General features: G+C 37.3%; 1 protein-coding gene and 1 long non-coding RNA gene across 2 annotated transcripts; both read left to right on the forward strand.

The window, feature by feature from the left end:
• The first annotated feature begins 26402 nt into the window (after positions 1 to 26402).
• LOC143854492 (uncharacterized) lies at positions 26403 to 48396 on the forward strand. The gene is made up of 9 exons (XM_077364493.1): positions 26403 to 27054; positions 29476 to 29554; positions 29668 to 29757; positions 29836 to 29880; positions 44383 to 44493; positions 44638 to 44715; positions 44804 to 45028; positions 45124 to 45193; positions 48031 to 48396. Exons 1-8 carry the CDS (start codon positions 26552 to 26554, stop codon positions 45145 to 45147), a joined length of 1155 nt encoding a protein of 384 aa, XP_077220608.1. The 5' UTR covers positions 26403 to 26551; the 3' UTR covers positions 45148 to 45193; positions 48031 to 48396.
• LOC143854493 (uncharacterized) lies at positions 30370 to 42471 on the forward strand. The gene is made up of 3 exons (XR_013237533.1): positions 30370 to 31423; positions 39702 to 39776; positions 39862 to 42471. It is a non-coding gene; the product is annotated as an uncharacterized LOC143854493 (long non-coding RNA).
• Positions 48397 to 72089: the final 23693 nt, after the last annotated feature.

Raw genomic sequence — 72089 nt, forward strand, 5'->3', positions numbered from 1 at the left:
TGTATCGGCTCCTTCGCACTTTCTTGGGCTTCTTCGGCTTGAGTGAACATCTTGAACTTTGTCTTGGCTCTTATGACTTCCTCCAATCTTCAAATCATGTTGAGAGGTGCATGAGGAGTCATCATGGCATGTTCATCTTCAAGCTCCTTCTTAACAGTTATTGGGAACTTATAGGATCTTCACGTTGAGCTTCTTGACTTGAACATCTTCAAATGAGATTATCACTATTGTAGATGCAAGCTCTTGGTTCCTTTGCTTTATTGATCCACAAGCTATGTGTTGAAAAGAGTTGTGTAACGGCGATTATGACATGAAAATCCTGTGTACAACACAACATCTCAAGGCAACACATTAGTCCATAAATGCTAATCAATGTGGTTTGCTAGCATCAAAATAAGAAGATAGGGCTTACAACAACTCTCCAACAAGTTAAAAGATAAGAGATCAAAATATTTAAGCACACAAGTTAAATCTAAAGTGCAATGCAAATGTAAAGAGCAAGAGATAAGAAAGAGTCCACCCGAGATTTAAAGTGGCTCGGTCCTCAAACCCACGAGGCTCCACTCCACCAACCAAACACGTTAATGGCTTCACTATGTTGATCTCCTTAACTTCGGAGAAGACCGGTGCCAATTACAATCTCCAATTGCTTTAACCTTGGGGGCAATCCTCATCACGGAGAGAGAGCTCCGCTTCTCCGAACTCTCGCCCAAATACAATGTTTGATGAAGAAAGAAAGAAAATAAAAATCCCTTCCAAAGGGTTACAATCTTAATGCAGAAGATGTACAAATAAATCCTAGCTCCAATCCTTTACAAATAGACCAAGAGAGGCTCAAGGGTGTTTTTCCAACTCTAAATATGTGTAAGTGAGGCTTAGTGTAAACACCCCCATTTTGCTACACTTTAAAAAAGCAAAAGATTCAGTAGTTTGTCAAGTTTCGAGTCCGTATTCCACCTAGGATTAGGCATCTGTGCATTTTAGGGTAGATTTCGCCTCGTTGAAGGAATTCTGAAGTTGAATCGCGATCTTAAAGGTTTATAGGATGTTCTAATGGTATCTAGAAGATGAAAATTCAAGTTTCCAAGCAAGTGAAAAAACCTGCTATTTTTAGAATTTTCGGGGTTTCCCTCATTTTCGCCCATTTTTACACTATAGAGGTATTTTGGTCATTCTCGATGTGTCTCGTCTGACCCCCCGAGTTATATTTGAGAAATCTTGAGTGATTTTACAAATTTTGAAAAAGCTGCTATTTTTATAAACTCATAGGACTTCCATATTTTCATCATCTTATGAATATTTCAATCATTTCTCATACATCCAAAACCATCTTGAGGGTACGGCTGATGAATTAGGAGTAATTTCGTAAGATTTGGAAAACCTGCTAAATTTAGATCTCTCAAGGTTTTCTCTTAGTCTTGCACTTCGGGAGTATTTTAGACATTTCTAACATGTCATATTTGGTCCTTAAGTTGTGTCTAGGAAATCTTGAGTCCGTTCATAAATTTTCAAAAATTGCTGTTTTTGGAATTTCTCATGGTTTTCGCTAGTTTCGTCAAATTCTTACACCTCGGGGTAATTTGGTCTTTTCCTGTGTAATTCTTTTGATCCCCGAAAGGTGTCTGAGAGATTATGAATGATTTTCTGAATTTTGAAAAACCTGCTAAATTTAGAATTTCTCAGGGGTTTTGCTTAATTTGGAAATTCTGACTGTTGAGGGCATTTTGGGTATTTTCAGGGGATACCAAATGATCATGTTTGATATTGCTCATAGAAAGACCCAACTTTAAAAGTTTTTATTTTTGAAGTTTGACCACAAAGACTTTCCATTTTTTTATTTTTCCCTTTAGGGGTGAACCAATTTGAAGGTATTTTGGTCGCATTTGGATGTGTAATGGTCAAATAAGAGCATTTTGGTCCGAAAAGTTGTTTTCCCAAAAAAAAAATTGTTCAATCACGTGTTAGGGTGCACTATAAATATCATATGGGTTGGGTTCATCAATAAAAAAAACTTGAATTTAAAGGATTTTATTGAATTTTCATTGAAAAAAATCCAAAATACATGTCATAACGCCTATTGGGCTAAAGCCCACAAGGGGGGGTTCATGTGGACCCACCCATGTGGGTCGGCCACATAAGTGGGCGCCCCAAATGAGGACGCCACATGCAAAAACGTCTAACATGGGATGAGGTGGTTGGTGACATCATATTTGTTTTAGAAAAATAATAAAGAAATGAAGAGTTATAATTAGAAAGGGCTTGTATGGTCAGGTTACTAAAACTGTCATAACTTTTTATCTTTTTGTCTAACAAATTTACATTTATACTTGTTTCGAACGTATCAAAAAGATCTACAACTTTTTAGTTTATGACTTTTCCTGATCAGCCTCTAAATAGAACAATGAGCTCAAACGTCGGGCAGCCCTTTTTAGACGAAAATCATTCATAAAAGCTAGTTTTCTATGTGAGAAGGCTTCTAGATTGATCTTGAAGGATTTTCATTGTGTAATTTAGCAGAAGTAAATACAATTTAGAAGGTAAGGGAAAAGCAAGCCATAGGTGAGAAGTAAATACAATGTAGACACCCCATTTTGACCTGACCCAAATTTCCCAAAAATTGAATAAATCCCGAAATTTGAGTCCCGATACCAAATTCAAAGTCCTTCAGAATCAAGTTTCAAGTTTGCGAATCAATTCTGAGACCAATTCCTGAGATCAAATGAAAGTTCTAAAAATCAAGCTCCAATTGCGAAAGAGCCTGAAAAATTCGAAATTACCCACCTGGAAATTATTTCTCAAAATATTCTGAAAGCCTGAGTGATCTCCAAATCCCATTGATATCATCCGTTCCATCGCCCCGACCTTCCCTTTTATTTTTCCGGAATTTACAAAAATTGCAAAATACCTTGAGTTCTGGTATTGGCACCCCTCTATACAAACCTTTGTATTGGCACCCCTCTACACGAACCTCCCAAGTGCAGATGATGCTGACACAATCTCGCTTTGATATTTTCACTAACTTTCCTTGTCTTTTAGTGTTTAAATCACGATTAAATGATCATTACATTCTCATGAGTTTAAATAAGAAAAGACGGGCGAGTTGGTGTCGTTATCAAAATACGAATGTGTCAATATCATTTCCCTAAGAAAAGATACAAGAAAAACAAGTAATTCACTCTTCCCCTTTTCTTGCTTAAACCACCCCCCTATAGCTAGAAAATAGGCTAAAGAGGGCTGTCCGAGGAAGAAAGGGGAGGCATATATATTTTCCCTTTTTAGAAGAGGGGAGTGAAACAACCAAGTGGGGGTGCCCATTGATAGGAGGAAAAGGCAAGTAGAGCCTAATGGTAGGAGATTGTAAAATCACCTTGTCCTAGGGGTATTTTGATAAAATGAGTGTTGCTTCCTTTGCAAGCAATAAACATGGGCTTTAGGATCTAAAAAATGAAGTGTAGGGCTTGGATTAGATTAGAGGCTTTTAGATTTTTAGGGTTTCTAAAAAGGCATTAGGGCTAGCAGAGAGAGGGGGATGGCTGAGATGAGAAGGCACCAAATGGAAGGTAGGGATTAGATTAAAAAATATATATATATATATATATAAAACCAAGAGAGGGGGCTCGAGGATTTTGGCTGCAAAGGAGAAAGAGAGAGAGAGAGAGAGAGAGAGAGAGAGAGAGAGAGAGAGAGAGAGAGGGAACCGCCGGCCAATCGCCTCTACCACCGTCTTCTCCGGCCATCCTAGCCGGAATCTGGCAAAAATCCAAGCCACCATCAACCCCCATCTCCTCCTACTATCTTCATTCCCCTTCACAATCACCATCTCCTTCAAACCCATTGAGCTAGGCCCCATTCCACCGACCTAACCGGCCATCATCTTCTCCGGCCATCCAAGCCCGAATCCGGCAAGAATCCGACCACCCTTATCCCTCTGCAATTTTCCCCCAACCGCCATTCATCTCCATCAAACCCTATCCAAACCCTCCTCCAATTCCTACCCTAAACCCATTTCATTTCTTTGCCAAAATCCATCCCTATCAGCCACACTCCAAACCCATCCTCTCCTCAAACCACCATCCACAAACCCCACTCCATTACCGCCGACCATTAAACCCAAACCCAAACCCACTTCTCCAAATCCCCATCCTCTCCACCAAGACCACCACCTCTTCTCAAACCCTTCCCCACTATCTCCTCTTTCCTAACCTCAGCCCCCATTGATTCTGGCGAGAACCTTGCCAGAATCCGACCACCCTCATCATCTTCTCAATCAAAACCCTTCTTAAAACCCACCTCCATCTCCACCTTCATCTCTGCGAATTCCGGCAATTTCACGGCTCCGATCGTCATATTCTCGTCATCCGCTTAATCACGCACAACACAAGAAGAAAACAAGAGGAGAGTTTCGATCAGTTCAATATATTCAGGTAATACCCACATTCTTCTTTTGTTTGAAGTCAGCATGGTTACGTCTGTCTAGCTTCTCCTCTAATCAAATGGTCTTTGGTCCAGTGCTTGGATCCAACTTGGTTTTGACTCTAATCACGATCTTGGTTTTGTTGCTCTGTGATTGCAAACTAAGGAGACAATGATTCATGTGTATAAAACAATTTTGAGTTCAATGATCTATGCTTTGAAATGGATTTAATAGTACTTTTTTAAAAAAAAATAAATCGATTTCATCTTCAGGCCACGTAATTAGAAACTAATTGGACAACAAGCTGTTAACCCATGTCCTATAACCTCACGTTTTGCATTTAATTCTGTCTATCTTGATGGGTTTCATTTTTTTCCATGTATATGATCTATGAATGCTTTTATCAATATTGATTTTTGCCTGCAAGTCTTTGAAAATTTGGTTCAATTTACACCTGCTCTGGGTTTATCCAAAATGAATTAGTTGTAAATCTCTTGTTTGATGGGATTGCTTTATTGATTTACAGCATGTAGCATATAACTTTGCTTAGGCTATGCACTCATTAGATCTGAGTCATCTTCCCTTGGACAATCGATTAATTACTCCATCATTGACTGTTCATTCGGATATTCAACCAATCCATTCACTGATTTGTCCTGGGCTTATGTTTCATTTTAGGCACACCAGGAAATACTCCTATCAACTACATTTGATTCAGGGGCTGGAATCTACGCTAGTCCTTAGTTTTGTTCAGAGACTAGCGTTCACACTGTTCCTTGGTTTGGTTGGAATTAATTAGGGATTTTGGAACAAGAAGTTGGCCTCTACATTTTTTTTGAAGTCATGATTTAGTATTTGGTGTCCCTACTTCATCACTTGAGAATTATCCTCCTACTTGTCATCTTGGGTTAGCTATTTTTAGGCTAACTTCGTCCATTAATAGGTACCCCTCCAATTTCTCAGGCTTCTCCATGAGTCTTCATTTCATAAATATCGATTTGAAAATAAGACTATGAATTCAACCCATGGTAGAAGAATATCTGCATTTGGACGACTTCTTCCATGGTAGAAGCATTTCGCCAAGTTTTGGCGATGACGGAATGTTTCTTGAGCCAACCCCTTGCCCTTCTTATCATTTTTCCCATCTTGGGGTTTTCACAGGGTTTGAGGGGTTTCCTTTCTTTTCGGGACCATTCTCTTCGCGTTCCTCGGGATCCTATTCGAGTTTCGGGATTCTATCGATTTTGGGAACACTTCTCTCGGGTTTAGGCTATGACGGACGGCAACCTCTTGAGCCAAAACCCCTTTCAATCAAAGAGATAAACAAAAACACATAAAAATCAAATAGTAAAAATCCAAAAATAACAAAAATCGTCAAAAACATCAAAAGTATTTTTCGAAAAAGCTGTTTCGAACTACGTTGGCTTGATCCCTTCCCACAGGGTACGTAGGTAGCTTGGGTCCACGCAAGTCCAGTCAAACCTTTTAATAAACTTTTTTCAAACATTTTCAAGCATTTCAAAACAAAAACAAAAATGGGCAAGGATGATGATCGTCAGGTCACTCGGAGTCCCCTTTTCATTCCATTTTCGATTTCGATCATGGTTTTCCGGTTTTCATCGGTTTTCCGACGTTTTATCGAGTTTTGGGACGGGCGATGACGTAGCGTGACCCCTTCACAGGGATTGTCCTCGCTGAGCCCAACGATAGGTCATGACGATCGCGAGACTTGTCCGATCTTCAGCAGATCAGGATCGCTGGGCTTGATTCCTTTTGAATCGCCCTCTGAGCCTATCGTGTGTTCCATTTTCTTTTTTCTGGCAGTTTTTGGTTCTCGCATACCGATGATTTTCTGATTCTTTTCTTTTCTTGCATCTTTTTAGCTTGTCGTGTGCTTGCCTCAGATTTCTCATGCGTCGCTTCTAGTTTGTTTGCTTCTCATGCATGTGATTGATTGTTATTTTCTTAACCTTATCTCTCGCGTAGGTTCGCATGTTAGTGTGATTACTTTACTGCTTTGGTTGCTTAGCTATAGCGTTTATTCATTTGTCTTATCTTGATTATCTGTCTAGATATAGATCTTTACTGCTTTCCTTATCTCATTATATCTATCATTGTCTGTTTAGTTATAGCTCTGCATGTGGTTGTTTACTGCTTTATTAGATGCGATGAGTTAGGATTTGGATGTTCATTTTCTTTGTCCATCCCCGGGTCATGCATGCTTAGATAGACATTTTCTCGGGGATGATTGTTCTCATTTCACATGATTTTTGCCCAAGAGTCTTCAAAGTTAATTAAAAATGGCATAAGAGACCAAGTGCTTGTACTTGGGCGAATTAGGGGTGCTCTTCAGATCTTCCTCATTCCTCACCAGGCACGGACCTTTGCATCTCCGGTTATCCGTTGCAACAGAGTATTTCATGGGGTTCTATGGCCAGCTCCCCTGGATGGCGACTCTGAGTTATTTTAGGTGCGTCTCGGTTTCGAGGCTTTTGTCTCCGGATCAAGAGGTATCTCATACATATGTATCGCCACCCATGCTGTGAGTGGCATCATTTCGAGAGTTCCTTGGCAGAGCTCTCCTTCACATTTGTGGAGGTCTCAGAGGATTGACGGGGGATCACGCGTCCCTCGCTCACCGTCCTCTCGGGATCGGGGTCCACACTTGGCTTGAAAGAAATCAATATTAGAAGTAAATACAATTTAGAAGGTAAGGGAAAAGCAAGCCATAGGTGAGAATTAGAAACTAACTAAAGGTAGGAGTCCTCACATTGGAAACTTCCAAATCCAATCTAACCCTAACTTTTTCTATAAAAACAAAATAAGCACAACCTTTGGCCTGACTCTAGAAAATTCATCCCTCTCTCTCTTCCTCCTTGAAATTCATTCATCTCTTCAAGTGTGTTCATCTCTCTCTCAAGTGTTCTTCACAAAAGGGGTTCTTGAACTTCTTCTTCTTCTCCAAGGCATCACATAATCAAGGATTATTGGAGTGTTCTTTGGATCTTTTTGAGCGTATAAAAGGGTTGGACAAAGTGTATATCTCGGATCACCAACCCTAGAGACAAGGATCGCGATCAACGGTAAGGATCTCTCTTCTTTGCGAATTAGAACAAGCATGCTAGGGTTTTATTTTTGAAATATCAAATCAATGAGTTTTCTTTTGAAATTCCAGTATGTTATAGTATAGATTAAAAGCTTTCAAAATCCAAAATTTCAACAAAAAATTAGTTTTCCCCCATATAAATATTAATTTTCTTTCTTTATTCTTCAATATGAGTTTCAATTTAATTTTCAAGGCAAGTGTTTGAAAACATAATCTTTTTCAAAAAATGAATTTTTTTTAGGTTAATAAAAATTACAAAACTACTGGAAAGTGAATTCTTGGACCACGGTTTGACCGCCTTGATTTTCGTTTTATTTTTCGAAAGATAACCCGGCAAAGGGTTATTTCTTGAAGAATAAAATGAAAAACGGGTCAAATCAAGTCTAAATTTAATGAAAATGTGGTTCCAAACCGGTATTTGATTTTTTTAGTCCGGTTTTAATTTATTTTAATTTTGGGTTATTTTTAATAAATATCAAACGATTTTAAAAATTGATGAAACTTTTCAGAACTCATGTTTAATTATAAATTGAAGTTTTCATGGAATAAAATTTTTCAAAAATTTTTTTTCTTTACTGTTTTCTAATCGATTCTTCGGTTTACGTGCCGTAATTCTTTTTTGTATTATATTAGTAAGTTTTTTTTTAAAAATTTTACAAACCAGTAACTCAGGTTACTAGAATATTAGAGAAAAATTTTCAATTGGTTTTGCAAAGTTTTAATATGGTTTTGTAATTTATTTTAATAAACGGGTTTCAATTCCTAGGAAACAAATTCTATTTTTCTATTTAAAAAATGATTTTATGGAGGAGATTTATTTTTTAAGTTTTGAAATTTTGATAAAAAAATTTATAATCTATTATATATCTACTGGAATTTTTTATTTGATTTTAGGATACCATTAGGGTTGCTTTTTAAGTAATTCTTTGGTTTCATCCGATTTTTGTGTGAATTTCAATTGGCATCAAATCATCATAAACATCCATGGAAGTCATACAGTAGTCTAATCTCATGATTATCTTTATACTGTAAGAGTTTGAGTCGATTGTAAATTGATTTGCTATAGGTTGCTGTATTAATCTATATTCTGATTTGAATTTTGAAAAATCGGATATTAATGTCAAACCTTAATGATAATTCATGAAAATTTTTCAGTAAGCTATATTCATCTATATCGTTATTCTGTAAAATTTTGGATTAATTTGAAATTGATATACTATACGTTACTGTGTTAATCTATGAACTGATTTGAATTTTGAGAAATTCAAAATTTATATCAAATCTTAATGCAAATTCATAAAACTTTTCCAGTAAGCTATAATCATCTATATCTCTATTCTGTGAAAGTTTGGATTAATTTGAAATTGATATGATATATCTTTACATCTTGAATTTAATTCTTAACTTGTTTGAAACAGAAACCTTAGGATTCATAGATCTCCCATGTAAATTCGCTATACCGCGATAGTCTAACTGCCGAGATTGCAACCACAATCGTATACTAATTGCGATTAATCCTGCATAATTGGAGTGCGTAAATTATAGTATGATATTAGCTCTGATGTCCACTGTCCACGGAAATCCTGATAAACATGCCAGGCAATAAGATACTATAACTTACGTGCTAAATTATACAAGGGTTGAGAGCACGATTCTCATTCATAGTTGCGATTCGAGGCTAAAACTGGCAAACCATAGAACCTTTGGTATCCCTTAGATATTTAGGAATCGAAAATCCTTGAAAATAAAAAAATCAGTCAATCTAAAAATCACCAATATCAACAAATTTAATTAACGTAATCAAAGTCATAGGAGCCGTTGGATTGCGGTCTCCTATCGTAGGAACCTTTTATGGCCCCTTAGGAACACTTACGTCATGTTGTGTCCTAGGTTTTAGGGAGTCCTAGAGTTAGGAGTCCACTCTCATCACGGCTGTTTGCTATGGATAGCAACCGTGTCATAGATCTAGTAACACTAGTCACCCAATTTTTTCCTAGGACAAACCTAGTTACCTAGGATGTAGGTTAACCTGCATTAATCTAAGGGACGACTCGCACTTAGATAGAACCATATAGCATCTTAGATAAAGTCCTAGGATAATAAAATCTTCAACTTGAACTGAATAATTTCTCTTAAACTGTTAAAACAGTCAATCCAGTCTAGATTGGTGTCCCCTAAATGAGTTAGGCATAAGTAGCTTAGTTCAGGTGCACCGAACTACGATCGACTCTGATTCCAGTGAGGCTGGAATACGTAGGCAACTTGGATACTTGAGTGGCATACCGAGCCCGAGTCGGCTCCACACATAAGTGGTGGGGTTTTGTATATTAATCCTTAAATTAAAAGTAATTAAATCACTTAGAACTTACCATGAAATTAGAATTATAGGAGAACTTTCACTTAGATTGAATTCAAACAAATTAAGAAAATCAAGATACACATTTAGGAATTACATTAAAATTAGATTTTAGGATGCATGTCACGTAGTTCGCACTTCAATAGAGTTAAATCAGCCATTTAAAAAAAATTCAAGAGAGATAACTTTTGGAATCGAAGACCGGATTATCGGACGAGGATGGTGCATGTGGTGGTAGCTCCCCATAACTTCATTCTCGTAATCAGGCAACGATTTTAGATTTCTGGTTATTTATGGGTCCTAGATCCCTCATCTAGGTGGCGACTCTGTCATTCTCCTTTGTATGAAATTCGGATTCTTTTAGTGATGAATTAAATCACCTTGCTAGGCTCGACGGCTTACCCCTGCCCTTGTAGGTACTGGGTTGCACGTTTGTTTGCACCCTATGGCTTGGTTGTTGCTGGCTTGGTTGGGTCATCAATAATAATAATACTAAAGGCACACGCCAATCGCGTGGGTACGATAAACCAAGAGAGAGTATGGCGCCTCGGGTGCTCGCGACCCTCTCGCGGGATCGGGTCCCACACTTAGGAGTGTTAGAATTAAGTTTAGAAAAGTTAGGGACTTTTATATAGGAAAGGGAGACTAAAACTAGCCATTATAGGGCTCCCAACGGCTAGTACGGAGGCTACGCACAGAGTTCCGTGCTAGCCGTTAGCCATTTTTTATTTTGGTCCAGGTACCTCAACGGAGCTCTGAAATTCAACTTAGCAACTCAAGAGGGGGGTGAATTGGGTTTCTTTTCAAATTTTAGGAATTTAAAAACCTTGTATGCACTAGTTTTAGATTGATTATAAAATCATAATTAAGTTTCAAGGCAAGAGTAAAGAGCTTACCACAAGAGAAGGGGTGAAGAGACAAAGAGGCTTGACACAAGAATTTTTATAGTGGTTCGGTCTTAACCCAAGACCTTCCACTCTTCTCAAGTTTTGCTCCTTGAGGTTTTCACTATCTTCTCCAAGGAACTTAAATGCGGCATTCCTTTCCCCTTGTACAATCCGAGCTCCAAACTCCAAGGGTCTTCTACGGTGCCCTTTGTTGCCAAATACAATGAAGAGAAAAAGGGTTTAGCTCATTTGCCTCTTAGTAGGCTGATTACAAATAGGAAGCACTTACTCTCACAAGAAAAGGATGAACAAGATAAAAGCCTAGGGTCTCTCAAGAATAATCTAAGGTTAAAGCACGAGAGAAAGGGAGAGTGAAAATCTTGTCGGAAATGAGTATTAATGCCTTTGAATGCTCTTAGAGAGTTAGGTTAACTCATTAAGTTATTATGCAAAGCTCCCAAGGTTCATATATATAAGGAGAGTCAAAATATGACTTATTTTGACTCCCCAACGGTCTTCTCAAAGTCCACGCTCGAAGCTCCAAGCAGACCGTTGCAATAAAAAAAATTGAACCTCGAAGCTTTCTCGGAGCTCCGAGAAGCCTACTAACAGCATAATTTTCAGTTTTTGTTGTTGTTTTTCTTTAGGCTTTTGGAACTCACTTTAATCATGATAAATGGAATGTCATGGGGGTCCAAATATGTGAGGACACCACTATGAACATTCACTAACCATTTGAGTTGGATTTAGGTTGATTTTAACTCCCGTTTGTGCCTTTGACCTAGACTGTACATGATAGACCTTATACATTCTAAAATAGCTTGGTCTTCAATCTTGTTGGCACTTTTTAGAGGCTTTGACTTGTCTTCAATCAACTCCTTTGATGCTTGAGCCTAGCTTGAATGATTTTGCCATTTTTTGTGCTATCTTGAAGGTACTAATGCTATAAACACAATCACTTAGCCAATGAAAAATCATTCGTACATAAAGCCTTTTTATAACAAATTGAGTTTGTTAATCATCAAAACATGTCAATGGGAGTACTTGTTGAATCCTTGAGCTAACAATCTCCCCCTTTTTGATGATGACAAACACAATTTGCCTTAGGGTAGGAGCTCCCCCTTGAGAGATGAATAAAACAATTAATGCTCCCCTAAGAGATTGATTTAATTGAACATTTAAAGCATTAATTACAATGATTGAAATTGCTTGCAAAATTATAAATATGGAGCTTTGCTCCCCCTTAATATATGCATATTTTTATGACTTGGGAGCTCAAATATTCTCCCCCTTTTGTCATCACCAAAAGGGTGGAACAAAAGGAAAGAGGGTATAGGAGAACCAAGGAGACAATTACAGTGCAATGTAATAGAGATAATGTAAAGCTAGTACAACACAACACATCAATGAATTGAAGAAGATAGAACAGAGAAGCACATCTCAATGCAAACCATAGTAGATATATATATATATATAGAGTGAGAATCCCAAGTACATCCAAAGTGCATCCAAAATACATCAAGGACTAGCAACACCCAAATACACACCCACAACATCTACATCGATATAGGCCTAAGATCTAAAGCCATCATATGCCCAAATACAAACATCCAATCAAAAGGATCCATACAAACAACCATAAAGATCCTAAGGATCCAAACCATCAGGGGTCCAACAACCAAATACGAACACAGAGATAATCCTAATATATCAGAGGAGTCTGATCAAAAAGATGTCTATCATCAGAGAACTGAAGCCATCTACTGCAGAGGAGGAGGTGGTGGATAAGAGGAACTGCCCGGCTACTGACCCCACTATCCGCCGGAGATGTACTGGCAATAAGCGGTCCACTCGTCATCTGTTTGGGTGGTGAGAGTCTGGAAGCAAGTAGATATCTCAGTGTCCACGTGTGTCGTCATCCTCTCGAACTGCGAAGCCGTAGATCGCTCAATGGCCTCCTGCATGTGGGTCAGATCCTGTCGAGTGCAAAGCTGAGAAACATCATGCTGTGCCACTGGTGCCGGTGCACCCTTCCTCCTCGACTTCTTCTTCTTCTTCATCATCGGAGCCTTTTTCATCAGAGACAATTTCAACCTCTGCATGATCAAGTGCCATGCGTTTAAATGTCTGATCATCAAATGGAGCGGTGGGAGTTATGGTCATCTCACCATCCAGAGTGATATAGAAATGGCGAAACACACGGGTGAGGATCATGCCATATGGCAAAGAAGATCGGTAGCGGCCAATAGTCTGAAACATGAATCAAAAAATGAGGTAGGGTAGACAGATTGGGCGACACTCTAGGATACAATAGATGAGATAGGCCTCCAAGGGCCTTAGAGCATCAATCATCCCACCACGAGGGGTGAAGTTGTTGTACATGAAATTGTGAAGCATCCGCCCAACCGGAATAAGGTTTGAAGCTTTCACAGGCATATTTGGTTTGTAGTGCTGGATAATCCTTCCATAGATAGTGTCATGATCAAGGTCTGGAAGTGAATCGGTCCCATCTTCCTGCCAAAAATAGTGTGGAAGACCCTCATGGCTAATCCCAAGAATCTCAGCAAACTGATAATAGGTGAGTTTAATGGTGGTTTTCTTGACTCAAGATTCAATTTTGAAGAAAGAAGGGGAAATGATGAGATTGGCGTAGAAGAGACGCACCAGGCCAGGGTCAACGGGTTTGTTAATGTGAAGAAAAGGTGTCCATTTCAGGGTGTCAAAACGGTCTTGAAGTTCAAAATGGACAAGGACTTCGGGATCAATGTATCTACCTGTGAGAATGCCGAAAATTCCCACATCCGCCCATAACTTCTTAGCCTTGGGGATATTGAAATAGGAATTAGGGACAACTTTTGGTTCCGCAGCCGATGCCTTGGCTTTCTTCCTCGATGGCCCTTCGTCCTCGGGATCTTGTTCGTGATCTCCACCTTGGGAGGAGCCTTCAATGTTAATATTTTAAGTTTTAGGTGCCATCGATGGTGAAGAAATTAGGGTTTTGAGTGTTGAAATAGAGATAAGAAAAATAGGAATTGTAAGCCCTAGAGAGAAGAAAAACTGAGAGAAAAAGGAATAAAGTGGAAGAAATGGAGACTGAATGGAAGGAAATGGCTGGAAGGGAAGAAAACCAACAAAAAATAAGAGAAAAGATGGGGGTTTTGACGCAGAGGTCGAATCTCTTGGGGTTTGATGAGAAAAAGAAGGGTTTGTAGGAAGAAATCAAGGTTTGGAGGGAAGATGATGGTAGATTTGGGTGGAAAAGGGAGAAAATAGGAGAAAGTGGAGTTAGGGTTTGAAGGAAAGTGAGAGAGAAGAGGAAACAAGAGAAAAATGAACCGGGTCCAGGCCTTTATTCGCGCCTGGACCGATTCTCGGAGCTCCGAGAAAAATCTTGGAGTTCCTAGAACTCAAAAAAAAAATTTATTTTCTACTTGACCAAATCTTGGAGTTTCAAGAAATTTTCTCGGAGCTCCAAGGAGCACCTGGACAATTTCTCGGAGCTCCGAGAACCTTTCCAGGTTCCCTCTACCCTTTTTTCTCAGAGTTCCGAGAAAAATCTCAGTGTTCTGAGTTTTTTTTTTTTTGAGATTAACAGTATTACACAATGAAGTTCAATTAATGTACCATTTTGAAAATGGTGTATATTTTAAGAACCATTCATAAAAGTACACACACATATATATATATATGTATGACACTTCATATTCAATCTATTTACCATTAATAGTCATATATATATTGCCAACTAAGTATAATACATTTCTATCATTCATTCAAAGCATGAGTCACACATATGACTTACCTATGGTTTAGATGATAGCACAAGGCCAAAAGCTTAATTGTCTTGATTAAAGAGTGATAGTACCGTTCCTTCAAAAGAAGGCATGAGCACCAATTGAATAGATTTTAAATTAAGTTTTTGATCATCTTAAACCATGTAGTCATTGCCAAAACAAGGGTGATACATATATATACATACGCATACAAGGAGAACATCATCACCTGTTCATGCTTCATTTTCAAATTCTTTAACTTGGTCCAAACTCCAAATATTGAGTCCACTCCTAATGTCACAAAATCTATCATCATTTAGGGGTTTTGTGAAGATATCCGCCAATTGTTCATTTGTGTGGAGATACTTGATAGATATATTCCCTTTTTTAGAATGATCTCTTAGAAAATGAAGACTTACCTCTATGTGCATGGTTCTAGAATGTTGAATTGGATTCTTTGTCAAGTTAATTGCACTTGTGTTATCACAATGGATTGGAACAATACTAAACTCAAGATTGTAATCCATTAGAGTGTTCTTCATCCATAGGATTTGTGCACAACAAGCTCCGGCCGCAATGTATTCGGCTTCGGTAGTAGACAAAGCTATGGAGTTTCATTTCTTGCTAAACCAAGACACTAGAGATCTACCAAGGAATTTACATGCGCCACTTGTGCTTTTTCTATCAATTCTACAACCGACAAAGTCGGCATCCAAGTATCCTGCTAGGTTGAATTCATTTGATTTTTCATACCATAAACCTAGAGAGGGAGTTCCTTTGAGATATTTGAATATCCTCTTAACGGCACTCAAATGAGACTCTTTTGGAGCCGATTGAAACCTAGCATATATACGCACACTAAACATTATATCCGGCCGACTAGCGGTCAAATATAATAGGCTACCTATCATTCCTCTAAACTTCTTTTCATCAACCGGTTTACCAACTTCATCTTTTTCTAATTTGGTGGATGTGTTCATGAGAGTTGGCTTGATTTGAGAGCTATCCATTCCAAATTTCTTAAGGAGTTCCCTAGTGTACTTCTCTTGGTTGATGAAAATTTCATTCTTACATTGTTTGATTTGGAGTCCTAGGAAATAGGTAAGCTCTCCCATCGTACTCATCTCAAACTCTTTTTTCATGGATTGAGCAAATTCTTCACACATCTTATCATTAGTAGCTCCAATATGGTATCATCAACATAAATTTGAACAATAAGCATATCTTTTCCCTTTCTTTTAATGAACAAGGTTTTGTCAACCTTGCCCATTTGAAAGCCACTCTCTAATAGGAATGAGCTAAGCCTCTCATACCAAGCTCTAGGAGCTTGCTTTAGACAATACAAGGCTTTATCCAATCTATATACATAATTAGGGTATTTGAAATCTTCAAAATCGGGAGGTTGTTCAACATACTTCCTCAATGATATACCCATTAAGGAATGCGCTCTTCACATTCAATTGATATAATTTGAAGTTCTTATGCCATGCAAATGTAAGAAGCATCCATATAGCTTATAATCTAGCAACCGAAGCAAATGTTTCATCATAATCGATGCCTTCCTCTTTGTTGTAACCTTGAGCTACTAATCTAGCTTTGTTTCTTTGGATATCTCCATACTCATCGAGTTTGTTTCTAAACACCCATTTTGTTCCAATCACCGGGTAATCACTAGGCCTAGAAACTAATCTCCACACTTTGTTTCTCTCAAATTAGTTTAGTTCCTCTTGCATAGATACCATCCAAAATTCATCCTTTTCGGCTTCTTTTATGACTTGGGTTATCTTTGGGAGATAAATGTCATGTTGGTACACACATTCCTATAGTGAGATCTTGTCTTGACTCCTTGTGATGTTTCACCTATGATCTGTGTAGAAGGGTGACTAGACATGATTCTACTATGTTTAGGAAGACCTTCTACTTCAACTTCCTCTATACGTTGACATTCTAAATTAAGATTTTCTAAGGGTTGAACAAGAGAATCTACTTGACTAGGAGACTCTAGAAGATTGGCAACATCATCATCTTCATCAATGACTTTAGAAGGTTCAAATGACTCATCAAATTTAACATGCACTGACTCTTCAACAATTTAAGTTATTTTGTTATAAACCCTGTAAGCCTTACTATGAGTTGAATAGCCTAAGAAGATACCTTCATCATATTTTGAATCAAACTTGTGCAAAGTATCTTTCATATTTAAAATAAAACATTTACAACCAAAAACTTTTAAATAGCTAACTTTAGGAGGTGTTCCACTACATAGTTCATAAGGTGTTTTGTTAATGTGAGGTCTAATGAGCACTTTATTTAAAATATTGCAAGCTGTGGGAACGGCTTCTGCCCAAAAATTTCTTGGAACATTGTGCTCATTTAACATAGTTCTAGCCATTTCAATGAGTGATCTATTTTTCCTTTCAACTACCCCATTTTGTTGAGGTGCCCTTGGAGCCGAGAACTTGTGTTTGATTCTATTTTCTTTACAAAAGGTATCAAACTCAATGTTCTCAAACTCGGTTCCATGATCACTTCTAATTTTATTTATGAAAACCCCTTGTTCATTTTGAATCCTTTTGCACAAGTTAACAAATTTTTTGAAGGTTACATCTTTACTAGCTAAAAACAACACCCAAGTAAATCTAGAATAATCATCAACAATCACATACACATATCTACTTCCACCTCTACTACGAGTCTTCATGGGACCAAAAATGTCCATGTGAAGGAGTTGTAGTGGACAAGATGTAGATAACACACTTATGGGTTTGAAAGTCTTTAGAATGTTTTCCATGAATGCAAGCACTAGAAACTTTATCTCTATCATACTTGAGCTTAGGTAGCTCTCTTACAAGATTCTTAGATGACAATCTTGAGATCAAATCCATATGAGCATGACCAAGTCTTCTATGCCATAACCAAGGGTTATCTTCCATGGCGGAGAGACATTGGATGTTTTTATTCTTAAGGTCCTCTAAGGCCAATGAATACATATTACCATATCTATATACAACAAATTCTACTTCATTATTCTTAGCATTCAAAATCTTACATCTATCTTTTTCAAAAAGAACTTTGTTACCAAGATCACATAGTTGACTAATGCTAATCAAATTAAATAAAAGACCATCAACAAGCAAAACATGTTCAACTTTAATATCTTTAATGTTAATGGTACCTTCACCGATGATTTTGCTTCTTGTTTCATCCCCAAATGTGACATTTTCTTGGTGGCTCATGGTGACGAAGGCGAACTTGGTTACGTGTCCCGTCATATGCCTTGAGCAACCACTATCCAAAAACCATTTGTCCTTTGAGGGCTTTCCTTTCACACACACCTACAAAAATCGAAACTCAAGTTGAATCTTTAGGTACCCACCTTTTCTTGGGTCCTTCAAGGTTAGCAACATCATAAAGCTCATCTTTTCTAATCCAAACAAAGATAGAGGTTTTAGATTTCTTAACATTACATGCAAATCTTAAGTGCCATACTCTACCACAATAGTGACAAGTATGAGCAAATGAACTAGAGCTAGAGCTAGCATGTATATGAGAAGAATATTTTACAAACTTATTCTTGAATGAAGCTTCTTCTTTAGAAAATGGTTGGTATCCAAGACCAACTTTTTCTAAAGAGACAAGCTTATTTTCAAGAATCTCATCCAACTTGCTCTTTCCACAAGAGAATTTTCTTAAAGTTAGATCTAGTTCCTTATAGTTCAAATCAAGTTTTTCATTTTCCTCTTTTAAACTCTTGTTTTCAAAAATTAGCTTATCAATTTCTTCATTCAAAGCTTTGTTCTCCAAAATTAATTTTTCACTTTTGTTGGTTTGCAAGTCAAGTTCCTTTTTCAAGAAACCAAAATCTCTAGTTATATCTTGCAAAAAAAAATTCATGATTTTGTTTTTGGCAAGTTGCAAATCCAAATTTTCATGAAGTTTTTCACAACCAATCAACAATTCATCATTTGAAAATTCATGCTCAATATCATCAAGTTCATTTACCTCGAAAATGAAATGTCATGTGTCACTTCGGCTAGTCCCATAAAGTAAAGGTCATCTTCATCTTTTCCATTTGACTCATTCCCGGATGAAGCACTCCCTTCGTCCCAAGCCGCGCATAGAGCCTTCTTGCCAACTCTTTTCTTCTTTTTGTTCTTGTCATCATTTTGGTTGAGTGGACAATTTGGCCTAATATGCCCAATCTTCCTACAATTGTAGCAACGCATCTCTTCTTTGGTTGTAGGCCGATTTCTACCTTGGCTTGTGCTTCCTCCTCTTTTGAACTTGGGGAATTTCTTGAATATCCTTGTGAAGAGTGCAAGATCATCATCTTGTATGTCTTCTTCACTTTCTTCTTCACTTTCAACTCTTACTTTGAAAACTATTCATTTCTCTTTCTTTTAATGTCTTCTTTATGTTTAGTTAATGTGTCTCTTCCTTTTTGAACCATTTCAAAAGTGATTAATGATCCTACCAAGTCTTCTAATCCCACTTTAGACACATCTTTTGCTTCTTCAATGGCGGTCACTTTAGGGTCCCATTCTTTAGGTAAAAACCTAAGAATTTAAGTAACTAATTCCTTGTTTGACATTTGTTTTCCTAGAGATTTTAAGCCATTTGTTATAATGGTAAACTTAGTGTGCATTTCGACTGTTGTTTCATTTAAGTCCATCATGAAGAGTTCATATTCTCTAAAGAGAAGGTTCATCTTGGACTCCTTGACTTGATTTGTCCCTTCATGGGCTACTTCAAGCATATCCCATATCTCCTTAGCGGATTCAAGAGTCGAAACTCGGTTGAACTCCTCAGGAGATAAGGCACAAATCAAGGCATTCATAGCCTTAGCATTAATGGCAGATTCTTTCTTTTCATTATCATCCTATAGTTCCATGTCAATTGACATGCTAGGTTCCTTATATCCATTTTGAATGCTAACTATACTTCAAAATCTAAGGATTTTAAAAAGACTCATCCTAGCTTTCCAATAGGGATACTTTAAGCCATTGAAGAAGCGAGGTCTAGTATTAGATTGCCCCTCACTACTTTGAGAGTAGGTTGCCATTTGGATCTTTACCTTGTAGGTTTTCAAGAGAAATCCTATGTAAGAGCCTAAGCTCTGATACCAAGTGAAATTCCACTTAGCAACCCAAGAGGGGGTGAATTGGGTTTCTTTTCAAATTTTAGGAATTTAAAAACTTTGTATGCACTAGTTTTAGATTGATTAGAAAATCAAAATTAAGTTTCAAGGCAAGAGTAAAGAGCTTACCACAAGAGAAGGGGTGAAGAGACAAATTGGCTTGACACAAGGATTTTTATAGTGGTTCGGTCTTAACCCAAGACCTACTCCACTCTTCTCATGTTTGGCTCATTGAGGTTTCCACTACTTCTCCAAGGAACTTAAATATGGCGTTCCTTTTGCCTTGTACAATCCGAGCTCCGAGCTCCAAGGGTCATTTACGGCGCCCTTTGTTGCCAAATGCAATGAAGAGAAAAAGGGTTTAGCTCACTTGCCTCTTAGTAGGCTGATTACAAGTAGGAAGCACTCACTCTCTCACAAGAAAATGATGAACAAGATAAAAGCATAGGGTCTCTCAAGAATAATCTAAGGTTAAAGCACAAGAGAGAAAGGGAGAGTGAAAATCTTGTTGGAAATGAGTATTAATACTTCTGAATGGTCTTAGAGAGTAGGTTAACACATTAAGTTATTTTGCAAAGCTTCCAAGGTTCATATATATAAGGAGAGTCAAAATATGACTTATTTTGACTCCCCAACGGTCTTCTCGGAGTCCGTGCTCAGAGTTCCGAGCGGACCATTGCAATAAAAAAATTTGAACCTAGAAGCTTTCTCAGAGCTTCGAGAATTTTCTCGGAGTTCCGAGAAGCCTACAAACAGCAAAATTTTCAGTTTTTGTTGCTGTTTTTCTTTGGGCTTTTGGAACTCACTTTAATCATGACAAATGGAATGTCATGAGGGTCCAAATATGTGAGGACACCACTATGAACATTCACTAATCATTTAAGTTGAATTTAGGTTGATTTTAACTCCCTTTTGTGCCTTTGACCTAGACTATACATGATAAACCATATACATTCTAAAATAGCTTGGTCTTCAATCTTGTTGGCACCTTTTAGAGGCTTTGACTTGTCTTCAATCAACTCCTTTGATACTTGAGCCTAGCTTGAGCCTTTGAGTTGATTTTCTAATGCCTTGGTCTTCAACCTTGTTCTTGAATGATTTTGCCATTTGTTGTGCTATCTTGAAGGTACTAATGCTATAAACATAATTACTTAGCCATTGGAAAATCATTAGTACATAAAGCCTTTTTATAACAAATTGAGTTTGTTAATCATCAAAACATGTCAAATGGGAGTACTTATTGAATCCTTGGGCTAACAAGCTCCGTGACATCCCACGGAGTTCCGAGAACGGAGCTCCGTGGGATACCAAAGAGGTCCGTAATTGGTTTTCTAGGTTGCAACGTCTAACTTGTAAAATTCATATCTCCTTCGTTTCTCATCAGATTTCGACATGCTTATGCTCTATGGATATTAGAAGAAGGAGATCTATCTGTTCAAAAAAAAAATTTTAATATTTAAAAATGATTAGGACCAATTATTATCAAATTAAGGTCTGTTGTTACTAATTGAACTATTAAGCAAGTGCCAATGAAGTCTATCTTTTGGGTGTGTTCTCTAGGGCTTGTCCCAAGATATTTATCATGTTTTAGGACTTTAATAGAGTATCTTTAAGCCTTGTTAAGTGCTCATTGGTCCTCTCATAGGTCCTAAGCTAAGGACTGGACTTTTACATTCTAAGACTTGACAAACACTCGATTTCTTCAATGCTTTCAACCTTCAAGTCTTTATCTTCATGGATCATTCTTTCATTCTATTGGCTTCACATTATTTTCATGATATGCTCCAAGCCTTCTTCCTCCTTTGGCTCATCTTGATCTTTATGATAGGTTCAAGCCACGATTCATGCCGTTTCCCTTTACTTTGATGTTTGATGGATTGGATTTTCAATACATGCACTTAAAATATCAAACAAGTTAGAGTAACAACACTAATAAACTTGCGTTTGGAATCATCAAAACATAGAAGATTGCCAAGGTGAGAACCATTTGGCTAACAATCTCCCCCTTTTTTTATGATGACAATACACAAGATGATTGCCACATTTAAGCATATAATTCCAAAACTTCTCCCCATTTGTCATCACAAAAAGAAGGGGTGAGACTTAACCATAAGGGAATAAAATATACAATTTTAAACGCACCCTTAGTTAAGGAATAAACCAAACCAATACTCCCCCTTTTTAAAATCAAAATTCAAAACAAGGAGGGTTTATGAACGAAAATGGGCTTTTTAAAGATGAACACTTTTTCAAGCTCCCCCTCAATTAAATCTCCCCTATTTAAAATATAAAATGAATAGATGGGGATAATTATCAAAACATACATTGCCAAGGTATGAGATACATCAATTTAGACAAGAACCTTGGGCACATGCTACCAAAATCATAAAGATGTTCAAGTTAAAGCACAAGCTCCTAATCTAATGCAAATGCATAGAAAGCTAGATTGGGGCTTTTGGAACCCAAAACCATTTGGGTCCAATGGGTTTAGACTTGCCTAAAGTACTCTTTTCAATCCAAACAAGTTTGGTTTTAGGCAAAATCCTAAACAAACAATTACTTTTAAAATGTCCTACTCTACCACAAAAATGACATTTCGTACAACAAGTAGATGGACATGTAAAGTTACAAGAAGATATAGGATTTTTAAAATTTCTCTTCTCTGCTTGTAGTTTTTCATTTTCTTTTTCAAATGATTTACATCTTTGAATCAAATCTTTGTTTACATTAATCAAATCATTGTTCATTTGATTCAAAGCATCATTTGAGGATGAGAGATTATCAATTTCATTTATCAAAGATTCCACTTGATTTTTCAACATTGAAATTGATAAATTGAGTTTCGTATTTTCCTTCAAAAGATTTTCACATTTTATACTCAAGTCCTTATAAGAAACATCACTTTTAACATGTGTTTGAGATGCATTTACATCCACTAATTCAAAATTACAAACAAGATTTGAAAAGATACTATCAAGTTTTGTCCAAGTCTCATTTGCATTTGTGCAACTAGAAATTTTGTCAAACACATTTGGAGACAACGAATTGCAATCAAAGCTCTACAATTCAATGCATGCAATTTGGAACCTATTTTCCCCCTTTTAGAAATACCATTTTCTACAAGATTCAAAATTTCTAAATCCAAGGATCATAAAAAGAACCTCATACGGGTTTTCCATTTCCCATAGTTGGTACCATCCAAGGATGGAGGGATAGAGATGGCATGACCAACTTCAAAATCCATGGGTTTTGCCAAAAATGATCTTTAACTCTTACCGATTAAGGCTTTGAAAACAAGAGCACTAGCTTTGATACCATGTGAGAATGCAATATTAGGCCCAAGTATGATGGTGGCAACCCAAAAGGGGGGTGAATTGGGTTTATTTATAAAAATAAATTTTAGCCTTTTGCTCTTTTGCCCAAAATACAACTCTCCAACAAGTTAAAAGATAAGAGATCAAAACATTCAAGCACACAAGTTGAATCTAAAGTGCAATGCAAATGTAAAGAGCAAGAGATAAGAAAGAGTGAACCCAAGATTTAAAGTGGCTCGGTCCTCAAACCCATGAGGCTCCACTCCACCAACAAAACACGTTGATGGCTTCACTATGTTGATCTTCTTAACTTCGACGAAGACCGGTGCCAATTACAATCTCCAATTGCTTTAACCTTGGTGGCAATCCTTACCACGGAGAGAGGGCTCCGCTTCTCCGAACACTCGTCCAAATACAATGTTTGATGAAGAAAGAAAGAAAATAAAAATTCCTTCCAAAGGGTTACAATCTTGATGTAGAAGATGTACAAATAAATCCTAGCTCCAATCATTTGCAAATAGACCAAGAGAGGCTCAGGGGTGTTTTTTCAACTCTCAATATGTTCAAGTGAGGCTTAGGAGTGTTAGAATTAAGTTTAGCAAGGTTAGAGACCTTTATATAGGCAAGGGAGACTAAAACTAGCTATAGGGCTCCCAAAGACTAGTATGGAGGCTACGCACGGAGTTTCGTGCTAGCCGTTAGCCATTTTTTATTTTGGTCCAGGTGCCTCCACGGAGTTCCGTGGGATACCACAGAGGTCCATAACTGATTTTCTAGATTGCAACGTCTAACTTGTAAAATTCATATCTCCTTCGTTTCTCATCAGATTTCGACGTTCTTGTGCTCTACAGATATTATAAGAAGGAGATTTATCTGTTAAAAATATTTTTAAATTATTAGGACCAATTATTATCAAATTAAGGTCTATTGTCACTAATTGAACTATTAAGCAAGTGCCAATGAAGTCTATCTTTTGGGTGTGTTCTCTAGGGCTTGTCTCAAGATATTTATCATGTTTTAGGATTCTAATAGAGTGTGTTTAAGTCTTGTTAAGTGCTCCTTGGTCCTCTCATAGGTCCTAAGCTACGGATTGAACTTTTACATTCTAAGACTTGACAAATAATCGATTTCTTCAATGCTTTTAACCTTCACGTATTTATCTTCATGGATCATTCCTTCATTCTATTGGCTTCACATTGTTTTCATGACATGCTCCAAGCTTTCCTCCTCCTTTGGCTCATCTTGATCTTTATGATAGGTTCATGCCACGATTCATACCGTTCCCTTGACTTTGATGTTTGATTGATTGGATTTCCAATACATACACTTAAAACATCAAACAAGTTAGAGTAACACCACAAATCAACTTGTGTTTGGAATCATCAAAACATAGAAGATTGCCAAGGTGACAACCCTTAGGCTAACAATTCCCCACCCTGCTTCATTTGTCCAAATTGCTTTAATTTTCCCATTTTCATTTCTACAGAGAGACTGGATAGTGGATTTGGAGGCAAAGGAGGTGATATGGATCGATGCTAAGGTGGTTGACGATATCCTCGCAGGAGGATCCACGTTCCCACCTAGAGGCAAGATGAAGGGGAGGAGTCTTCATATCACCCTATCTCAAAGAGACTGAGACTGATGGAAAAGAGTAGGGGGAGGATGGTGACGAGGAGTATGTGGAGGAAGTCCCTAGGAGGGGGGCCTCTTCCAAGAGTTAGAGGTTGGATGAGGGGCCTGCTTCCCAACAGAGGACACATTTCGAGTCTTGAATGATACCCTTACTAGGGCTTACCTTAATAGGACGTCCCACATCTTTAAGCAGTCAGAGAGGGCCATCCATGCGATAAAGCTTTGGCTAGGAATGTTCTCATGGGAGCAACAATTGGACATGTGCATATCTGAGATTTGCAACCACAATTCTTTGCGATTAAGTTATCGCAAACGTATCTAACCAAATCACATATGACAATGGCGATCGCTAAGGCCCCTTGAGTTTGGCTTCTATAAATTTGAGGGTCCTCATAGGTAGGGCAAGAAGAAGAGAACATGTCCTCCCATTATGATGAAGCTCTACGTACTTTGGTGTGAGAATTACAATCAGTAGAGGTAGAAAATTTGGCTAGACTATGTCTAAAGATCCTCCCCTTCTGTCCTAAGGATTGTTGCGAGCTGCGGTGAATTCCTAAGATCTTGAGCTTCAAATTTACTGCTTTGGTATAGAAGAGTTGTCCCACATTCGAAGAATGGTGCTGCCCGTTGGAAATCCCCGCGGATGGTCATCTGATCAAGCCTTCTTTGAAATGGATATGACACTTTATTATTACACTTAATTTAGTGGATATCATCATAAAAATTGAATGTTTCTCAAAATAAAAATTGAATAGGGTTGCTTATCTTCTTTTTTTTGTAAGAAAAGCAGGAAATTTTATAAATAATTTTAGATTTAGATTTTTTCCCAAAAAATCCTAGAATCCATATAGAATAATTATTTCAATACTCTTATTAAGGGTTAGGATCATCCAAAACATTCTTATTAAGTGCTAAGATCATCCAATGAGCCAAGAACAAAGGAGGAAATTGTGATGGCCCATAAGATTTGATCTAATCATCATACATATAAGGCTTCATCCCATATACTGACCATTTTCCTTTTCCTTTGTTTTGATTGCAAGAAAACATTTTTTATTGAAAATTTTTTCTTGGGGGAATTTTTTATTTACTCGACTTTGAGGGAAATAATATGATTATTGTTAATTTAGAAGGATAATATCATACATTAAAGGTTCCACAAGTAAAAATTATTTCATTTATCTTTGTTCATGTGTACAAAGAGTAGAAAAGTTTAGAAATATTTTTGCTTTCCAAACTTTTCGAGGAAATTTATGGTATCCAAAGAGGGCCTTAGAAGTTCGACGGTTTTAAAAGGTTACGATTATTATCCTATGCCTTGTATTGATTTTAGTCTTGGGAGGGAATTGTATTAGGGGTGCAACTCAGGTCGGGTTGGATCGGGTTGATACCAACCCTAGCCCAACCGGAGATAGCATTCCTTCATCTCTAACCTGAGCCAACCTGATCTTCGAGTTGAGATGGTCAACCCTAAACTAACCCAACTCCTCTAACCTGTTTTTTTTTTTCCAAATTGGGTCAGGTTGAGTTGGGTTGGGTTCGGTTAACCTAGGGCCAAACAGAAAATGCAAAATAAAAACATAACCCTAAGAAATCATGATAATATTAGTAGAAAGAGGTCGCAGATTCCCAAGGCTTCAACCTAACTCAACCCGATTTATTATCAGGTTCGCTTTTCCCAACCCCAACCCCAACCCAACCCAACCCACCAGAGGAAATGCGAACCCAACCCTATTATAAAATGGGGTTGAACCCGTCTGGGTTCGGTTTTGAGCCCAACCCAAGTTGCACCCCTAAAACTGTACAAAGAAATTGCTCGCTTAAAACACAGAGAAAGGAGTCGGGTCTCATTAGTTTTAACAGTCCGTCGAGAAAAAGGCCTGCCGCCGGCCCTTGCTCTTGAAACTCTCTCCCCTCACATTTGTTTCTCCCATGGATAGCGGTAGTAACCCTTCTCATATTATTGTTGACGAGCAAGAAGTGGAATACGAGCAAGAAGAGGAATACGAGCAATATGAAGAGGAAGAAGAGCAATATGAAGAGGAATACGAGCAAGATGAAGAGGAATACGAGGACGACTACTACGAAGAAGATGAAGAAGATGAGGAGGAAGAGATAGAAGAAGATGAGGAGGAAGAGATAGAAGAAGAGGAAGATGAGGATGAAGATAATGGAGAGGAAGAAGAAGGAGAAGAGGAGTCCTCTAGTGTGATTTTACCTAATGCAGAGGAAGCACAAGGCGGAGGACGAGAAGATAATGGCGATTCCGTTGCGGGTTCTTCTTCGCAGAAGAAGAGGGCTTCCGATTCCGATTCCATTGCGGGTTCTTCGCAGAAGAGAATGGCAATCTCTACTGTTGATTGGAAGGACTCTGATATTGCATCTTGCCCTATTTGCATGGACCCCTGGTCCTCTCAAGGTCCTCATCGTATCTGGTGCGTTTAACCCCAAATAAAATGTTTCTCTTTTTTTCCCCTTACCCTTTGTTTGGATTGCTAGAAAAACATTTCTAACGGAAAATTTGTTTCTTGTGAAATTTTTTTCTTTCCACATTTTGGTGGGAAATTCATACAATTGTGGTTAATTTAGATGGACAACAGCATAAATTGAGGCCATGTTTGGATTGCAAGAAAAAACATTTCTAGCGGAATTTTTTTCTTGGGAAATTTTTTTCGTTCTCAACTCAACTCAACAAACCCTTTGTCCCAAACTAGTTGGGGTCGGCTAAATGAATCCTTTAGAAAAATTTCATGTTTTTCTATAGGATTCATTTCATAGAAGAGTGGAAAAGTTTACGGCCGACTGTCAACCTGACGCCAACCCTCCTCCTTTATCCTGGCTAGGGACAGGCTGTGAAAAACACAATTTTTTTCTTTCCGGGGAAATAATATGATTATGGTTAATTTAGAGGGATATTATCATAAATTGAAGTTCCCTCTAAGTAAAAATTGATTAGCGTTGGTTCAATTTATCTTTCTTCTCGTGTAAAAGAAGTACGAAATTTTAGAAATATTTTCCTTTCCAAACTTTTCCCAGAAAAATCCTGCAATCTAAACATGGCCTGAAGGTCTCTCTCTAAATAAAAATTAAATAGAGTTGCTTCCAATTATCTTTTTTCTTGTGTAAAAAAGTAGGCAAATTTAGAAATATTTTTCCTTTCCAAACTTTTCCACAAAATTCTTTCAATCCAAACAGGGCCGTATGGTTAGGATTTTTTCCTCATTTCTTGAATCATTCAATTGGAGACACAGATACAAATTCTGGGTTTTCTACCACCAATATCACCTGTTATGGAAAAGAAAAATCAAATTTCGGAAGGGAGTTTTGATATTGATAAAAAAGAGATACTTGTAGATTTTTCAACATGAGTTAGAATCAAAGGAAGAGCCTTAAAGAATAGGTCAAGAAGGTGCCTAGAGTTAATGGTTTATGCAAAGAGAACAAGTAGACTTCTTTCACAGCATTGTAACTGTGAGGTGGCTAAATCAGATTCACATAATCATTGTCAATGGCATCGAGCAGAGCATAGGGATAATTTTCAAATCCATTACCTGTATCTATGGAAACCTACGCTTGAGAGAGGAATGATGCAAATTGAAGCTAGAGGTGATTTGGTTTGGTAATATTAACCAAATCTCTTTTAAGAAAAAGATAGCCTTAACCAAAATAGTCGATAAGGCATGGAATCAAAGTCTGAGGAGGAAGAAGTAAAAGAAGCATTATTTTCCCTCCATGTATGTATCATTTCATCATGTATTACGAAAGGCAAATGAGGTTGAAAATGTATTAGTTGAGGAATGCGTACGTCAAGATTGCTTGGTAGTGGGTATTCAATTACTTTTGGAGTTCGCTTCAATTTTTCTAATGTTGTTTTGCTTTGGTTCTAATTGTATTATGACCATCTCGTTCATCCCGGTAAGCTTCGGTTCTTTAAATGAGTTTTATTGTTTAGAAAAAAACAGTATTTGAAACAAGTGGTGATGGGACAATGGGTTAAAGATGACTTTTAGTCAAACAAATATTGAAAAAAGAATTTTCTTACAAAACTTGGGTTGCTCTTTTAGATTATGAGTCAATGTGGTCAAAGAATTGCCACAGAGATGGGATTTTTTGTTGGCAAGCCAATGACGACGCGCTATGATAACCAGACAACTACTTATGTTTCTAGGAATCCAATATTCCACAAAAGAGAGCTAAGCACATCGATGTAGATTGTCATTTTACTTTGTCTGAGATCTATAGATCAGTTGGCAGATATAGTTATGAAGGTGCTTGGTTGTAGTCAATTTGGTATTATTTGTTTCAAGGTAGGCATGTATGATAGCTATGCACCAGCTTTAGGAGGAGTGTTAAGAGATATGGTAGTTCAAATAATCTTATATTAGTTTTGTATGTTGTTCATGTGTAGGTTATTGGGATTGAGCCTCTAACTCAATGGTAAAGGAGTTGTTCTTTGACCTAGAGGACGGTGGTTCAATCCCAGATTACCTATTTTTGTTGTTCATGTGTAGTTGACTTAGGATTAGGCCCATTATATTGACTGTATACTTGTAATTGTTTGTTCTAGCATATATAAAGAAGCCTTATGGGAGTCTGTTTAGACTTCACTCCCCACAAATTCCCTACTTGCCTCTATCCCTCTTTTCTTCATTCCTTCTTCCCTCTTCTTCTCTTCCTCAATCTCCTTGAATTGAATAGTCTTCTCCAAGTAGTTTCTTCTTTCATTTTACTCCATTGAAACTAATAATTTTTTCCTCATCATTTCATCATTTTGAAGATTCTCTCTCGTAATATTTATTGTCAGAGGCTAAGAGGCTACATTCTGATAGGCTGATTTTCATATTTGAGGATTGCAGTTCTCTTCTTTGTGGACACTTATATGGTAGGTATTGCATAGAGAGATGGATTCGAAGATGCCGAAACAACATTGGGAAGGTATTTGTTTTATTGTCCTAATATCATCACTTGGTTGATTATTTCTTCTTTTTCTAGGGAAAGATATCAACTATTATTTCTTCCTTATTTGCTTTTCTGGTTGTCTTTTGCAGTGTCCTCAATGCAATGAGAAGTGTAAGTTGAAGGATATTATAGATATTTATGCACCACAAGTAGTTGTGGTAGATGATGATCTGCATAAGGTTACTCTTTTGTTTCACTCAATGATTTTACGAAGTCATGATTTTCATTTTGATTGAATGAGTTTGTCTTGCCTGCAGGAAGTTATTTCTCTTCGGGCTGAAAATGAATTTCTTAAGATGGAGGTACGTTTATTTAGTAGCAAGGAACTTGGTTTCTTTTTCCTTTTTTCAATTGGTTGGTTGCTACGTATGGGTTTCTAAGTAAATGGCTTTCCATCTGTTGTTGGGCTTTTTTAGTGATTTTTATGTGATAAATGGGTAAAGTGCATGTCGTTTTTGTTGATCAAATTTCAGAACAGGCCACCCAAATATTTTCTTCAATCCCTTTTGTTTCTATGAGAGACATGGATGAAACATATTAGTTAGAAATCACGTATCCATAGAATTACAAAAAAATAAAAAAAATAAAAAAAGAATTTAAAGAAAAAAAGGAAAAAAGAACTTAGAGAAAGTATAATTGATGAAGCTTTATTTCTTCTAGAGAAGAGCTCGTTGGTAGTATGATTATGTCTGATACTTACATGGTTGTGAAAATTCAAACTCAGATATTCTCGTGTTAAACTTGGCCTTGGTCTTGGATTAGCCTTTGGTCATGCTCTGAGAGGTGAACTAATGTATCCTCAATTTTTTCCATAAATTTTTTCCATGCTCTGGAGAACTTGATTAGTTGCTAACCTTACTTTTAGTGGATTCTACTATAGTGATTGTTATCCCCTCGAGCTTTTGATGCTAAGCTTTCCCAGCATACATGTGACACACTTGATCACTGATCGGGTTATCTTCTGGGCCAACCCATTTGCGTAGTGGGTCTCAGTTGTGTCAAGCAAAGATCCTGTCGGCAAGATCAATGCTTATTGATAATCAACATGAAACTTTTCCTGGGAAGAGGTGAAAAGCTGCCTTCCTGAAAAGAAGATAAGGTGTGGTTTTTCATGAGTCGATCATCACCTCTTAAACCTCAACTTGGTTGATGGCTTGCTGCTAGATCCAAAGAGAATGGTCAGGAAGAGAACGAGCAATTTCGACGAACAAGGATGGGATGATTGAAGGCGTATAAGAACCTAAGTAGGGATTATACATTATTATACTTACTCATAATTTGATATAAATGTCACCCTTTTCTTCATTTGACTTGGAGTGATAGAAGCCTACTAGATCTTGCTGGAAAATGAGTGAGAGGATACAAATAAAGATTGATAGGTGAACTTAACCAAATTGTTCTAGCAGGCTCAGCCCAATGAATATGATAACTTGAAAACATTCACCTTGGATCTTTCTTTTTTCTTTATTTAGCTTGGGCTTCTATGGAGTCTGCATGCACACAACTTTAGACACCTGTCACACGGACTTAGACACATAGTCCCAGTTCTGCGGGTCTAGCCGGTAGAAAAAGGAAAAGAGAGGAAGCAGAGAAAGAAGAAAAGAGTGTGGAGATCGCGAGCGAGGGTTTGTGGGATCTGTCGGACGGAGGATGGAGATGAAGTCATCGCTAGATATGAGATAGACGTCAGATCGTTGTATAGGGTTTTGCGCCGACTGGAGAGAAATGGAGGATGGGGTTTGAGGCAGAGGCAGTGGAGCTTGACGTAGTTGAAGCGGGATTGCAGGAGAACCCTTGTGGAGGTTGCCATGGCCGGAGAAAGCTCCGCGGCTACTATGATTTCAGGTAAGTTTTTCTTCTTCTTCGTTCTTCTTCTATCTTCATCTTCCTTCTTTTTTCTTCTTCTCTAATTGTCTACTATACTTTTCCCCTTAATTTTTTTTTTCTTTATTTTTCTTTTTCCTTTTCTTTTCTTCTTCATCTTCTTTCTATACTCTTCTTCGTCATCTTCTTTTTTTATTAACCAAATAAAGCTCAAGTGGCACTCTGATCAAAGAACTGAAGATAGAGCAAAAGTTGGAATTTCCCACTTGGGCCAAAGATCGAAGCCAAACGTGGAACCGCACATGGAAACTCACTGGAGTCGAGGCAAAACCAAGGAATTGTCCAAGATTGAAGATCCAATAGATAAAATTTCATTTTTAGTTCGTACGTAGTCTCCTCTTTGAAATTACCAGTTATAGGACATTAAGAGAGAGTAATTTAACTAAATAAACTTAAAAAGTTGAGTGGACCCAAGTTTAAATTGCCAGAGTGGTGTTCGAACTATTAGAATCCATTTGGCACAATGGACGTTTGATCGTGGGAATCCAGGGACGACTGTGGAAGAAAACAATGGTTTTATTAAAAAAATCTAGAAGCGTTGGATGGTCAACTGTGAGGCCATGGTTGACCATCCAAAGGAACTGGACATATGTTCAGTTCCCAATGGTAATATTGACGGTCAACCGTGGGGTCGCCCGTCCTAGCTGTAGAGCCCTATAACGTCTCTTTTATGGGTTTTCTCTATAAAAACTCTATAGGGATTATTTATAAATACTTTTAATGTTGACCTAACCCCTCTTGATCATCAAGCTTACCTGACAGATAAAATCTCTCTCAAGTGCCACAACTCTTGATCTTCTTTGCAACGTTATTTAGGATTAACATTATTCATTTTTGAGAGTGACGGAATGTGCTACATCTTTGTAGTAGCCCATTAAGAGGCAAAAGAGTGCTTTTCTCCCTCTTCTTCCTCTTCTTCTTCTTCTTCTATGTATTTGGTGCAAGGGACACCGAATCAACCCTTGCAGTGAAGGAAGAGTGTGATTTCTTGTAACAGTTTGATCTCTTGCCGGAAAGTGATTGGTGGTTTAGTGAAGACTCAAGAAAGGCCTACTTGGGAGAATGGACGTAGGCCAGTTTGGCCGGACCACTATAAAAGACTCGTGTCAAGTTTTCTTCCATTTCTCCTCATCTCTTTCTCCTCAAGAATTTGGTAATATTTTTTCTTGTTTTATACTTATTTGATTGATTGAATTAATTTTTTTTGGAAATTAATCAATTTTTTTAAATACCCAATTCACCCCCACTTGGGTTGCACCTGGGATTACAGCCACCAGTGTGTGATGTTGAAAGTTCAGTCCAAAATTTATACATGGTTTTACAATTTTCGAAAAATGTTGTTCATATGTGGCATATTATATACCGATCGAAAGATTTTTTAGTTTAATTTCCAAAAAAATATAGTTTAATTTTCGTAGGAGTGTAGGTCGGTCAAAGTGGATTGTTTTTCTGACGTCCGAATTTTCAATTCAATTTTTTCATTCATGTATTTTTTCGACTCCGCCTGTGTTTTTCACAGCTTGTCCCAAGCCAGGATAAAGGAGGAGGGTTGGCGTCAGGTTGGCAGCCGGACGTAAGCTTTGCCACTCTTCTATGAAATGAATGCTATAGAAAATTCGTTGGGGCGTAACTCTCTTAGCGACGCGCTGCATTGGCGCCCGAATGTAGTGTTAAATGAGCAAGGGTCTTTGCACCTTCATGGGCGGGTGCGGGGGGTGAGAAGGATAATCCTGGGCCATCACTCCCTTAGTGACGCGCCACATCGGCGCCCGAGTGTGGTGGAAAATGTGCAAGGGTCCTCGCACTCTACTGGACGGGTGCGAGGGGCGAGGACGCTAGTCCAAGAGAGTAGGATTCGTTTAGCCAGTTGGAACATCGGTTCACTAACATGTAAGCTGAGGGAATTAGTTGATACGCTGAGTAGAAGGAGAGTTAATACCACATTGAGAGAAGTTATTTATAGGAGAAGATTTAAATGGACATGTGGGAACAACTAGTGGGGGTTTCGAGAGGGTTCGTGGAGGACTGGGTTTCGGCAATAAGAATGAGGCAGGAGAAGATATTTTGGGGTTTGCAGTGGCATATAATTTGATATTAACAAATATTTTTTTTAAGAAAAGAGATTCACATTTGAGACCCTTTAGCAGTGGCACCAACTGTAGCCAGATAGATTTAATCCTCGCTAAGAGAGAGGACAGAGCTGCGTTTAAAGATTGTAAAGTCATACCCGGGGAGTGTTTAGTCACACAACATAGGCTGGTGGTGTTGGATATATGAATCAAACGTTGGAGGAGAAAAGATAGAGATGTTAGACATCCGAGGACTAGGTGGTGGGATCTCAAAGGGGAAAAACTAAAGGTGTTTAAGGATAAACTGCTTAAAGAAGGACCTTGGAGTCTTGATGAGGGGACTAATATTATGTGGAATGGGATGTCTAGTTATATCAGGAAAGTGGCTAGAGAGGTACTTGGAGAATCTAGAGGAAGTGGGCCACCATCTATAGACATGTGGTGGTGGAACGAGGTGGTGCAAAAGGCGATTAGGTCTAAAAGCGAGTGTTATAAATGTTTTCACTCATAAGTGTAGAAATGATGAGAACATTGAGAAGTATAAATTGGCTAGAAAAGAAGTTAAGAAGGCAATAAGGGAAGCTAGAGGCAAGGCATATGAGGATTTGTACCACAGGTTAGGGACAAAGAGGGTGAAAAAGATGTCTACAAGCTTGCTAAGATGAGAGAAAGGAAGAGCAGAGACTTGAATCATATAAAATACATCAAAGACGAGAATCAAAGATTGTTAGTAAAAGAAAATGAGGTTAAAGAGAGGTGGAGAAGTTACTTCGATAAGTTGTTTAATGGAGAACCTGTAGCGAATTTGGGAGAACTTGATAACGCTTTTGATGATACAAATGGGAGGTTTGTTCCGATTTGTTCGTAGAATCCGAACATCAGAGGTAAGAGTAGCTATGAAAAATATGAAATTAGGTAAGGCTAGGGGGCCTGGCGATATTCCTATTGAGACTTGGAGATGCTTGAGTGATGTAGGTTTGGTTAACTAGATTATTTAACAATATTTTGAAGACTAAGAAGATGCCTGATGAGTGGAAGAATACATTAGTACCTATTTATAAGAATAAAGGGGATATTCAGAGTTGCACCAATTACCGGGGAATTAAGCTAATGAGTCACACCATGAAACTTTGGGAGAGGGTCATTGAGCATAGACTAAGAAAAGAGACTAAGGTGTCAGAGAATCAGTTTGGCTTCATGCCCGGACGATCTACTATGGAAGCTATCTTCTTGATTAGGCAGTTAATGGAGAGATTTAGAGAAAATAAAAAGGACATTCATACGGTTTTCATTGATTTGGAGAAAGCGTATGATAGGGTTCCCAGGAGTGTTATGTGGTGGGTCCTTGAAAGGAACAAAGTGCTTACTAAATATATTGATGTGATTAAGGATATGTACGATGGAGCAGTAATTAGTGTCAGAACCACGGATGACACGTCTAGTGAGCTTCCAATTACAATAGAATTGCACCAAGGATCAGCTCTAAGCCCTTATCTTTTTACGCTAGTTATGGATGAGCTTACGGAGGGTATCCGGGATGAGTTGCTGTGGTGTATGCTATTTGCAGATGGCATAGTATTAATCGACGAAACCAAAGCAGGAGTAAATGCTAAGTTAGCAGAGAATCCATCACTCAAGGATTCATTGCTTACAGGCCCCATTTTGGGAGTAGTTTATATCCAAAATAAAGGAAAAACTAGATTCTTTATATCCTGACTTGACCCATTTTATTCATCTCCAACTAGTGCAGCTACAAAGCTTTTTCGCCCTTCTTTATTTCATATCCTTGCCAACTGCCCTTTCTCAAAGGCCGGAGGTTGGCTCGCTCTTTCCGCACACTGGTCTCTTCTAAGTATATGACTAGAAAGAGTTCTATTCTGTCCTTATTTCATGCGTTTTTCTTGATTTTGGATCCAGTTTTTTTTTTTTTTATTGGATCCAGTTGTTCTCTTCGGTTGATTCTATAACAGCTCACCCTCTAGGGATCGCGACCCTTTGTCCTGGCCATTGTAGCACGTGTGTCGCCTAGGGCATAAGGGGCATGATGACCTGACGTCATCCTCACCTTCCTCCGAGTTCCCTGTGAATACCCAGGATCCGGAAATTATCCACCTTAAATTAAAAGAGAGAGACTTTGAAAAAGAAATCGAAACATGTCTCGATCTACATATGGAGAACTACTTTGGAATCCAAAGGTTTTAGATTGAGTAGGACTAAGACAGAGTATATGGAGTGCAACTTTAGTAATGTAAGGAGGCGGGATGAAGATGTAGTAAATATGACTGAACAGAAGGTACCTAAGAGGGATATCTTTCGCTATCTCGGTTCAATTCTACATAAGGAAGGAGAGATTGAAGAGGATGTCAACCATAGAATAAGAGTAGGCTGGTTTAAGTGGAAGCTTGCCTCAGGAGTTCTGTGCGACCGTAAAATCCCTACCAAGTTGAAGGGAAAGTTCTATGAGACAGTTGTGAGGCCAGCCATGCTTTACGGCTCAAAATGTTGGGCCACCAAGAAGCAGCATGTGCATAAGATGAGTGTAGCGGGGATGCGAATGCTTAGATGGATGTGCGGCCACACAAGGTTAGATAGAATTAAAAATGAAGACATTTGTAAAAAGGTGAGGGTGGCACCAATGGAGAAGATGAGAGAACACCCCTTAAGATGGTTTGGACACATCCAACGTAGGCCTTTGGATGCTCCAGTGAGAAGAGGAGACTCGTGCCTAGTTGATGGGGTACAAAGAGATAGGGGTAGACCGAAAACAACTTGCGTAGAAACAGTGAGGAAAGACTTGATAGCAAGGAACATTAACAGAGAACATGACCTTGGATAGGATAGAATGGAAGAAAATGATCCACCTAGACGAACCCAACTAGAGCTAGGGTTAGAACCGGGTAGATTCCTTTCACCTTCTTCACGAAATTTTTCTAAAATATTCATTTAGCCGACCACGAGTTGAGTTGAGTTGTCTTTGTTTTAGAAGGATCATCTATTTTAAAAGTTTTTAAGATGATTATAGTTCAAATTCTACAAGTTTAAGGGAGAGGATTTGCTTAGAAATTTTTGTTAGAATAGAGAGAGATTTTCTTTTCTACATATACTTGTGTGTTTCCATTTGATCAGTGGTGCAATTTTTAGTAATTTGAGAGAGAGAACAATTTTCTTCTCGAATTTCTCAAGAGTTGATTTTTTGGACCAGTGTCCTCTTTTCTGTGGCAAGAAAGAGAACAAATTTCTCTTATCATCCCGATGAGTGTCCTCTTTTGTTTATACAGATACAGCATGGAGACCATTTTTTTTTCAAAGCTTCATTTATTTTAAAGGAAGATATTGAAAAATTGAATCTGAAATCTCACATGTTCGGTGTTTGGAAAGTAGGATCGAGCCACAGGCCTATTTTTAAATCGGCGGTTGAATTTGGAAATAATGGAATTTACAATAAGATTTGCGAAAATGCGGCCAATACTAAGATTGAAGCTCAAGAATGCACTGCACAAGTCGCGGTTTATTTTTTACTGAAATACTAGTCATTTTTATTGATGCAAACTACCACAATCTAATGGAAGAAAGAAAACAATTGAAAGCTCTGAAAAAACGCCTCAGTTTTCTCGAAGGCGAAATTACCCAATTGAAGATAAAGATTCCATCATGTGCAGATGATGATAAGAAAGACGATGATTAGAAGTTTTTTTATTTTGTTGGGGATTTTTATTTAAGGAAGTGTGTTATCATTTGTAAATCAAAATCAATGTTCCTTGTTTTGTGAAAAGTCATTGTGGTGTTCTAGGAATCTTGGGTAGTTGTTATGTATTGAAAATGGAAGAGTCCTTGTATGTTTTCTAGGTTCCTTTATGTTTAAGCTAGATTCTCCAAGAGTCTCTTAGGAATTTCTAATGTTGCTTAAGTTGCCTAAAAGACTCATGGGCCTTGCAACCAAGGTTTTAAATTTTGGTTTCGGACCCAATTTCAGTGTGGGCCGAAATCCGAAATTTCGGGCCAAAATTCAGTAATAATTAAAAAACAACTATTTAATTAATTTCGAAATTTAGGACCGAAATTCTGAAATTTCGGCCGAAATTTTGTAATCTTTCTTTAAAAAAAAAAAGAAATATACATTTTCTAAAAATTTCGGACCGAAATTCCGAAAGTCCGAAATCCCGGATTTCACCAAATTTCGGATTTCGGCCGAAATTTAAAACCATGCTTGCAACAAAGCGTTTAATGTGGTTAGCTATTTTAGGAGTGTTTTGTGTCTATAGGCCGAAATTTAAAACCATGCTTGCAACAAAGCGTTTAATGTGGTTAGCTATTTTAGGAGTTTTTTGTGTCTACAAGTGTGTAGTCATTTTATGTAGAGATTGTGAGGTTAAAGGTTTGAGAAAGAAGGGTGAAGCAAGAGAGAAGAAGAAGTTGTAGAGATTTGGAGGGGTGAACACCAACTTTGTTGTAAGTGTACACTTACAACAAATCTTGGTGTCACCAGCGGTCTATTACTGGCGGTCCAAAAAAATGTCCCTAAAGGTATGGTATTACGAGCGATCTCATAAAAAACGCTGCTATAGTATCGATGACTTTTGACACCTTCAAAAATCTGACGTTTAGATGTAGCAGCGGTCTAGACCGCCCCTAAATGTCATGAATAACTATCATTCAATAAGAAACCGTCGGTGAAAGATAGTCAGAAATTAAACACCACGTGAATCCAATATTTTTTCTCACATTTACATACAATGGCGGTCGTGACTACCACTATATAAGGGATTATGACCACCTCTAAAAACATGGTCTATAAGTCGAAATTGAGCCTTATCCCTTACGTACGAACTATTTTTCTTCTCCCCCCTTACTCCTTTTCCTTGTCTCGCCCGTTCTTGCCATCGATTTCTGGCAAGGGTGTCTCCCAATGATCATTTCCGGCGGCCCTTCCATTTCCAACGTCGATTTCTTGCATGGTTGGGGAACAAAGTTGAAAGCATGGATTTCATCTCGGCATGCACCCTTGCAATCTCTTCTACGCAATAGGGTTTACTGACCGCCATATATAGGCCATCTCCCCCCCAGCCGCACCTACCTGATTTTTGGTCGTCCAAGTCCTTTATTTTAATCACCCTACATCCCTTTCCTAATCTAACTAAAACCCATTCAAACCACCCTTGGTTGTTCATAGGGTCTTGTCCCCATTTACATTACCACACAACCCTCCTCATTTTCCTCTTGACTGATACTCATAAATCCCAAACCATTTTATGTCACCACGCCATCCATCTCAGTGGATTGGTGACAAAGCTTCATTATTGGACCATGCGTTACCATCCACCATCTTCTTTCAAGAGTCGGGTAATCTTCTTCTTCTTCTCTTTAATTTGCAGTTAGCATAGAAACTGTTAAAGTATAAATGATTAAATAACGCCTCTCCAACAGCTTAAGCTTTTGTAGTAATTGGTCGTTTCACTTGGTATCAGAGCAAATAGCCTTGGTTCAAAACTCCTTGATATTACAAATCCACATCTAATGGCCTACCCAAAAAGAGGGACCACTTGTGCCACGTGTAGACCAACCCTAAAAAGAGGGGCCACACGTGAGTGGGAGTGTTAAAGTATAAAAGATTAAATAACTCCCCTCCAACAGCTTAAGCTTTTGGAGTAATTGTTTGTTTCATAGAAACCATGTGATGCCACGTTGAAATAGGGTTTCTTCTACACAATCTCTCTCTTCATCCGATTCTTCTTTCTTCAATTTTCTTTCTCATGCGGGTTTGCATTGATGCCTTGGCTAAGTCAGATTGATCTCTTCACCCGATTCTGCTTACTTTTGGATGCATTGGAGTTTAATGGATGTGATGGGATTCTCTGCAATATAAACCGAGGAAGCAGGATTCTTCCCTGGAGCCTTCGATTCCCGCTTTCGATTCCCGCTTTGGCAGCCTTGAGCAGGATTCTTCCCTGGGAGCCTTCGATTCCCACTTTCGATTCCCGCTCTGGCAACCTTGATATAAACATGGAGTTTTTTATTAGTTGGTGAGAAGAAGAAGAAGAAAGAAGAGGCAAGCCTCTTTTATTCAGGAGTTTTTCTTATATCAATAGATAGGGTTTCCTCACAGTTTCTTGTAGCTTCAATAGATAGGGTTTTTATTTTTCCTCCGCTTGACTAGGTTTTTTGTTTTACAGGTTAGGGTTTTCGGATTTCCTCTCCTCTCTCTTGCTCGGATTGTAACGCATTGCTAGGAAAATCCCAAAAAATCGGTTAGTCTTATTTTTGGGTTTCTTGCTTTCATTTTGTAGTTTTAATTTATGGTTTCATTTTAGGTTTCTTGTTCTGGCATTACAGGGTGGATTGGAAGGGATAAACAAACTTGTGGCCATGTCTTTCTTCTCTGTGTGCTCCAACTCTGTAGTCTCTCTCTCTCATTTTGATTTCTTCCAAATAAGACTGCGAAAGATGAGCTGTTTTATGTCCAAATCAGATTTCTTCTCCAAATTTCAATTGTGTCTTCGTATTTTGTTTATTTGATCCCTGCTGTTGGATTGAGGGTTGATTTTGGATTTCGTTGGGAACCCTATAAATCTATCTCTTCTCATTTGAGGATCGTCTTTCAGGTAATTTTTGGATCAAGTCATATATTTTTATTGATTTTAATTATATTGTTTGAGGAAATTTTACTATATTTTTGATGAAACCCAAAATAATACTGAACATGACCTTGGATAGGAGAGAATGGAAGAAAATGATCCATGTAGATGAACCCAACTAGTGTCAGGATTAGACTTTAGTCATTTTGAGCCAGGTAGATTCTTTCACCTTCATCACGAAAATTTTCTAAAGGATTCATTAGCCGACCCCAACTGGTTTGGGACAAAGGCTTAGTTGAGTTGAGTTGAGTATTGATGCAATCCAAACATTAGCATCAAATTTTGAGGATGGCTATTTTGGGAAGATTCACAAGTGGAAGTTTCATAAGTGGAAGATACGGAGGTTCATTTTTGTGAGTAAGGAAACCGATTTGTTTCCATGAATAAGGAGGTATTTTTGCACTGTTGGCAACTTCTAAGATTACATGATTTTGAGAATATGGAAAGCTAAAAGAAGGTGGGAAACTTGAAAGATTAGGACAAATACGATTTTTGCAAGTTGGAAACATTTTAGTTATTTCTTATTTCTTTGCTTTATCTATTTTGTAGGGGATGCAGATATTAGGATTTATTTACATGTTATTTAATATTATTTAGTTTCTAAGATTTTATTTTCTATGTTCTTTTTAGCACTTTTATTTTCTATGGAATTTTATTCCATTGCCTATATATAGGCCTCATTGTATTAGGAATGATAATTACATGTAAATAAATCCTAATATCCGCATCATTCTCCCCGCTTGAAAAGAACTCGACCTCGAGTTCTAGTCCTCCTAGATCAAATATGTACACGACCCAAGCAAGCGGTAGGAGTCATACTCCGTCAAAAGAACTCGTGATGTCTAATGCTCGCGACAATCGTTAGAGTAGCCTGATATGCCGGTGGAGCAATAGGGAAGAAATCGCCCACATAAAATCATAAGAACACAAACTACGCCGGAGAAGTAAACTGGCTGGGAAGATAGCAACGTACTCCTCCTGGATCGGCGGGATCGGCATGACAACTATGGGCAGTACCAATCCATGACTAGCCTCAATAAGGTCAGCATCTGATAGTATCAAATCTGGCTCAATGGAATCAGGAACAAAGCCAAATGCTAGAACCGTATCTGGCTCAGTGATGTCAGGCTGCCAATCCTCCTAATGATCATCATGTGCACTGAAATGCTCTATCTCAACCTCTACAATCCACTAGATTTGAACATCTACCGTAAAATCATTCCTGTCACTGTGCTCATGTACTGATATGGAATCAGCATCCTCAACGAACTGCTCGTGCTCGTCATGCTCTGGAAATGAATCAATAATCATTGGACTCTCTGGCTCTATATCTTCCATCTCTGATTTTGTATCTGACATAAGCACGGGCTCAACTTCGATAATGATCTCATCAACACTAGCATATGGCTCCTCAATAGTGTTTGCAACTTCCTTCTCATGCATGTGGCGCTCCAAATATCTGTTTTCTGCTTCAATTTTGGTGTCTCGTGCACGACGGGCTGTGGCTTCATGTCCATGGTGAGTTGCGATTATTCGTTCACGCTTCAATCTTAGTTCATATCGATGTGCCACTATTGCATAAAAACCCATAAACTCATAACGAATCTCTTCCTTTCGACGAAATGGAGACCCGCCTTCGACACGGCGCGCTTGCACCATGCGAATCAAGAACGACTGGGCTTGTCATCTTGCAGTTTCTCTGGCTCAATAGATAGTCGCTCGGTGATCATAGCCATAGTACTCATGATATGCGTCTAGAGCATCGATCCACCGTAAACATGCTTCCTCATAGTAGCTATAGGGAGTGTAGCCTTGAAAATATCGATCGTCGTACCCAGCAAAATATGAAACAAATGGTGGAACCATTGGGATCAGTGTCGAAAAATGAATTCAACCGTCTTGTCTTCTGTCATGTCGAAAGGAACACAATGCCTGTCTTGGATCTCAAATCAGACTCCTGGATAACCTGGATTGGGGTTCAGACCAAAACGGACGGACTATGGAAGTTGGTTGTTGTAGTGCTTGCACTCGTTGTTGACTGTTGAAAGTGGGCTCGATATACTCGAAAAGTTGTTCCGAACAATTTTCGTGTTGAGGGGTTGTGCAAGGAGGGAAAGGGGGTGTATATGACTGTAAATACAAGATGGAGACAGAATGGCAAGGTAAGTTGCTGTACATGACAGATTTTTTTTAAGCCCTTTACCTATGAACCTGTCAGCAGGTAATGTATTAAGTAATGCAACTTGCCTTCATAATACCCAACCAAAAAAAAAAGGAAACTCCTGTTGGATTTAGTGATCACGTGATCAACTTGAGTTAACTTTATTAAGACTTGGCCGTGGAAATCGAGTACAGCATAAGAGGTGGGGACCACTCTTGTTACCTTTACCATGTAAATACTGAAAGTGATTTGGGTGTCCTTCTATTTAGGTTTCAAAGGAAACCCAGTAGAAAAAGGAAACTCCGTGGGATGTGTCCTTCTCCTTCACGCAATCAAGTGTATCCGTCCCCACGATGCCTTGCCGGGTGTTTTCCAAGGTTGTCCCAGGGTAGATAGAAAGGGTATCAAATATTGCACAAAGAGGTCTGTGAATAGGCTGAATAAATGAAGGGTTTCAAAGTGGGAAGGTTAGCACAGAAACTGGTTTTGCTTAAAAGCTACACGGGAGAGAGTGCTGTTGGGAAGGTCTGCAAGGGTGAAAAGGATGGAAAATTTTCTGGTTGTGGTAGATGGTGGTGTTGTCCGAGGTTACTGGGTGCTCGGATGGTGCTAACTCTCTTTTTTTTTTTCTTCAGAATCGATGGTCGGCACCTCGAGTATGCAATTTGGGACTGTTGTCGATCATCGTCTCGCGACACAAAATTTGTTTGGACTTAGTTTCTTCAAATCTTTGAAGAAAAACCTTGGATCTTTCGCTTTGATACCAAATTTGATGTAGGACATGGAAGAGAAATAGAAGAAAGGGAGAAGAAATAGAAGAAAGAGGAGAATAAGAGAAGAATACGGGAAGAAGAGAATAGAAGGAGAAGAATAGAAGTGAAGAAGAATAGGGGAAGAAGAGAATAGAAGAAGAAATCTGGGAGAGAAGAAGTGAGGAAATTAGAGGGAGAAGAAGAAACCTGTAGAGGGGAGAAGCCAATCAATCTTTATTCATCAATGGAATAAAATTCCATGGAAAATAAAAGTCCTAAAAATAACATGAAAAATAAAATCCTAGAAACTAAATAACATGGAAATAAAATCCTAGAAACTAAATAACATTAAATAACATGTAAATAAATCCTAATATTTGCATCAGTAGGACTTTTCTATTTTGTAGGCTAATTGTTAGCCACTTCCTATTTTCTACGTAATTTAGCTTTATTTTAAACGTTTTGGAGGATGTAGTAGACGTTTTTGAGTTTTAGACATAGAATAAAAATTCTATCTCCACAGTTTGTTGAAACAGCATGCTTGAGATTTCGTACAAGTTCTTGTTACTTGTTCTTTCTTGGTTTTTTTTATCTTGGTGTTTGGGCTGTGCCAATTATGTATTGAATTAGGAAATACATGTGTTGATTGCTTTCATTTGAGATGGGGGGGTGATATTTAGTTTTCTTTCTATTGGTGTCTTTTATCTTATGATGTTTCTGTAGCTGCGGTGTCTTCCGAATGTAGGGTGAAGATTTAGGACACCGACAATTCCCTACATACTTTGAATCCCATATCTACACATACTCACATGTAATGGAAAACTCATGAGTTTGCTTTCTTTTTCTTTTTTTTTAACAGCTCTAAAACACCTAAGGTTGTGAGATTTTCCATCCTTCCCTTGGCACATAAGGCATGATAATTCTAGATTCCCACTTGAGAGAAAAGGGCCAAGAGAAAGCAACTTTTTCTCAAGTGGGTATTGGTGGCCACTTTCAGAAATTATGTCTTTGATGACAATCTTTCTACAAGTTGTAAATTCCATGTAGCATTTGCATTCAGTAGCTAGCAACACTTTCCTCACAGCTCACATGACAGTAAACCTCTACCACTAGAGCTGCTTTCTTTCAACTCGGATAGGAGCCTTTAGATCTTTCCCTTGTGATAAGGTCAGATACTCGAGTCATGTGAAGCTTTTTTCTACATTATCTTCAACTATGACTACACTGTGTGTACATTTGTTTTTCCTCATAGATTTCGTTGTCCCTAAATGTTAAACCTCATCTAATATTTTTGCTAGTTTGTTAGGTCGCAGAAGCCAATAAGCAAAATGAGAAAAATGAGATGTTCGAGATGAAGTTGGATAACCTTACTCAGCGGTTCAATGACTTCGTCTCTAATTACATGCCCAACCAGCAGGTAATATCTTAATTATGTACAGTTCGATTAAGTTTTGATTCTGATTTCAGCTAGCAGGTAATATCTTAATTACGTACAGTTCGATTAAGTTATGATTCTGAAGTTTCATGTATTGAATAATATACACATGTTATTATATGTTAGGCTCAAGCCGTTGTGACTCCGTCAGAGCCGCACGCCCTGTCATCCTCTGTGAGTCATGCAGTTTCGTCCTCCCCTGAGGTAAAAATGTTGTTTGCTTTCCCATCTAAACAATGTCACTATCTGACTTTGTATTTCATGGTGTTAATTAAGAATATCTGCTTGTAAGGTTGTCTTGATGAGCTTTATGGACCCTGATGTTGAGGTGGCGCGGGGCCTTCTTCAGTCCCAGGATCCGATGACAGTAGTTGATGGGAAACGATTGGGAGAGGGAGTCTCCGAAGTCTTACTCCAGGTTCCGGTGGTGATGGATCATCCTTTGTTAAGGCCATACGGACATGTCAGAATTATCATGGATGCCATTGGATCATCTGTCGCATGGCTTTCCTGCTTCGTAAGTAAATGCCTTGTGTATTTATTGGTGAATGATTAGATGTTTAATGAGGGCCGCTAATTTGTTTCTTTATTATTTCTTGTTTTCGTTTGCAGGTTAAAATCGCTCCGAGCACTTGAGTCGTTCTCTTCTGTTCCCATTTCTTTTGCTTTGTTGGCTTTCTAGGTATCAATAATTCAATACCCTGTTTTTTGTTTGGATGGATAATTGTGTTTCTGTTAATGATGTGGCTTGGCCTAGTGTAATGCTGCGAGGGATTGGCAATATGATGCACTTACTCATAAACTAGTGATTAGGTATCACCAATTTGACAAGGGTATGAACACGTGAATTCAAAATGATGCAGAAATTTCTTTCCTCATATGATTAAAATTGTAGCTTTATACACCTCCCATTTCATTTATGCAGCCAATGAGATGGATAACTCTTCTTAGCACTAAGTTATTCTTATAAAACTGACCTGGTCTTGGATGCTTGTTGTAAGCCCTGTCTTTCATCTTCTATTATATTTATATGTAACTTGCAGCTAACATCAATCAGTCAGCGTAGCTTCTGGTATAGGCAATGAAAAATAGAGTTGGCATAAGTTGTGGTTTTCTTCAAAGTTTGACACACATGACATTGATCTGCCAAATAAAACACCACCTTGTGTTTTTTTTTTGAAAATTGACTTTTATTGATATAGAAATAGATACAGCAGGGGGACAAGCAGTCCCCAAACCAAAGGTGTGCGGGATTGTATCCCTACACAGCTACAAGATATTAAAACATATAAAATTGGGATAGATTAACCAATGCCATTCCTCGCATACGCGGTGTGGGATTGAATGTCCATTGACTCCAACAAGACACCCTCTTTTGCAAGCTTATCCGCCTCTTCATTCTCGCTGATCGCCTTCTATGCTCGATTGTAGGACGGATACTACGAACCAAGTCTCGAATTTCCACAATATAGTTCTGAAGCTTCCAAGGGCCTTTCGAGTTCTCCATGGCTCATGCAATTGTGTTGGATGAATCCCCTTCAATGATTAGTGGTTCAGACCTATTGCTTTTATACCATTAGAGACCAAAGTGTAGTGCCCTTATCTCGGCTTCATTTGCGTCGCAAAGTCCAGCCGGGCCTGAATAGGACATGATAACCCTTCCGTTCCCATCATGTAGTAATCCGCCAATACCAGCCCTTTCGGGGTTACCGACAGAGCTACCATCAAAATTCAGCTTCATCCATTCCATCGGAGGAGGTTTCCATTTAGGAGTAATCTTCAGTACGACCTTCGTCTCCCATATAACCGCATTCCAATTGCTTAGTATATCCCCGAGTCCGTAGCTGATTCCTTTACATCCTTTCACCCATGTAATGAGTTCGATTTTTGTTTCCGATCCAATCCGGTACATACTTTTTACCTTATCAACAAAAATGCGATTGTTCCTTTCCTTCCCTATATTCCATATGATAGCATATGAGAGTAGTTTACATAATGCCTGTTCCGTATCTCCAAACACACGTGCGATTCCGGTATCCAAACTCTTTCATCGGATGTTATGGAAAAGGACTTGACAGAAAACTCACCGTGCGATTCCGGTATCCAATCTTTGGAAACAAGTTTTAGTGTCTTGTCTCTTTCAAAGTGTCATTCTTCATGTAGCTCCTGGATTATCATTAGCTGAAGAAAACTTTTAGCACAGAATTGATGAACAAAATTGAATATATTTGAATAGTAATCCATCTTGAGGGAAGAAATCATAACGTTATATCCTTTGTTAGGACAGTGGATTGATTTTTCACCTTGTATACAGTCTTTAGCTAATTTTGTTTTTCTGCAACTCAAGCTTATCTCTAGGTAAAGCCATATTTGACGAATGGATTTTATTAATTGAATGGTTACTTTATTAATGAACTGTTGATGATTGGATGAATGTAGATTTTACGATAAATTTAAAACAGTATTGCAAGTTGTCAATTTAATTGGTTGATACAATGATAATTTCTACAAGTTTGTTGCAGCTTTTTGTCGTAAAATGCCTTGATGGAATTGCTTGGAAACCTCTTGAAAGTTGGCATGTTCTATGTCTGTCAAAGTGAAACCAGAAATTTTTTTTTGAATGGTGAAACCAGAAAATTGTTAGCAAAGTCAGGCTGTGATATTTGGGGCCTTTGGGCATCATCTATGCAATTTGGTCACCCAATGTTTGCCATCTCAATCTCTATATTAGTCTTGTTGGTGAAACCTTTCATGACTAACAATAAACATTTTACCTTATATTGGGTTACCTTGCCTAATTCTCTGGATGAGTTGATAACTGCACCAACTTATCTAGTCTTTTACTATATTAATAGCTGTCAAAGGTTAGTAAAGTTCACAAAATGCTCTCAGAAGTAAATTAAAAAAGAAAAGACAATCTGATTTTGTGCAATTATCAAAGCATTATAGTGTCAATATCAGTAGCCTTTTTTTATCCCGACCATTTAGAAACTCTTCTGCAAGTAGTTCTACGTCAACTCCCCTACTTGAAAATTTTGGTTAGAATTAGGATTGGTGTAATCAACTGATCCAATCATGTAGGTGATCCAGAAGTGGTGCTCAATAAAAGTCTTTTAGGAAGGAGCGTAATCCCTTTCTTTTTAGTATTTTAGCAAACAGAAATTTTGGATTTTGAGAATTTTAAATAGAGTTGAATTAGATATACGTGGTACTCTTTTGGCCACTTCATTCAGATATATGTATTATCCTTGTTATACTACAACATGTTATGGTCTTCCATTTTTTGGGCCTCCTAGTTTGTGAGCTTATCATGTTTCATAAGAGTACTGGTGTTAGCATCAATAAGCCCCACCCCTTGATGTTAGCGTGATTGTTAGTGTTTCCACTACGAGATTCATGTTGTAGGTTTATGAAGATTATGAAGATTAGAAAGGATGGACACAATGTTTCAATTAAAAATTGTCTATGTTTTTATAATTCCGTAACTCTTAACTAATTTGTTTTTTGAAAATATTTCAGGCCCATAAGGTTTTCAATTCTTCCAATGGTGTGCGACTTGAAGACAAAGAAGGGATAGTTGCACGAGGGAGATGCATTATTTACCATCTTCCTTTCCTTATTTAGACATTTGGGATATTTCTTATTTTGACAGTGTTGTATGTTATGGTGGTGATTGGAACGAGTCCTGGCTTTACACTTTTTTAGAATAATGTTTTTATTGAGTGTGGTAGTGTGTTGTTTGAGAGTGGCGGTTTATAGTTTGAATGTTATTAATTGGTGTAAGATGAAGTTATGGTTTGAATGGACCCATGTTCTGATCTAATGTTATACATGTTACAGGTGTTATGTTTTGAATGCTACACAGGTGTAATGGTTTGAATGTTACATGCAGCCATGTACCGAAATTTTTTGGGATTTTTTTAAATTTTAAAATAAATATAAATATATTGATTCCGCGATCCAGTATATCTTCTGGTTGAAACTTTTTTAATTTATACCGATGGTCTGAACCGCTTTTAAAAACAACTTCTCGGCACTTATTGAAGTTGGGCGAAGGGATTTGTACCGGCGGTCTTGAACGCTGGCATAATTATCCGATGTAGAGGTGTTCTAGACTTCTTGTGTATGTGCAAATTTGGCTGTACGAAATTAGGCGGTCTTAAACGCCAGTACTGATGGACGTACAACGGTGGTCTTAAATTACGACCCATATTAGGATATACCGGCACCGGAGATACTAGTGGTCATTGAACCATCAGTATAACCTATACCGGTGGATTATATGGTTTGGAGCGGAGGTCATGACCCCAGCTATAAGCCTTGATTGTTGTAGTGTGTTTTGATATATAAAAGTTAATATTTTGTTGTTCATTTGTGTTTTCGGTAGAGCTCTGCGCGGTTACTTTTTGGCTACGCGTCTCCCTAGCTCCCTTACTTTGTTCTTATGCATTACAATGCTACATAATCGATCCTTTCAATTTTTGCCAACACTCTCTAAATGCTACAAGTCTACTTTTATTGTTGTTATTCCTAAGAAGGATAATTTGAAAGGTAGTGAGGATTATATACCAATCATTTTCTGTAATTTCTGTTATAAAATTTTAGCCAAACTGATTGTTCTTCGTCTTGCTTCTATCTGCCCTAATATTAAATATTATGAAGAATATTGCTTTGGCACAGGAGCGTGTTCAAAGCTTTGATAAAAAAAAAAAGTTAGGGGAGGAAATATTACATTAAGTCTAGATATGGCTAAAGCCTATGATAGGATGAATTGAAGTTTTATTATTGTTCTGGCTAAACTCGGCTTAAATCGAGCTGGATTAATTTCATTCAAAAAATATTGCATAATTGTTTATTTTTTGTTCTTATTAATGGTGCGCTGAAAGGCTATTTCCCGTCCTCCAGAGGTCTCAAATAGTGAGACATCCTCTATCCCCATACCTTTTTAAAATATCTGAAGAAATTCTCTACAGAGGTATCCATGGAGTTTTTTTTTTTTAATTCTAGGAAAGCAAAGTATTATCATGTTGATATAGGGTGTATTCCTTGTACCCACAGTCCTTTTGCAAATGATGGAGTCATTCACTAATGGTGCGAAGTCATCTTTAGAAAATATTATGAACTATCTTTTTTGAACTGGAGTATCTGATCAAAGCATATATATAGACAAAAGCTGCTTAATTTGGATAGAAAAAACAATCAACAGCTAGGGGAAATATTATAGTCACTTCTAGGAGATTCAGCTATAGATACTCTCTTTTATCCTACTTGGGAGCTCCTTGGTACAAAGTTAGACTAAAAATTCTTTAATAAATTAATTTAAAGGATTTACATGAATTTGGAAGTAATCTCTTCTCTATGGGTAGAAAGCTTGTTGTCATCAAGCATGTTCTCACTAGCATGCCAATTTAAATTCTTTCCATTGTAAGTCATCCTAAAGCTGTCTTCCAAAGAATTGAGAGCATCTTTGAGAATTTTTGGTACTGTAGCTCGGATCATGGTACCAAGTACCACTAGATATCATGAAAAAGTGTGTAAAAAAGAAGAGGGTGGGATGAGTATCTGATCCCTTCAAGATGGTTGCAAGGCTTTTAGAATAAAATTAGGGAAATGATATATGCGCCAAAGTGTTTCGATAAACATGCGCTTTACTTGTTTGTCATGTAGTATTTAAAGGGATATCAGAGGATATTACGGTTCTCAAAAAGCTCTTTAAACCCTTTAAATACTACACGACAAACAAGTGGAGCACCTGTTTATGGAAACACTTGGCGCAGATTTCATTTCCCTAAAATTAAGCTTTCCATACTATATAAAAAATATATGAACATAGACATGACACTTAGTTTGGTCTTTGCATTTGGAAGGAAAATGGAACAGTGTATTGTTTTTTGGAAGTATACGTGCAAGCTGCTGATTGTAAAATTGTCATTACTTTATTCTTTCCCTAACCATTAGTTACAAGAAACTAGAACATAACTATCCCCTGCTACATGCATGATTAGGTTTGGTCTCTTCATTGGACCAGGTTCTATTCAACTCATTCGATTATTTGATTTAATTTTTAATACATGATCTTATAGACTTGTCATTCTTTTGTATTCCATTGGCCTGAATTTAGTATTGTCTTAGTTCTAATGATGTATATGTTGATGGTATTTTTTTTAAGGTTGTAAGCTGAATTCTAAAGGGGTTCAGGTGTTTATGTAATTGAAATAATGACATAAAATGGAGGAACAGATTATACCTTATACAAACTGTGTAGTTCAGTAAGGAGAATACCAATGCCCTTTTCATTTACCTTGAGTCGTAACATTGTTCAGCTTATTTGGTCCAAGTTGATTTTGTAAAAGTACTTAATTGTTTTTCACTTTGAAGTCATTTCTTTTTGTCTTGATTGTTGCACCAGAGAATACACAATTAGTTTATTTGTTTGTAGGAAGCCTGTTGTTTTTTCGGAAAGAGTCATAATCATTTTTCTTTTTTGAAAGATGTAATTATTAAGACATAGTGATGTCCCATGACAACCACTTATTTTATTAAGACTCGGTGGTGTCCATAGCAGCCCCTTCTTTTGTTAAGATTTAGTAATGTCTTATAATGGCTTGTCTTTTTATTGATGATAAGGGATGTGTCATGCCCTGGTAATTGCACAACGTCATATTTATATCATATACATAAATAGATTTGTTTATTAGATTTTTTTTTCATATGGGCTGTAGAGTCGAAATCTGTGTTCATGGAATTCCTTTAGAATAGCGTCTAATTTCTTGCTTGATCTAAATGCTTATCACCCTACTTGTTAGTCAACTAACTGGTGTTCATGTTGGTATTCATATTGGTATTTATATTGGTCACTTAACTCCTATAGTTTCAGCACAATACATTTTTTTAGCCCAGTAGTTATCAGTATGATTTAAAATGCCAACGTAAAAAGCCATGTAAGTGTGTACATGTGTGTGTACATGTGTATACATAAGCATGTGTTTGAGCATGCCTGTGTGTGTGAGTGTGTATGTGTCTTTGTGTATCTGCATGTAAGTGTATGTGAATATATATGTGAGTGTGAATGTGAAGTGTAGGTGACTGTGGGTAGGGATGTATGAGTGAATGCTTGTGTACGTGAGGGTGTTAATGTGAGTGTGGAATATATGAGATTATGATTCATTCCCTCATTCTATTTGTTTTTGTTCAAGATGTTGGTACTCAAATGAACAAGTTTAGAGCTCTCATTTTGTAGTAGAAATATAGCAGTTTTTCATTTTATAGTAGAGACATAGCAGCCCTCGCATCAATGGAATTGTAAAAAGAAGACAGATACAATTAGTGTGGTTATGTTTGTGAGTGTGTGAGTGTGCATATGTATATATATGTGTTCGAATGTAGGTATACAGGTGTAGGTGTGTGTATTATGCACATATGTGTGTGCTGCGTGACTATGGGTATATGTGTATGTAGGTGTGTATATGTGTGTAAGTAAGTGAGTGTGTATGTCTTTGAGAGAGAGAGAGAGAGAGAGAGAGAGAGAGAGAGTGTGTGTGTGTGTGTGTGTGTGTGTGTGAGTGAGTAGGTGTATGCATGTATGTAAGCGTGTGATGTCCGTGAGTGTATATGTGTAAGTGTGTGTGTGAGTGTGAATTTGTGTGTGAGTATGTATATGTGTGTGAGTGTGAGAATGTATCTGTGTATATGAATGTATGTGTGCGTATATGAGTGACTAGGTGTGTGTCTGAGTATATATGTCAACATTTGTATCTATGTCATCATGCATATGTTCAATTTCAGTTTAGCTAAGTCCTCATTACAGGTTTATACACTCATAATTGTGATTTTCTATTTGATTTAAAACACTCAGTTGCTGTCCCACAGGTTTATACTCATAATTGTGATTTTCTGTTTGATTTAAAACACTCAGTTGCTGTCCCATTGCTGCCCCATAGGTTTATACATTGGTTCAATTCAGTTTCTCACATATTTACAGGTTTATGCACTAGATCAGTCACTCATTGGTTCAGTTTTTTTTATCGATCTACAGATTTATGCAATAGTTCAACCCATGTTATTCATCTCTAGTTCAGTCCATACCATCTACTTATAGTTCAGTCCATGTCATCTATTTATAGTTCAGTCCATGTTATTCAGTTTAGTCAATGTTATTTAGTTCAATCCAGGTTATTCACTACAGTTCAGTCCAGGTTATTCACTTTAGTTCAGTCCATGTTATTCCTTTCTAGTTTAGTTCATGTCATCTACTTATAGATCAGTCTAAGTTATTTATTTCGAGTTCAATCGAGGTTATTCACTCTAGTTCAGTCCATGTCCATTCATTTCTAGTTAGCCCAAATTATCAAGTGAACTGAGTATGCCTCTAGTCTTGGTCAGATTACCATTGGGTTGGTTATCCAATATGGTGGATGTGTCTTGTTGGGTTATCATATGATGCATTTTTTTAGTAAAAGCTTACCATGTTCGATTAGTAGGACATTACAAATTTGTATGATGGTCCTTTTCAATGATATAGGGTTATTGTATTTAGTTTGTCAAACAAGGTGAACTCATTGATTTGGTCATAGAATGATGTGTGTTTGCATCATCAGGTTTTTAGATAATGTGAGTCAGTTGAGTGTTGAATATCTAGTAGATATAATATTTAAAAAGTGATATCTTGCTTATGTCATTAAATTTGTTTTATTTTGTTCTTTAGTGAAGTTCAAGTAATTGCACCTGTAGAACTCTATACCTTATCAGTAATTTGGTATTCTATTTGGTACTTATGATAGAATTTAGAATTCTTTCTATAATTTGGGTGGATATTACCTCATATGTTCTGTGGATTGGTTGGTGCATATTTTAATATACATGTTAATGATATTGAATCAACTAATTGCTTCTCCTGATATTGTATAATTACAATTTTGGCTTGTATATAATCACTACTCTATGTTGAAGTTGTTAGTAGTAGAGTCGTTTGTCCTGTTTGTCCTCAAATGTTTGACTTAATAATTTTTATAGTGCTGCTAAGAAGCATCATAGGAGCAAGTTTATGTTTGCAAAATCATAAGAAACTTGTATACTTAATCTTTATGTTTTGAAATTCTCTGGTTATTATTTCTTTATTTCTTTTAGAATTTTTCCTCATTGCAAGGGTGATGAAAGAGCCATCCCAAGCCCATCCCTAGGGGACTTGCTCGGTCCAAGTAGCACTCACCTCTTTATTTATAAGACTTGCCCAGTCTTTTAGAAATGTATACCCCTAGACATTAGATCCCCTCTGTCATTGCAAGGGCAATAAAAGAGTCATCTAGAGCCCTTTAGGGAGACAAGCTATGTCTCAGTAGAAAAGCCAAACCCCTTCGGAGACATGCTTTGTCTCACATTAGAAGACTATCCAAGTCTTATTGTTAGTTGCACCCTTCATTAGAAGACTAACTTAGTTTTATATCATATTTATCATTGCCCTTGCAATGATAAGGTTACTTGGAGCCCTCCATAGGAGACATTCAGTGTCTCATTAGAGTTTGTTGTTCTTCCTATAGGAGACAGGCTTCGTCTCATTGGTCATAGATGTCCCCTCTTTTTTGAGACTTGCACAGTCTCATAAAAACCCTTATTTGCCCCCCCTTCTTCTAGAAGACATGCTTTGTCTAGATAACACCCATCTCTTAGAGTTACCAGTATAGGAGTCAGTTCATTAACATAGGAATCTGTCCTTATCCATAGAGTCAGTCCATTAGCATAGGAGTCTGTCCTTAGCTGGAGAGTCAGTCTTTCAGGAGTCTGTCCTATCGCCATAGGGGCTAGGATTCTGTCCAACCTTTCATCAAGTCATAAGATTCTATCAAACCCTTGCAAAGTATAGGATTATGTCCAACCTTTGCAAATCTTCTGAGTCTGTACTACCCTTATAGATGTTTAGGAGTCTGTCTATTCCTTTTGTGAGTCTGTCTTTATATAGGAGTTCCCTTTTTAGCTATAGGGATTCAACCCTTAGCACTGACACTCTTCCATGCTGTGGATCATGGGGTGCAGACATATGGGTTCCCTTTGGCTAAAAGGGTAAAAACACCTTAAAAATTCAAAAAAATTGAAAAAACTTTAAAGAAAAAAATATTGAAACATTTCAAAAATAACAAAAACATTTGAAAGACATGAAAATCCAAAAACATCTGAAATGTCATGAGTCACTAGGATAGTAGTTAGGAGAGTCTATTTCCGAACTACGTTGGCTTGATCTCTTCCACGAGGTACGTAGGCAGCTTGTGATCCTTATCCCATATCCAGTCAAACCTCTCAAAATAAACATGTTCAAATCATTCAAAAACACAAACAAATCTTCAAACAAATCTTTTACATCCTGTTTTCGAAAAGATCTCCCCTTAGAGTTAGGAGTCTGTCTTAGATATTTGGGGTGTCTTAGACTTAGGAGTCTGTCCTGGTTATGTTGATGCTTTGTCTGTCTTGTCGTGTTATGAGGCCTCGAGTCGTGGTCAGTTAGACACTTAGTTGAGCTGATGGCTAGATTATGATGCACTTAGTTAGCCAATTATTTTCCTTAGGACATACAACCTAGTTGCACATAGAATGTAGGGCCCATATGCATTAATTTAGGGCTAACTTGCATTAGTTAGGGCATATAGAAAGTCCTAAAAAGTTACAATTCACTTGAACTTAAGCAATCGTACAAAAAATTTTAAAAACTAGTCGGGTCTAGTTTATCGAGTCTAGGATAGCGGTCTTAGATGGTTAGGCATCGTAGTTTAGAATAGGCGACCGAACTACGTTGATTCTGATTCTTCTTGAGGTCGGGATACGTAGAGCAGCCGGGATGGCCATCCTGGTCCGAGTCAAACTTCACATTAGAGTCTTAAGGGTTTATTGTCCTAGAGTCATAGGAATTTGTAGTCTAGTATTGAATTGTAAGTTTGAGTGTTTTCTCCCTTTTGATATATCTTTTGTGTGATTTTGGTTGTGTGGCTTATTACTCATTATATAGGGACTTGTTAGTGTGCTTCTTTCTGACATGTTGAGTGACACTCTCTTTAGATGATTCACATGTTTAGTTGTAGCTCTCACATGCTTAGCAGTAGTTCTTTATTATTGCTGATTATTACTTTTGCTATCATCTATTGATGTTTGTTCACTGTGCAGGTTTGTCTATTTAGTTATAGACGTGCATATGTATGTTTACAGCTTTCTTAGATGCGTTGTGTTAGGATTAGATATGATTGATAGAGACTGGTAACAGGGTTCTCTGTTATCGGATCGATACTAGTCTTCTACGCCTCTTTATGAGACGGTGGATTCTAGTGTTCATTCTAATGACATATGTGTAGACACTCCCATTTTGCTCCGCTTTAACAAACAAAGGTTTTCATTAGCATTTTTCATTTGAGAACCACCTTCCCATTTCCCGAGCTTTTCCCTATGTCCCAAGTCATATTCTCCATAGCATTCATTTTTCCGCTACTTCCATCACTTTTTTATCTCATTTTTCTTATCCTTCTCTTAGGAGTTCACTTTCCATGGAAAATTTGAAGAAGTTGGAATTTCGGAGCCCGCCATATGTTTTTTTATTATTATTTATAAATTTCCGCCGAGAGGTGGTGCATATCATTTTCAAAAATTTTACTTGACAATGGTTGGTGTTTCGGTAATTTAAAGCGGGGCCTACAATTTGTATTTCAAAATTTGCAGAATTTCAATCAATGGATGTTTGGCCAAATTCAAGAGAGGCCCGCTATTGAAATTTAGAATTTCCATAGATATCCGGCTAGTTTGGGAGCCTCAATGTAATATGGAATTTATAAAATCCAAGTGTCACCATTCGGTAAATTTTTCTTAAGGTCCCTAATCTCACTTTTGGATTTTTCTACCCAACACCCTCTTTCTTTACAACTTATGCTAGCTAGTGGGCCCCATCAAAAGTTGTTCTTATCTAAATACTAGCTATTGAATGAGGAAGAGTCCCTGCTGATTTTAACTTTAATTAGAAGTGGGAAGTGTAAATGAGTTGGATGGAATGACCATGATTCGGTCAATTTGGAGGAACTCCCAAATTCGTTCACCATTTTGTGGGGTCCACTAGATGAGCCAATGGCTCAATTGATTAATATATTACTATGCATGTGGGCTGAAATGGGCATGATATCATGATTTGAGGTGGCTAGTGGAAATGATTTTGGAGACATTAATCCATCCGGAATTTCGCCCATCAAATGGACGATTCGGATCTTTCTATGACAATGGTTCTAAGGCGCCACCTACTTGCTCTTTGGATTATAAAATTGATGGTTGAGATCATTCTAGTGGGGATCTAATTTTGAGGTACAACCTAATTACACTATGGCCCATTAAAATAGATGGTTCGGATCATCATATGGAAGTGATTTAAAGATGGTGTAACATATTCACATTGCGGCCCATTATTCGGACGGATCGGATCAGCCCATGGAAATGTTCTAAAGGGTGCAACCAATTTACATTTTTGGCCTATCGTTTGGACTGTTTGGATTGTCCTAAGGTGTTGATTTCTAGAAGGATAATGAATCTACAATGTGGGGCCTATCAATTGGACGGCTTAGATCATCCAACGGAAATAATTTAGGGGGCGCAACCCATTTGCACTGTTACCCAACATTTGAATGGTGTTGAGAGGAATGCATATAAATATATATATATATATATATATATATATATATATATATATATATATATATATATATATATATATCATATATATGCATGGAAAGAGAAAGAGACAAGAATCATCTAATTAGAAAGTAGCCTTTATATTTCTTTCCTGGAATTACGTACATGCATGGAGAGGAATGTATATATATGAACATATATATGCATGGAAAGAGAAAGAGACAAGAATCATCTAATTAAAAAGTAGCCTTTATATTTCTTTCTTGGAATTACGTACATGCATAGAAAGGAATGAATAAAAGGAATGGAAAGGAATGTATATATATATATATATATATATATATATATATATATATATATATGCATGGAAAGAGAAAGAGACAAGAATCCTCTAATTAGAAAGTGGCCTTTATATTTCTTTGTTGCACATGCATGGAGAATGAATAAAAGGGAATATTTTAGGAAAAAAATAGTAAGTTGAGATTTTGAAGAAACTTTGTGAAAGTTTGAAATATTGGTAACTCTCTCTTCCCTTTATAAAAAAAAGGCTTGCAAGGGGGGACAGGGGGTTGTTTTTTTTTGGGCTGCCACAATTCATGTTTTTGGTTATCCTCCTGCTCAAGATCCACGAATCAAAAATTGGGCCGAACTCTCTCTCTCTCATATGCTGTTTGGAGTGCGTTTGGGTTTGTTTTGTTAAATCTCACAATTAGAGCCCTCTCTTTGATTTATTACCATCCACAAACACCCACTCCCTCATCTTCACCAATTCTTATCATCTTCATCTCATCGGTACACTGATTTTATTTCTCAAGAATATCAGAAAAAGCTCTCTCAAATCACTTGTTTCTCCTCTCTCTCCCTTGATTGGTTGTTCTTTGGCCGAGCCTTTCTTCTAGCAAGCACATCTCGTTCATCTTCTCTATCGATTAAAAGGGCTGGACGAAGCGTATATCTCGGAATACTAGCCCCAGAGATAAAGAGCGCGATCAACGGTAGGTTCCTCCATTTTTATAATATCAAAGGTAGAAAAGCATGCTTAGGGCTGTTTCTTCTTTGTTTTCTTCATGATTTCGTAAAAGCTACCATGCGTGATCTAATATGATTTTGGTAGGTCAGTTTATTTGATTATCAATTTTGGTAAAAAAAAAGGGAATCGTTATATGAGAAAATTCGGCGTTTAACCGATTGGGATATCTAGTGGTTTTTTGAATCGTTTTACAAAGTGAGTGTTTTAAAACCAAGGGTTTTTTGTGAAGCTGTGTTTTCTGAGTCTTAATGTGGTTAAAATAGCACCAAAAATCTAAAAATTCCGGTAGATTTCATTTGTTTTGATGGCTCAAAAATTCGTTTAAATAATACTCGAAAATAGGATTTTGATGGTTCTAAAAATCGTTCATATAACAAAACAATTCAAAACTGATTGAAATTTGGTTCTCAGTAGATTTTTAATGTTTAAATATCATAAAAAAAATTTAAAAGATTTGGAGTTTAGTTATTCGTTTTACTGGAATTGTTTTGATAAATTCACTGATTTTCATGTATATGAAGAACATATCATTAACAAACTTCTTAAAAGCTGAAATTTGTTAGCAAGATGAATGGACCAGTAAAAATCATATTGTGAATTTCTCGAGAATTTTGGGCATATTTTAATATTTTATATTTATTTTTAATTGCTCTGACCAGAAGATAAATATATCTATTAAAAATAGATAATTAACGAAATAATGTCTGAAAGTTTTCTCATAATTGTATATTTGTCCGAGAATGTTCTAAAAAAAATTTGGTTGGATTTGGAATTAATTGGCTATATTTGTTAGTATAATGACATCAATCTGACCCGAAAGTGGAAAATCAATTAAAAATTGAATTTCATTATCTAAAATCATGAAAAATTCAAGAAGAATATATTTTGAAAGAACACATCATATCCTAAATTTTTTGGAACAGATAACTTAATTAGCTATAGGCTTCTTTGTAAAATCATTAATCTGATCCAATTGTGATAAATTCATTTAAAAATCCAAATTAATTCAAACCACCTTGAAAATTTTCAGAGAACTCTAACTTTTCATCATGTATTCAATCACTAAGCCATCTGAAACATAAATCATAGGAGTAATAGATTTTCTTTGTAAAATAACATGCTAGGATAATTTAGATGCCGAGATCGTAACCATAATCGTATACTAATTGCGATCGATCCAGCATAATTGGAGTGCGTAAATTATAGTATGTTATTGGCTCCGAGGTCCACTGTCCACAGAAATCCTGAAAAACATGCCAGGCAATAAGATACTATAACTTACGTGCTAAATTATACAAGGGTTAAGAGCATGATTCCCTTCCATGGTTGCGATTCGAGGCTGAAACTTGCGAACCATAGAGCCTTTGGTATTCCTTAGATGTTTAAGATCGAAAATCCTCAAAAATTGAAAATCATTAAGTTCAACAAATTGAACTAGCTAACTCCATGTCTTTGGAACCGTTGGATTACGGCTTCCAATCGTAGGAACCTTTAGGGCCCCCTTAGGAACACTTACGTCATGTCGTGTCCTAGGTTTTAGGGAGTCTTAAAGTTAGGAGTCCAGCCTCATCACAGCCATTTGCTACGGATAGCAACCGTGCCATAGATCTAGTTACACTAGTTATCCCACTTCTTCATAGGACGGACCTAGTTACCTAAGATGTAGGTTAACCTGCATTAGTCTAAGGAACGTTTTGCACTTAGCTAGGATCATATTGCATCTTAGATGAAGTCCTAGGATAATAAAATATTCAACTTGAACTAAATAATTTCTCTTAAACTGTTAAAACAGTCAATCTAGTCTAGATCGGTGTCCTAGATGAGTTAGGCATAAGTAGCTTAGTTTAGGTGCACCGAACTACGTCGACTCTGATCCTAGTAAGGCTTGGGTACGTAGGCAGCTTGGATGCTTGATGGCATACCAATCACGAGTCGGCTCCACACATAAGTGGTGGGGTTTTGTACATTAATCCTTAAATTAAAAATAATTAAATCACTTAGGACTTTTCATGAAATTAGAATTTTATGAGAACTTTCACTTAGATTGAATTCAAACAAATTAAGAAAATTAAGATACACATTTAGAAATTACACTGAAATTAGATCTTAGGATGCATGTCATGTAGGTCGCACATTAATATAAAGTTAAATAAGCCATTTAAAAGAAATTCAAAAGAGTTAACTTTTGGAATTGAAGACCGATTATCGGGCATGAATGGTGCATATGGTGGTAACTCCCCATACCTTCCATTCTCGTAACCAGGTAACAAGTCTAGATTTCTAGTCAATTATGGGTCCTAGATCCCTCATCTAGGTGGCGACTCTGTCACTCTCTTTTGCGTGGAATTCGGATTATCTTAGTAATCCTAAGTTCACAGAAAAGATGAATTAAATCACACCTTGCTAGGCTCGGCGGCTTACCCCTGCCCTTATGGGTACTGGGTTGCACATTTGTTTGCACCCTATGGCTTTGTTGCTGCCTGGTTGGCTAGGTAATTAAAATCAATAATAAAAAGCACACGCCATTCGCGTGGGTACTAGAGACCAAGAGAGAGCGTGGCGCCTCGCGCGCTCCTACCCCTCTCGCGGGATCAGGTCCCACAATATGATACTAGTATCATCAACTCTCTTTAGGCATGGATGTTAGACATGATGTATGGAGATAGGTAGCAGGGTTATCTTATATTGGATAAGCATTAGTCTTCTACGCCTCTCTAAGAGACGTTGGATTCTAGTGTTCATTCCAATGACAGATGACACTGATATTAACTCTTCTTAGGACCTGGATGTTTATTTTTCTTTTGCCTATCCCCGAGACATGCATGCTTAGGTAGACATCTTCTCGGGGATACTCGTTCTCATGTCATATGATTTTCGTCCAAAATTCTTCAAAGCTAATAAATAAATGGCATAAGAGACCGGGTGTTTACACTCGAGCGAATTGGGGGCGCCTAACACCTTCTCCATTCGTCATCAGGCATAGACTTTTATATCTCTAGTTATCCGTTGCGACAGAGTATAGTATGGGATCTAGAGCCTACTTCCTTGGATGGCGACTCTGAGTTATTTTAGGTACGTCTCGATTCCGGGCTAGTCCCTGAATCAAGAGGTATCTCATTTTACATCGCCACTCATGCTATGACCTGTGAGAGGCACTCTTTTGAGTGTTCCTTGGTAGAGCTCTCCTTCACTTGTGGAGATCTCAAAGGATTGACGTGGATCTCGTATCCTCGCCAGTTCCCTCGGGATCGGGGCCCACAAAGGGGATTAAAATTGATAAAGAAATTCAAGTGGCCGCCTAATTGATAAGTTACTGCTGTCTTGGGAGAAATATCAGAACTCCCTTTTACATTACCCAAATGATATGTCTCTTCAGGATCTCTTTGTGTATTGGAAAACTGAAGAAGAAAACATCTCTAGGAACAAGTCTTCTAAAAACGTATATTATGTATCTAAGGCCAATCTCACAGAGTTTAAGTTAGATACTAAACAGAAACCAAAACATAAGTAGGGTGATAAATTTAAGAAATCCACTAAGAATTTTAAGAAGAAGAAAGGTAATTGCTTCATCTGTGGAAAGCCAGCTCACTATGCCAAGAATTGCAGAATGAAGAAAGGGAAAAACATGTCTAATGTGAATGTGTCAGAGTCCAAGCAACCTCAAGTCCATGTGACAAAAGACTAGTATCTTTCTGCTGTGATTTTTGAGGAAAACCTTGTGAGCAATATGAAGGACTGGTGGGCTGACATTGGGGCCACAAGACACATCTGTAGTGATAGGAGTGCATTCACTTCTTATAATTCTGAGGCAGACGGAGAGCAGCTTTTTATGGCGAACTCTTCGTCCTCGGCTGTTGCTGGGAAAGGGACGGTAATCTTAAAGCTCGCATTTGATAAAGTTCTAAAGCTGAAAGATGTCCTTCATGTACCAAATATTCGAAAGAATCTGGTGTCGGGTTCACTACTGGTCAAGAAAGGCTTCAAGATGGTTTTTGAAGCAAATAAAGTTGTATTAACTTTGAATGGGTCATTTGTGGGAAGGGGTATGCTTATGAGGGGCTCTTTAAACTCAATGTAATTGAAAATGAAATGAATAAAGCTTCTTCTTCTGCTTATATTGTGGACTCTTTGGATGTGTGGCATGGTAGACTAGGGCATGTGAACTTCTCTTCTTTGAATAAAATTGTGAACTTAGGTTTAATACCTAATCGTAGTTCAAATGATAAATATGAAATTTGTGTACAATCTAAATACACTAGAAAACCATTCTATAAGATAAAAAGACAATCAGAAATCTTAGGACTTATTCACACTGATGTGTGTGAATTAAACAACACATTAACTAGGGGTGATAAAAGGTACTTTATAACATTTATAGATAACTATTCTAGGTTTTGTACAGTGTACCTTATGAGAAATAAGGATGAATCATTTGGAAAATTCATCAATTATAAAAGTGAGATTGAAAATCAGTTAGAAAAGAAGATAAAAATCTTAAGGTATGATAGAGGAGGTGAATACACCTCAAACGAGTGTAATGAATACTGTGAAAACCATGGAATAATCTATCAGGTGACAGTACCTTATTCTCCACAACAGAATGGTGTGGTAGAAAGAAAACATAGAACCCTAGTAGAAATGGTTAATGCAATGCTAGGAAGTTCGGGTTTACCACAAAACCTATGGGGAGAGGTATTACTTTCTGCTTGTTATATACTTAACAAAATTTCATATTCAAACACTGATAAAACTCCATATGAGTGCCTAACTATAAGTACATCAAAGTGTGGGGGTGCTTGGCTAAGGTAGCCGTACCTGGTCTTAAGAAATCCAAACTAGGATCTAAAACAGTTGAGTATGCATTTATTGGATATGCATATAACAGTAGTGCTTATAAGTTCCTTGTAGTTAGATCTCAGAATTGTGAGATTCAGCCTTACACTATCATAAAATGTAGAGAAGCCGAGTTCTTTGAGAACATATTTCCATATAACAATAGACACACTGGTGATAGTTTAAAGAGGCCATTGGCTTCGTCATCTTATGATAGTGACTCTTTTGATAAAGTAATGGAACTTAGAAGGAGTAAGAGAGCTAGAACTGAAACTAGCTTTGGTCTTGATTTTATATCATACCTTGCAGAAGGTGACCCTTTAACATATAAAGAAGCAATATCTTCACATCCTATTCGAAAGATGCTATTAAAACTGAAATTGAGTCAATAATGCTTAACAATACTTGGATATTGACTGATCTACCTCCTGGGTGTAAACCACTTGGTTGCAAGTGGATCTTTAAAAGGAAATTAAAGACAGATGGAACGGTAGATAAATATAAAGCTAGATTGGTAGATAAAGGGTTTAAACAAAAAGAAGGTATTGACTTCTTTGACACATATTCACCAGTTACTAGAATCACAACCATCAGAGTGTTGATTGCTATTGCAGCAATTTATAACTTGAAATCCATCAGAAGGATGATAAAACATCATTTTTAAATGGTGAGTTAGATGAAGTGATCTACATGGAGCAACCTGAAGGCTTTGTAATTCAAGGCCAAGACACAAAGTGTGTAAACTGGTGAAATCATTGTATAGTCTAAAGCAAGCTCTTAAATAATGGCATCAGAAATTTGATAGGGTGATGCTATCAAATGGATTCATAATTAATGAATCAAATAAATGTGTGTATAGTAAATTTAGTAGAGACACAGGTGTAATTATATGTCTGTATGTAGATGATATGCTGATCATCGGAACAGACGTTAAGGTCATAAAAGAAACCAAGAATTTTTTGTCAACTATGTTTTACAAGAAAGACATGGGTAGGCACATGGGTAGGCAGATGTAATCCTAGGGCATCAAAATTAAGAGGAACCTAGATGAAATAATTTTAACCCAATCTCAATATGTAGAGGAGATACTTCAATTGTTTAACCAGCATGACTGTAAATTTGTGTCTACTACACCTTATGATTCAAATATAAAGTTGTGTAAAAATAAAGGAGATGGTGTTAACCAACTATAATATTCTACAGTAATTGGGAGTCATATGTATTTGATGAACTGTACAAGGCCAGATATAGCCTATGCAGTAGGGACACTCAGTAGTTACACCAACAACCCTGGACATGATCATTGGGATGTACTAGTTAGAGTAATGAGATACCTTAAGAGTACTATTGACTATGGTTTACATTTTTATAAATATACAGCTATATTAGAGGGATACAATGATGCTAACTGGACTTCAGGATTAGAAACAAAGTTTAGGAGTGGATATGTCTTCACTCTTGGGAGAGCTGAAATTACTTGGAAGTCAACCAAGCAAACTTGTATTGCCAGATCCACTACGGAATCTGAGTTTTTTGCTTTAGAGAAAGCAAGTGAGGAAGCCGAATGGCTTAGAAATCTTCTTATGGATATTCCTCTTTGGAATAAACCAGTACCGGGTGTTGCAATTCATTGTGATTGCAAGGCTGCCATTGGAAGGGCAGAAAACAATTCATATAATGGGAATTCCTGATAAAATATCAGATTGTCTGACTAAAGGACTAAGTGAGAACTTGGTCTTGAGCACATAAAGGGGGATGGGACTGTCTTGAACCACCTGTAATGGTAACCCACCCTATCTAATTGGAGATCCCAAGAAGTAGGTTCAATGGGAACAACAAGTTACTTGAGTGGTTTGCTTTGCACAGTGTTAAGGTGAAGTGAACTTCACTAAACCTATCCCTATGGTGTGCATTGGTGCAACCTGAAACGAGTAGAGAATGAGTTATAATAACTCTTAACGTTATCTTGTAGACACCCCATTTTGACCGTACCCTAAACCTCACTTGTTTGAGCAAAACCCAACCAAATCAATGAGTTAGCATCCCAAATTTCACCCTAAGCTAGCTTAGAGTCTCACCAAGATCCCTGCAAAATTTCGTCAGAATCCGAGCGTGTTTGCCTAGCGAACAAGCTGAGAGAGAATCATAGTGTAAACCAGAAAAAGGGGGGGCGAATTATCCTAGAGAGGGCCGATCCTAAGCCAGATAAGACACGATTTGGCTGTGCGTTTATCAAAAATTCGCGCAACAACCGCGCACCCATCAAATAGTTGTGCCAATATCATTTTCCCCTTTTGCTTATAAATACCAAACTTAAGCTCATTTTTCAAGGAGGAGGGATTTTTCTAACCTAGCAGAGGAAAAACGGAGTGAGGGAAGAGAAAGAAAAAGAGAAATAAGGGTTTTAACTTCGTTCTTCTTCTCCGATCATCTTGATCGGAGATCCAGCAAGATTCGGCTGGCCATTTCTGCAGCTGATGGTGTTATTCTCTTCTTCTATTAGTTTTCATCACCATTTTTTCATTTTTCCTCTCAAACCTCAATGCTAGCCACCACAAAACCCTAGAAAAATATAATCTTTTTCTTAAAACTTAAGAGCATAGATCATGGATCTACTCCTTTTCTCTTAAATTTAGCCTTACAAACCTTGAATCTATTCCATCGATTGTTGAAATTTTGGAGTTCATTTCCGATCTAAAATCTGAGAAAAGAGAGAGAGATCCTCATTTGCCGAAACCCTAACCCTCATTCCTCTTCTTCTTCTTCTCCGGTGGATTTCTGACCAACTCAGGCCAAGCTCCGATCATTCCTTTGTTTCATTCCCTTGCTTCTTTAAATTTGGAAATTTTTACTTTCAAATCATAGCGACTTGAGAATACTGAGTTTAGATCTAGTTTCTTATAGTTCAGATTTGAAAGCCTTTGGATCGGCCGTTCTTCGAGATGTTTTCTGGCAAAATTCATCGAAATTCAAGAGTTTCTATATAGTCAGACTTCATCTCGTGCAAATCTGGAGTAAAAACCTCATCAGATCAGAATTTTTTGTTTTCCTCAAACAGGTAAGTTGATGATTTCTTCGATTCTTTCTATAAGTACAAAGGAGATAGTCATTAAATTCAATTTATTTTTTATTTCAAGTATTTATTTATTTATTTCCATGTTTTAGACAAAGTGTTGCTCTTAATTTTGAAAAGTAGGCTAATTTAAGTGATCATGTGTTACGATTGTATTTCAGAATTTTATTTATGTATGTAGATCTTTGCGTGACTCTAGTAAGACGTATATTGTTGATTTAATTGTAAGATTTTAGCAGAATGATGGCGTGAATTTGATTTAGGAATTTTTTTTTAGTAGAACTATACCTCTTTGATCTGCACAGTTAGCAGAAATTTCATTTGAGTTGATAATTTGTTGTTATTTTTCAATAGTTGTGGTTGTATGATTAATAGAAATTTTCGTTTATAAATTTGGAAACCTTAAAGTGCATGCTCTGTATTATTATTATTTTAAGCCTGGAGCTGATAAGGTTTTTGGCCAAACCATTTGTTTTTAGACCCAAAGTAACTCCTCTACACTTTAAGTGAATAGAAGCCTAGACTCTGTTTCTTTAATACATTCTTGTGTACAAAAATCATTTTTTTTTAGTCTCTTAATGAATATGTTATCAAGTGCTTAAGTTGTATTAAATGGTTGATTGCTAGCACTATTACAGACATTTGTAATCATAAACACTTGTATATTTCCCATCAGTTTTCCTTGAATCAAATATTTTGATTGGTCTTACTCATTTTTAGCACTACAAATGGTTGATTAGAATGTGAAAATGAAATCTCTAATGTATAGATGGTTTACTTTGTATCTTTTTAATTTTATTAGTTTATAGTCTTTGTTTGCTTTATATATTTTGTTAGTTTATAGTCTTTGTGAAGAGGAAGAGAGTGAAGAAGACACACAAGATGATCTTGCTCTCTTCACCAAGAGATTCAAGAAATTTCTCAAGTTCAAGATAGGAGGCAACTCTAGCCAAGGCAGAAATAGGCCTTCAAGCAAAGAGGAGATGAGATGCTATAAGCGCAACAAGGTTGGTCATATAAGGCCAAATTCCCCACTCATCAACAACAATGACAAGGATAAGAAGAATAGCAGAAATGGTAAAAAGGCTTTGTGTGCGGCGGCTTGGGATGAAGGGAGTGCTTCATCCGGAAATGAATCCAACGGAAAGGATGAAGATGACCTTTGCTTCATGGGACTCGCCGATGTGACACAAGATATCTCTGTATCCAAGGTAAATGATGTTGATGATATGTCTCATGAATTTTCTGATGATGAACTAATATTTGCTTGTGAAAAACTTCATGAAAATTTGGATTTACAACTTGCCAAAAACAAAATAATGAAAAAGTCCTTACAATATATAACTAAGGATTTTGGGTTCTTGAAAAAGGAATTCGATTTGCAAACCAATACAAGTGAAAAATTGATTTTGAAAAACAAAGCTTTGAATGAAGCAGTAGAGAAATTAATCTTTGAAAACAAAAGCTTGAAAGAGAAAAATGAGAAACTTGTTTTTAAATGCAAAGAACTTGATTTAACATTTAGAAAATTCTCATGTGGCAAAAACAAACTAGATGAAATTCTTGAAAATAAGCTTGTCTCTCTAGAAAAAAATGGTCTTGGTTACCAACCCCTTTCTAAAGGAGAAGCCTCATTCAAAAATAAGTTTATAATGAATTCCTCCCACGTCCATGCTAACACTATTCATTTTATTCCTACTTGTCACTATTGTGGTAGAATAGGACACTTAAGGTTTGCATGCAATGTTAAAAAATCAAAAGCATCTAAATTATGTGGGTTCGAAAAGATGAGCTTTATGATGTTGCTAACCTTGAAGGACCCAAGAAAAAAGTGGGTACCTAAAACTTCAACATGAGCTTTGGTTCTTGTAGGTGTGCTTGAAAGGAAAACCCTCAAAGGACAAATGGTTCTTGGATAGCGGTTGCTCAAGGCACATGACGGGAGACGTAACCAAGTTCGTCTTTGTCACCATGAGTCATCAAGGAAATGTCACCTTTGGGGATGATACAAGAAGCAAAATCATCGGTGAAGGTACCATTAAAATTAAGGACATTAAAGTTGAACATGTTTTGCTCGTTGATGGTCTTTCATTTAATTTGATAAGCATTAGTCAACTATGTGATCTTGGTCACAAAGTTCTTTTTGAAAAAGATAGATGTAAGATTTTGAAGGATAAAAATAATGAAGTTGAATTTGTTGCATATAGAGATGGCAATATGTATTCATTAGCATTAGAAGACCTTGAAAATCAAAACATCCAATGTCTCTCCGCCATGGATGATAACCCTTGGTTATGGCATAGTAGACTTGGTCATGCTCATATGGATTTGATTTCAAGATTATCTTCTAAGAATCTTGTGAGAGAGTTGCCTAAACTCAAATACATTAGAGATAAAGTTTGTATTGCTTGCATTCATGGAAAACATGATAAAGACTCTTTTAAAACCATAAGTGTATTATCTACCTCTTGTCCACTACAACTCCTTCACATGGATCTATTTGGTCCCATGAAGACTCGTAGTAGAGGAGGCAGTAGATATGTATATGTGATTGTTGATGACTACTCTAGGTTCACTTGGATTTATTCTTAACTAGTAAAGATGAAACCTTCAAGAAATTTGTCAATTTGTGCAAGCGAATTCAAAATGAACAAGGGGTTTTCATAAATGAAATTAGAAGTGATCATGGAACTGAGTTTGAGAACATTGAGTTTGATACCTTTTGTAATGAAAATGGAATCAAGCACAATTTCTCGGCACCAAGAACTCCCCAACAAAATGGCGTAGTTGAAAGGAAAAATAGATCACTTATTGAAATGGCTAGAACCATGTTAAATGAGCACAATGTTCCAAGAAACTTTTGGGCGGAAGCCGTTCACACGGCTTGCTATCTTTTAAATAGAGTGCTCATTAGACCTCACCTTAACAAAACACCTTATGAACTATGGAGTGGAACGCCCCCAAAGTTAGCTATTTCAAAGTTTTCGGTTGTAAATGTTTTATATTAAACATGAAAGACACCTTGCACAAGTTTGATTCAAAATCCGATGAAGGTATCTTCTTAGGCTATTCAACCCATAGTAAAGCTTATAGAGTCTATAACAAAAGAACTCAAATTGTGGAAGAATCCGTGCAAGTCAAATTTGATGAGTCATTTGAACCTCCTAAACTCATTAATGAAGATGATGATGGTGTCAATCTTCTAGAGCTTCATAGTCAAGTAGAGTCCATTGTTCAACCCTTAGAAAATCTTGATTTAGAAGGTCAATCTATAGAAAAACTTGAAGTAGAAGGTCTTCCCAAACATAGTAGAATCATGTCTAGTCACCCTTCTACTCAAATCATAGGTGAAACCTCATAAGGAGTTAAGACAAGATCTCACTATAGGAATGTTTGTGCCCACATGGCCTTTATCTCCCAAATAGAACCCAAGTCCATAAAAGAAGCTGAAAATGATGAATTTTGGATGATTGCTATGCAAGAGGAACTAAACCAATTTGAGAGAAACCAAGTATGGAGGCTAGTTCCTAGGCCTAGTGATCACCCAGTTATTGGGACTAAATGGGTGTTTAGAAACAAACTCGATGAGCATGGAGATATTCAAAGGAATAAAGCTAGATTGGTAGCCCAAGGTTACAACCAAGAGGAAGGTATCGATTATGATGAGACCTTTGCTCCGGTTACTAGATTGGAAGCCATAAGGATGCTACTTGCATTTGCATCCCACAAAAACTTTAAGTTATATCAAATGGATGTGAAGAGTGCATTCCTAAATGGGTATATTATACAGGAAGTTTATGTTGAACAACCTCCCGGTTTTGAGGATTTCAAATACCCTAATCACGTATATAGGTTGGACAAAGCTTTGTATGGTTTAAAGCAAGCTCCTAGAGCTTGGTATGAGAGGCTTAGCTCCTTCCTATTAGAGAGTGGCTTTCAAATGGGCACGATTGACAAAACCTTGTTCATTAAAAGAAAAGAAAAAGATATGCTTATTGTTCAAGTCTATGTAGATGATACAATATTTGGTGCTACCAATGATAAGATGTGTGAAGAATTCGCACAATCCATGCAAAAAGAGTTTGAGATGAGTATGATGGGAGAGCTTACCTATTTCCTAGGACTTCAAATCAAACAATGTAAAAATGGAATTTTCATTAACCAAGAGAAGTATACTAGGGAACTCCTTAAGAAATTTGGCATGGATAGCTCACAAATCAAGCCAACTCCTATGAGCATTTCCACCAAATTAGAAAAGGATGAAATTGGCAAACCGGTTGATGAGAAGAAGTTTAGAGGAATGATAGGTAGTCTATTATATTTGACCGCTAGTCGGCCGGATATAATGTTTAGCGTGTGTATTTGTGCTAGGTTTCAATCGGGTCCTAAAGAGTCTCATTTGAGTGCCGTTAAGAGAATATTCAAATATCTCAAAGGAACTCCTTCTTTAGGGTTATGGTATGAACGATCGAATGAATTCAACCTAGTAGGATTTTCGGATGCCGACTTTGCCAGTTGTAGAATTGATAGAAAAAGCACAAGTGGCACATGTCAATTTCTAGGAAGGTCTCTAGTGTCTTGGTTTAGCAAAAAACAAAACTCAGTAGCCTTGTCTACTACTGAAGCAGAATACATTGCGGCCGGCGCTTGTTGTGCACAAATCCTATGGATGAAGAACACTCTCATGGACTACAATCTTGCATTTAGTAATGTTCCAATCCATTATGATAATACAAGTGCCATCAATTTGACAAAAAATCAAATTCAACATTCTAGAACTAAGCACATAGAGGTAAGGCATCATTTCTTAAGAGATCATTCTCAAAAAGAGGATATTGAAATTAAGTACATCCACACCAATGAACAATTGGCGGATATCTTCACAAAACCCCTTAATGGGGATCGATTTTGTGACCTTAGGAGTGGACTCAACATTTGGAGTTTGGATCAAGTCAAAGAGTTTGCACATGAAGCATGAATAGAAGACACAATTCTCCTTGTATATATATATATATATATATATATATATATATATATATATATATATATATATATATCTTGTTTTGATAGTGACTACATGGTTTTAGATGATCCAACCCTAACTCTAAAACTCACTCAATTGGTACCCATTGCCCACTTCATTTCAAGGGGAGTCGGTACCATCACCCTTAATTAAGATACCTAAAACCTTGGCCATGTGCCATCATCTAAAACTTTGGTAAGTCATATGTGTAATTCATGCATTGGATCATGGTTTGTACTTGCAATGTCACATATATATCTATCTATCTATGTGTATGTGTGTAACTATGTCCTCCTTACTTCTTTTTAAAAAAAAAAAAAAATTCTCGGAACTCCGAGAATATGGGCAGAGGGCACCTGGAAAGGTTCTCGGAACTTGGAGACAATTTCTCGGAACTCCGAGATTTTGTCTAGGTGGTCCTCGGAGCTCCAAGACAATTTCTCGGAACTCCGAGATTCGGGCCAGTAGAAAATTTAAAAAAATCGTGTGTTCTCGGAACTCCGAAATTTTTTCTCGGAGCTCCGAGAATCGGGCCAGGAGCGTTATAACCCTGGACCCGGTTCGTTTTTTCTTACTTTTCTTCTCTTCTTTCCCTCTTCCTTCCACTTCTCTTCAAACCCTAACTCCATTTTCCTTGTTTTTCTTCATTTTCTCCCTACATCTTCCTCCAAAACCCTCTTCTCCCTTCCAAATCCCTCTCTTCTTCCTAAAACCCTAGTTTTTTCCATTCAAACCCTAAGATTTCACCCCTTTTTCATTTTTTCTTTCCTCCTTTCTCTATTTCTCCTTTTTCTCCTCCATTTTAGGGCTATTTCTCTATTTTTTAACACATTATTTTTCTCTCCACCCACATTGCCTCTCACCATGCCTCCTAAAACTAAAAATCTCAACATTGGAGGCTCCTCCCAACTTGCAGACCCCGAATACGTTCCTGAAGACGTTCCCGAGGAAGAAGGGCCTTCATGGAAGAA

Source organism: Tasmannia lanceolata, unplaced genomic scaffold, assembly GCF_043159265.1.
Source record: "Tasmannia lanceolata isolate RefF3 unplaced genomic scaffold, GAP_Taslan_0.1 ptg000020l, whole genome shotgun sequence".
Classification (NCBI taxonomy): Eukaryota; Viridiplantae; Streptophyta; class Magnoliopsida; order Canellales; family Winteraceae; genus Tasmannia; species Tasmannia lanceolata.

Bases quoted from the DNA above. Each gene is read 5' to 3' on its own strand.
- LOC143854492 (XM_077364493.1), top strand. From the start codon at position 26,552: ATGGATAGCGGTAGTAACCCTTCTCATATTATTGTTGACGAGCAAGAA. The intron at 44,494-44,637 runs GTAATATCTTAA...ATTATATGTTAG, and splicing joins ATTACATGCCCAACCAGCAG to GCTCAAGCCGTTGTGACTCC. The intron at 44,716-44,803 runs GTAAAAATGTTG...TCTGCTTGTAAG, and splicing joins CAGTTTCGTCCTCCCCTGAG to GTTGTCTTGATGAGCTTTAT.